The 72089-nt window shown below is 41.6% G+C and overlaps 2 protein-coding genes, 2 long non-coding RNA genes and 1 pseudogene across 4 annotated transcripts; 3 read left to right on the forward strand and 2 right to left on the reverse strand.

The window, feature by feature from the left end:
* Nucleotides 1-848: 848 nt before the first annotated feature.
* LOC105925164 lies at nucleotides 849-19515 on the reverse strand (annotated as a pseudogene).
* Nucleotides 19516-20015: 500 nt separating this feature from the next.
* On the reverse strand, nucleotides 20016-25053 carry LOC118559327 (protein eva-1-like). Its single transcript, XM_036129994.1, has 6 exons — nucleotides 24944-25053; nucleotides 24659-24694; nucleotides 23818-23868; nucleotides 23184-23325; nucleotides 21147-21298; nucleotides 20016-20268 (listed from the first exon to the last, which is right to left on the reverse strand). Exons 1-6 carry the CDS (start codon nucleotides 24972-24974, stop codon nucleotides 20240-20242), a joined length of 441 nt encoding a protein of 146 aa, XP_035985887.1. The 5' UTR covers nucleotides 24975-25053; the 3' UTR covers nucleotides 20016-20239.
* A 22565-nt stretch (nucleotides 25054-47618) lies between these two features.
* On the forward strand, nucleotides 47619-57484 carry LOC105923157 (GTPase IMAP family member 8). Its single transcript, XM_021314562.2, has 3 exons — nucleotides 47619-48060; nucleotides 51649-52857; nucleotides 55531-57484. Exons 1-3 carry the CDS (start codon nucleotides 47619-47621, stop codon nucleotides 57096-57098), a joined length of 3219 nt encoding a protein of 1072 aa, XP_021170237.2. The 3' UTR covers nucleotides 57099-57484.
* A 6742-nt stretch (nucleotides 57485-64226) lies between these two features.
* On the forward strand, nucleotides 64227-65299 carry LOC118559328. Its single transcript, XR_004928781.1, has 3 exons — nucleotides 64227-64275; nucleotides 65164-65199; nucleotides 65271-65299. It is a non-coding gene; the product is annotated as an uncharacterized LOC118559328 (long non-coding RNA).
* Nucleotides 65300-65395: 96 nt separating this feature from the next.
* Nucleotides 65396-70548, forward strand: LOC118559329. Its single transcript, XR_004928782.1, has 5 exons — nucleotides 65396-65443; nucleotides 66962-66997; nucleotides 67090-67119; nucleotides 67206-67262; nucleotides 69980-70548. It is a non-coding gene; the product is annotated as an uncharacterized LOC118559329 (long non-coding RNA).
* The last annotated feature ends 1541 nt before the right edge of the window (nucleotides 70549-72089 follow it).

The raw sequence follows: 72089 nt of genomic DNA on the forward strand, positions 1-72089 counted from the left end.
AAAAGAACCTTTTTTTCCTTTAAAGTGAAGCAGCAAAAATAGGCATCTCCTCCTGGATGTCTCTCACGCGCACAGCATCGATAAGGTGAACCAGTGAAGCATTATTAGTAAACCAACAAGTTTAAATGAATCTTCATATTGCTAAATATCAGGTTTTGCTTGTACGAGCCACAGCGATCAGCTTCAGCTGATCCTTTGCTTTGGTCCTCCTGGAAGACGAGGTCTCCACAGACCCTCTGAAGATCTGAACACCAAGTCTCGACCTTCCTGCACGTTACAACAAAGAAATGATGGACGCAGCTCTACAGCAAATACTCTGAAGATTGATGGTCTATGGGGTCATGTTTAAGTCGTTGGATCCTGCTGCTCATTAACTGGTGGAGCATCTGTCCACGACTGCAGCGTTGTGATTCTGTTGGTTCTGTTGGAACCTGACGTTTCAACACGGAGTTTAAACAGTTAACACATTCATCTAATCAGTCTAAACGTAAATATGCTCTGCAGAGGTCATGGTTTCTGGACTCTGGCTAGCTGATGGGGCAGCATGTTCTTTCATCCCAACCAGCCGAGATGTTCCTAGATCTACTCACAGTCTGGTCCTGGATGTTTCCTATGCAGAGAACCATCTTCAGACCCACCGGGTGTGATCTGCTCCAGCCGTTTTGACCTGGAGTCAGCACAGAAAGCATCACAGCTTTAATATCTTCCACACGTCTCCCTTTCATACATATGAGCGAAACCGGGTCTCAAGTTTTTAGCAGACAGGAAAATATAGAAGACGCATAAAGAGACGTAAAGCCTTACCCTCCATGGTCTCCATTTCTGTTCTGTGACCTGGAGTTTCTGACCTCCCCAGTCAGCCTGATAATTTTCCTGATAACCTCTTCCTCTTCCTCCATCTCCTCCGCCCTCCCTTTTCCTCCACCTCCTCTTCCTCCACCTCCTCTTCCTCCACGAGACTGCGCACCTTTCCCTCGTCCCCTGTGATATGATCTGCTGGGTGGTAAACAACAGAGGTCATTCCATCTGAAAACTTCTTCACTCACAGATGTGTGGCGTTTCTACAGCTGGTAGAAGTAGAAGCTGCTTTTATTGTAATCTGGGGTACTCGTATATCCAAGGAGGGCGACATTATAGTTGATGTTTTTGTTCAACCAAAACCCATGTTTGATTTACCTGAAGACAGTCAAAACCAATGAATATCCAACAGTCCCAATAGTTACACGCCTATGATCTGATACGGACAGTGGTGTAGTGGTCCATGGGGAAATGGGTATACTCACAGTTTTTGCCTTGTTTAACGCAGCCCAGAAAAATGCCCCTGTTTTAGAAACAATCACACGAAAGACTGTTTTATTTAGTGTACCCCAAAATAATGTCAGTAGTGTTTGCTTATTGTCACATAATGTCTGTAAGTATTATGAAATTACTAAACCAATACTGCCCACAAACTACTTAAGAGACAGCTGTACATTTGAGTGAACTATTCCTATTCCTGAGTCCATGGATGGACTCTTTTGTAAGCTGAATAGCTGATTAGCAGCAGTTACCGTGGGACGGAGTCTGTGTTGTGTGCACTTGTCTGTTGCATTAATTCTATAAATGTCCCCGTCGTGGGATAAATGAAGGATTAGCTAATGTGTTCTTATCTTAAATAACACTTTTCAATGGAATAAATGTACTGGGTTCTTTCAAGGTCTTAATTACACTTTCTGTCGGGGCAATTAGAGAAGTTTTGTCTTCTCTCTCCGTTTCTGTCGCTCATACGTTTTCTTGCTCATGATTTTTCATGTGTGTTGTGGAAAATATTATTAGTTGTTCTATTAATCAGGCATTTTTATGGAAAATAATATGAGGTAGTTCTGGTCTCTAAACAGTGTTTTCCCTCTGAGGGAAAGGAACATACACAGCTTCACAGGGTGTTTGCTTTAAGGTCTGAAAGCTATTTTATGGTTCTTGAGGTCATCTGGGTTGGCCTCTGATAGGACATTTAGGTACTAAATCAGCCGTACTGCATGAAAAACCCTCGAGAGAATAGTCTCCTTGTTTTGGAAGCAGATAGGACCTGGAGCCATGGTGTCTGGGCCCAAAACCCCAAAACTAATCGGGAGAGGCTAGTCGCTCTGATAAAAAGATGGGTTTGCGAAAAGGACAGTAGACAAAGAAGCTTACCTGCCTGGATAGCACATGGGTAACATACTGAAATTGAGCTTGTAAGTTTGTCTTTGTCTCTTTGGAATTCCAAATGAAATAAATATGCATATTTTAAATGTTTGCCTCTGATAAATTGTTTTCTCCTTTACTACCATATCTTAAACCAGTGTAAGACAGGCCATCAGAAACAAGCAGGAGTAGGGCCATATTAATTAATGTAGGGCCATATTAATTTCAACATGTGCTTATATAAATTTGTTGTGTTTCCGCTGCATTTAACCGGCTTTTTACAAACCATACAGCTTGCTTTCACTTGCGCTATTAAAATATAGCCAAACAGCGCTTCTTTCCCTCTTCATGTTTTTCCGCTCCAGCGGTCTCTCTCTCTCTCTCCGAGTCTAAGCAGCATGAATGTTTGTGTGGAGTGGAGTGGAGAGAGAGAGGTGAGTGGGGGGGGCCAGGTTGAGCCTGAGTGCCGTGCCCATGGGTACGGCACCCAAAACAACTACTCTGCCCACTAAGACACAACGACCCTACAAGAATCTCCTGAGCATGGCGGAAGCAGCGCTGGACTAAAGATTGGCCAGAACTACTTAGTTTTTCCTCCGTTTTTAACTTTTTCTGCTCAGTTTTGAAGTTTAACAGAAGACAACATACTAGTCAGCTCAAAGGTACCGTGCCCACCATGCTTGGCCATTTTCTCCATTCTTTCAGAGTTAGAAGGAGGTCCTCAGGGCTCCATATTAGGACCCTGCTCTTCACTCATTATTTTATCCTGTGTATATAAATAATCCTTGCGATAATTAATGAAATGCTGTATTTCATTTAGGGCAGTAAGATTTTGCCAAAATCTAAATTGCACTAAATTTCAACAATAACTGTGATTTAATTTTTAGTTTTTTCTGCATTAACCACAATCAACAAAAATTGCCTATAGATAAAGATAAACAAGTACTATTAAAAACAAGAAATCCAACTGTTTTTATTAATCAGAATATTCTTATTCAATATAATAACTTTTAATGGCGTTGGAAATCAATCCTTGTTGAACATAAAGTGCAACCAACAGACAATATGTATGTATTAAACAGTTTAACTGGTAATGAATGCTATGGTGAGATTCCTGAAAGTTTCTGGTAAAAAGTATGATTATATAAACTCTAAAACAAATAATAAAATTAGATTATCTCACTGCTGCAACTCTCTTGCCTTCCATGTGGAGCAAACCCACTTTAAACATTTTATCGACACCTAAAGGATGACCATCCATCCATCCATCCTTCCATTTTCTGACCGCTCATGAGGTTGTGAGGGGTGCTGGTGCTTATCTCCAGCTGTCAATGGGTGAGAGGTGTGGTTCACCTGGACAGGCTGCCAGTCTATCGCAGGGCACCTAAAGGACGTCTGATCCATTAATTGTAACGTAGCCAAAAATTGCAGACCTATGATTAGGAAATTGCGTTTTTTAAAAGTGCACTTATATTGTGGGCGACTGTAGCTTGATAGGTTGAGTAGTTGTCCTGCAATTGGAAGGTTTTTGGTTCAATTCCAGCTTCACCTTTTCACATGTCAATGTGCTCCTGGGCAAAGCCCCAAATTGCCTACAGAGCTGTGTATCGGTGTATGAATGTGTGTACGTTAGTGAGAGATTGGGTGAATGTGGCTCTAGTGTACGGCACTTTGAATGGTCACCATGACTGGAAAAGCGCTATATAAGTTCAGTCCATTGCAAATGTGATTAATTGTCCAGCCCTACTTTCATTTATCATTCTCATGGCCTCAGATAATGGACTTGTGTTTGTACTTGTCCTGTTAGATCTCAGTGCTGCATTTGATACAGTTGATTCACAATATTCTCCTACAAAGACTTGAGCATACTGTAGGGATTAAGGGAAAAGCATTAGGCTGGTTTAAATCTTATCTGTCGGACAGATTCCAGTTTGTTCATGTTAATAATAAATCTTCTTCAAACTCTAGGGTCACCTGTGGAGTACCACAGGGTTCAGTCCTTGGACCAATTATCTTTACTATATATATGCTTCTGATCGGCAAAATTATCAGACAGCATGGGATTAATTTCCACTGTTATGCTGATGACACTCAGCTATATTTATCCATAAATCCTGATGAATCCAATCAATTACTTCCACTGCAGTCATGTCTTGATGAAATCAAAAGCTGGATGACTTTTAATCTCCTACATTTAAATTCTGACAAGGCAAAAGTTGTAATCTTTGAATCTTCCTGTGTCTCTGCTCTGTCTTCTCTAAGCCCCAGTGGGTGGAGGCAGATGAGCGTTCACACTGAGCCTGGTTCTGGTTCTGCTGGAGGTTCTCCTCCCTGTTAAAGGGGAGTTTTCCTCTCCACTGTCGCTTCATGCATGCTCAGTATGAGGGATTGCTGCAAAGCCATCAGCAATGCAGACGACTGTCCACTGTGGCTCTACGCTCTTTCAGGAGGAGTGAATGCTGCTTGGAGAGACTTGATGCAACCTGGTGGGTTTCCTTAGAGAGGAAACTTTCTGACCAACCTGGAGGATCTGATGGACTCTGACTTTGGAAAGAGCCTTGAGATGACATATATCAGTAATTGGTGCTATATAAATAAAACTGAATTGAATTTTTTAACTAATTTTTACTCACAAAAAAGAATCTCCATCTTACAAATATATCTGTTAATACTGACAGGGCCTAAACCAACACATACCTCGGGACTTCCTGGCAAATAATAACTTATTTTTAAACTTACCCTGCAGCTCCCTTGTTCTTCCCTCCTGTCTGCGGTGGAAACTGTCATGGTGGGTCCCAGATCGGAGAACTCCCTGTTTATAGCAGCTGCCATCACTCTGACAGTGGCATCATTGTTGTCCACCAGCTGAACCTCGGTTAAAGTCCCTGGACGGTTAGGATTGTCACAGTATTCCCGCACAGCCTTGGCGATGGTCTCGGTGCAGAGGTCCACAGGAAAACCAAAGACACCAGAGCTGATTGCTGGCATGGCTACAGTGGAGCATTTAACCATCTCAGCTTGTTTCAGGCTCTCTTTAACTGCACCTTTGAGACGAAATATTGCTGTCTTCTTGTCAAATTCAGAGTACCCGCGGACCAACCGCATGAACGACGAACTTGCAGGGCAGACTGCATGCCTCTGTTACAATAGCATCTCCTGGGCGTAGCTTCCCGTTTTTAGACACATAGTCATCGCTGATCATCTGCAGCTTTGGCCCAGCAGCTTTCAGCAGCGCCAAAGCCAAACCGCCGATGTGCTGCAGGTCCTCGTTAGCTGCGTTGACCACCGCGTCCACATTAAGGCCGCAGATATCCGCCCTGCTGACAGAAGTAAGAACTCCACCGGCTGTTTGCACCTTGCAGTAACAACAGCCAGTCTCTCCTTCAAGGCTCCCTTCCTCCTCCTCCTCTTCATCATCCTGAACATCAGACTGAAGCATCACCACACAGCTGAAGTCTGCCATTAACGGAACGAGGAACATGCTTCCTTGGGACTGGAAATACTTCTTGGCTCCAGGTTTGTCCACGGTTAAGGTGTCAGCAAAGAGAGTAGTTGCCAGTTCCTGAAAATGAGATTTAGCCTTTTGGGCATATATGCGAGCTCCACTGATGGTGATCTTTGGTCTTACTGGATCAAATATCACTAACACCTTGTTGTCGCTGGCGATTCTTGACCAAACGTCCTGTTTATTCTTCTGTATGAACTGAGCAACAGCGCAAGACTCGACGCGGACTGTCTCGCGAACCTGTGAGTAGTCTTCAATGAACTGCCTGAGACTGACGCTGACCTCTTTGACAGGATTGCTGAAGCCAACCACCGTTACTTTGTCCCTTCTCTCCGGGTGGATCCATATAATCACAGTCTTCTTGTTGGAGAAGTTGTAGGTGTCTAGGAGGTCTCTGTTCAGGTCCATCCATTTCTGCTGGCTCAGAACTCCCTGATCCGGCACATCCAAAGTCTGCACTAACAGATCTTTCTTCATCTTACTCTCAGCATCGGCCAGGGCTCTGTCAGAGCTTCCCACTAAAGAAACGCCTTTGGAGTCGATGCAGTAGACGGCACTGATGCCTTGTGAAGTGAACAGGTTCATCGACATGTCCGTTGAGTCCACACTCCGGAGGTAATCCAGAAGACTCGGAGGGAGATTTAGCTGTTTTCTTCTCATGCTCATATTTCTCTCCAAGATCCAGGACTTGGTTTTGTAGACTTCTTCAGGAAGTCCTGTAAGGCTCAGCTTCCCGGTGCCTTCATTGAACGAGACCTTCAACTCAGGGGAGATGTCAGAGGCAGCTTTCTGCAGCCCTTCTTCCTTCAGGATGGCGAAATAAGCCAGGGAAAATTCAAGTAGCTCAGTTATGCTTTTGGTCTGTCGTTGAACATGACTAATCAATTTCCGGATGATGTTTTCTACAGGAGCTCGGATCTTCTTGATATCATCGGTTCTACCGGCGATGGTCACAACATCTCTGGATGGATCAAAGTCTACTAAGGCGTCTTCCCTCACAACCGACCGCACCTCCTTCTCAGCAGCTTTCCATGCTTCTGTGTTCACGTCGCTTTCAAAGGCGGTGTACTCGGACATGAGTCTGCAGAAGGCGGCCCGAGCCATCCCCGCCCAGTTGTCTACGTCCTTAGCAGTCAGACCTTTCTGCTTCAGGAAACTGGGCAGCGGGCTGAGCTTCACCTCGGGGTGGTCCAAATCCACGCTGCAGAAATGTGGATGCATCTGATTGTTGATGCTTTTCAGCATTTTCTTCTGCAGGAGGAATTTCCAGATCACGCGCTGAACCTTCTCAGTGACCGGCTCGGGCATCTTCCAGGCAGGCCGCTCTTTGCCGTACAGAGCGGTTCCCAGCGACTCGTAGTACGGATACAGCTTGACAGCGATGGACCGCATCACGTGGTCTTCTTTAACGCAGACGCTTGTCACAACTGCAGGGAGACACAGAGAACATGGAGAGAAAGGTGAAAGGCTGCTCTTAGTGACAGGTTTAAGGGATATGATCACAGCGTGTTAAACTCTAAGATGCTGCACTGTTTGAAGAGATCCTCTGCTGCTTTAAACGATGACTTTCATCTCTTCACAGAGAGTTTCAGCTTCTTAATCCCTAAATGCTGTAGATGCTGGACCAGATGTTTTAAAACCAGTTTTGCTCCGACTGCCATTACTGAATTGGATAAGCTGGAAGAATTCGTCCGCTTTCAGAGGATTTAAACGTGCACAGCCACGTTATTTGACCGTTTCTTTTTAAATGTATATGTAAGTAGCTCTTTCTGGTTACATATAAGGTTTTATGAAAGATTATCACATCCGGATGACGTGTTAATTGTTATTTTGTTGTTTTATGCTTTGTTTTTACTCAGTATGTTAGTGAATAAAGCCATTCGTGTTTATTTACGATTTTAAAGGAAGTACATACTGCGCAAGTAAGCAGCTAATGGCTATTAGCATCTTGCAGCGAAACAATGAAGAAAGGTCCAAGATCCAGTAACAAAAATGCATGAAAATATGATTCTAAGAGGGAAAATCCTGGAATGTCTCTGGGAATACAGTCTAAACGTTGTTCACTGAAGCGGACGCTAAACATGCCGATGCTCAGATGTGACGCAGAGTTGACTGACGTGAGTAAATGTTCTGATATGAGGCTCTTAAAGTTGCTGTAGATCATTTATTTAATTAATAACGGTTGGTCTTCATCACGCCGAGGTGCAGCTTTACTGCGAGGGGTTGCAGAGAGTCAGGCTTTGCCCCCGGCATTATTTACAAGTGATTTATTAATTAAGCAAATCGGCATTATGATAGTTCTGCGATACTGTCACTAGATGGCGCCACTTTTGTTTATATCTGCAAACAGCCCCTGGTGTTGGGGCTATTTTTATCTACAAAAAGGACCAACAAAACATCAGGATGGAGGCTTGGTGTATATAACCTTATTTTATTATGATCAAACGATTTTTGGTCTTTATTTATGTGTATCATGTGGCTATATACCTTTAACAGATTTCTATCAACCCTAGATTATTTGTTTTGATGTTTTTACCCTTTGGTTTTTAAAATGTTATTCCTCATGTCCTATTTTTAAGTCTTTCTCTACTTGGTGTCCTGCTTTGATTATATTTATGCAGCCAGGAGCCTGTTCTGTTATATCTAACTGAACGGTTCTGGTTGTTTGTATGAACGTGTGAATGTTTAAACCTGCAAAACAAATCTACCTACAAGTATTAATAAAGTGACCTTGACCTCATCATGTTGGAGGTCAATTTCGGAGTTCCTTCAGAATACAAGCTGGTTTGGAGCAACAGTCAAAGAACAAGAGGGAGAAAAGCTGACTCGATTTTTCAGAAAGATTCAGGACAGAGAAGAAGCTTATGTGTGAACCTGGACCACATTTCCCCATGTCGGGTCAAATAACAGGTTAGTTTCCACTAATTGTGGTTCCCTCCCATTGGCTGCTTTAGGTTTAAATCTTCTAGATGCAGGCGGTTAATCTTGATGGGATTGCAAAAAATAAGAGAAAATGACAGCAGTTAAGAATATAACTAAAACTAGAACCCTGTTATATTAATACAACAACAGCCCTACAGGCTGGTCTGGGCAGACGGTGATGCTGTTGTATAGATGATCCCCAGACTCAGCAGTTTAAAACATTTAGCATTAATATTTACAGGTCGGTGATGAACAACCAGAGGAAATCAGAAAAACCTTTAGAGTCCCTGAAGGTGACGATGGCCGCCTGCTCCTCTGGAATCATGACGACGTCCTCCGGCAGCTCCCAGTGCTTCTCAAACCACAGCTCAATCATGTCTGCAACCCAATCAGAAACAATTCAAACTAAAATACATTTTAAAAAGTCATTACAATGACTTTCTGTAAAACCTCTGACAAGATTCCTCTGGATGTCTGCTACCAGACTGAAGACGATTAGAAATTAGCTTTTCATCTAGAATGTAATTCTAGATCTTTTTCATAATGATTCCTGTTCGTGCAGAACTACTTTTATATCATTTAGATAATCCATCTTATTTTTACTGGTAATGACAAGAGAGCTCAGTGTCTCTCTCGCTCACATAAAATTAAATGTGTTCCTCACTTTAAAGGTTGCCATGTTTTTACTCTGAATCTAGTTTTACATATTTGGTCAAAATTAAAATAAAAAAATCATACAAATTCAATTAATTTCCTTGAAGAGATGCACAGATATGTGGACCTTTAGCAGAAAATGTGATTATTTCCTTTCAACAGAAACTTCAAAGATAAAACAAACATGTCAGAATTGTAACATTGTGTACATATTATAATTATAACTTTTTTAAAAATTAAAATCACATCACAATTTTCATAAAGAAACCATCCAAAGCGTACCTTTAACCACACTCGGAGGAAGACTCTCCATTCGGATGCTCTTTGCTGCCTCTAGTGGCCGAGCCGTCAGTCTATGTCTCTTCATCTTTGAGTTGGTCTGACTCACAGAGACAAACTTTTCCGCATCTGCAAAATAAAATAGAATAAAATAACACACCGGTTCACTATATTAAGGACTGTGGCAGTATGGAATAAGAAAAAGATGCAACAATATGAGTCTGGATCCGGACCAGAACCATGTAGGACTCAGAGTGTCCTCCTTTGGTAGCTCTTTTATTCTGGGGTGACCTCAACAAGTTCAGCGCTCTTCTATTATTTAATAAAAGAAGACCGCTCCTCCAGGGTAAAAGGATCGAGAAGGACCGCAGACAGAGGGCGCTTTACATTAACACACCGTTCTGGTGATAAATGCCAGTCTGTCTCTGGAGAAAGATCAAGTCCTGGAGGCAACGTACATAAACCACATCTGGCCTTTTTCTGCATTGATCCTTCCTTCACAGAAGTGAAATTAGCTTTGGTCTACCACATCCCTAACCCAGACTATGATCCAACCCCACCATGCAACACCGAACCACAGCGCTACAGAACCGGGCTGCAGTGAACAGTTGATGCCAACAAGCTCAGTTCTGTATCACTTTCCTTCCTTTTGGAAGAAAGAAAAGTGATACAGTCTTTTGCTAAGGTGGAACAAAGGTTTAAAACAATTCACTTCTAGAAATGACCCAAAGTGGAGGGAATGTTCTTCAGGTGGAACCAGGTTTTGTTCTCTGGTTGGTTTTCTACCTGCAGGGCTGTTGAAGATCAGTACGGCCATGTTGGTTTCCCAGATGATCTCCAGACTGAAGTCGTTCTCATCCAGTCCAGAGATGGTCTCCACCATCATCTGCAGAAGATCCTGAGACAGGTTCTCTTGGACGTTCTCCAGCACCACAGCAGTGGACCTCGGACCTGACTCCAAATCTGAAAGGAAAAATACGATATATGTGTTTAAGTATTACTGTTTACATTAGTTTTGCTCACCTTTCTTTCCATAAATTAGCAATACAAATTAAGAAATAAGTGTATTTTACTCAAATTTGTTTTAATTATTATATTTAAATATTTTATATTACCAATAAATGTAACCTTTCCATGTCCAGAGGACTGATTATTGTTTTTGTAACTAATCTGGAGTTAAATCATTTAAACGTTGAGTGAACACCGCTGTAGACGGTGATATAATAAGTCCCATCTGAGGACACAGAGATATAATTATTATTTAACAAGTTTGGTTTTTACCTGTCTGGTTTGTTGCAGAAGCTCCTTTCTCAGGTTCAGGTTTTTGGTTCTTGGAATCTGCAGCTGGGTCTGATAGAAACATATTTTAGTTTAGAAAGTCAAATAAACACAAATTACAGAAGACTGGTGCATTCAAGAGTGAATATTACAAAGATATATTTTTTTATTTTAAAAAGAAAGTTGTTGTTTTTAAGAACTGCCGCACAGTTCCTGTTGCCTCAGCAGGAGTCAGCAGGAAGTGTGTGAGTTAAATTTACTGTCTGCTGCATAAACTGAAAGCATTTCTAAGTTAAAAAAGGTTTGTCAATATTTCTTTGAGTAATGTCTCTAAACACATTAAAGGAAGAAATAAGGTTCTGTTGCTTCTTCATGTTTTCTCAACCAGCCAGCTGCAGCAGATGGGAGGTCTTACTGAGCCTGGTTCTGCAGGTGTTTTCTATCTGTTAAAAAGTAGTTGTTCCTCTCCACTGTCCCAGTATGCTTGCTCGGGTTAAACGACTGCTCCAAATTTATTAACTGGGTGGAAACTGAAGCTTCGTTAGTAAGAAAACATTTTACAAATCAGCTGAATTTGTCTGTACAGAATCAGCATCTTAAATCAAAGTCTTCACTGACTTCTTGTCTGTGACCAGACAGTAAACAAGATCTCCCTCCCTTCTCACATGTCTACCATCTTAAAAAATGTAATATTAAGATATTTAATTTACCAACCACAGACTTGGAGGATATTAAGGTTTGGAGGTTCCTTTTTGCCTGATCTAAAACAGATCAGTTCAGTGACATTTAAAGAGTTTGTAACTCCAGGTGTCCCTCAGGGTTCAGTTCTGGGGCCTCTTCTCCTCATTATTTATCTCCTTCCTTCCTTGGCAATAGTTTTCACTAATTCACCCTCCACTTCCATCGCTATGCAGATGACACCCTGCTCTACTTTTCCACTGACCTAATTTTTCATTCCCCACCTGCTTATCTGAAATAAAATATTAGTTCACATATAATTTCCTTTAATTAAAACTGAAAATTTCCTGGTCGGTACCAAATCCACACGATCAAATGTTAGCAGTTTTTTTCGTTTCTATAAACGGCTCCCCTGTCTGGGTGTCATCGCTGACAGCTCACTATCATTTCAGGCTCACATCAGGAATATCACTCGTTCTCCATATTTGTATTATTTTCACAGCATAAACTATCTCCACCCTCCCTAACCCACCACACCACCTCTGTGCTTGTTCACAGCCTCATCACCTTTCACACTGACTACGGTAACTCTCTCCTTTTTGTTCTTTATCTAAAAACCCTCCATGAGCTTAAAAAGTATCTTCTCTGTAATTTTAGTGCATTTTAACTGTAGTTTAATTCGGTCTTTTATTGTGCAAAGACCTGAAAGTTGCTTTTAAATCAAATTAAAAAAGTCCAAAAAAGGAAAAACAATAAGTTTAAATTTGTTAAAAAAAACCACCACCATTTATCTCAAAAGTTTCTAAATTTCAGTCCCAGCTGATTTCCAGCACAGCCTGGTGACCCGGATGGGTTTAAATGAATCTGACTGGTTCTGGGTTGGTTCCTGCCTGTTTAAATCTGAAAACTACATCTGTGGAGTTCCCTCTGCTTTAGATAATAGAGAACCCAGAATTAGAGCTAAAGGGATTCCTCCATCAACAGAACCGGGTCAACCCAGCGTCCAGCAGCAGGACGAGGGTTGATCACAACATAAAACCTGAACAGAGCAGATTTACCTGAGGCGACATCTCTGCTGCTGGGCGGGCTCTGTGGAAAAAATACAAAAAGATGATTTAACACAGAACAAGATCGTCTGAAACGAAAAAGCCGAGTTCTTCTTAACAACATCGGGTCGGACCGAATAAACCTCATTGTCCAGTAAGTTTACTAAAGGTCCAGCTGCAGATGTTACAGAGACGAGTTTCAGCGAGTTTGATTTTATATTAGGGCTGGACGATAATTCAATAACAATATACTGTATATCGATGATCTATATTGTTATTGATAAAAAGTGTCAGTAAATAGTTCAATAGAATAACAGTTTTCCTTCTTTTTGCATTTCAGCCATGTAGATTAATATTACATCATTACATCCTCCCAACCAATCACAAAGCAGACCCAGGAACCAAGCTCCGCCCCCTTCAAAGAGCTCAGAAGACCACATGTTCTTTTTTCTTTGTTAAAAACTTACAGTTTTGGTATAAAGGTGTTTGAATAAAGGGTTGAGTTTGAAATCAGTGTTTGTGTCTTTATCTATAAATAGGTTGCTAAGCAACAGCATGAAATGGCCAGGACTGCACTTAAATTGCATGTTTTGAATTTGTTGACAAATATCGATCAATATGATTTCTATTTTATCGATATGCTTCTTTTTTTTATATCTTCCAGCGCTATTTAAAGGCCTAAAATATTTTAATAAATGTTCAAACCTAGGAGATAATTTTAAAAGCTTTAATTTTCTTTTTGAAAACACAGTTTCAGTGTGGTCCTGGTCTCTGTGTTTTATGTTTCAGCCCCACAGTTTCTGACTGGTTTATCAGGCTGTGAAGACGCTGCTGAACGTCTGACGGCGGCAGGAACAGGTCGGACTTTGATCGCTGCGTGGAACGCTGCGCTCCGATTGGGAGTGGCACCGACCCGACAGGTCGGTCCAGCAGCCGACACCTTAATGGCTTTCTGTTAATGATCTTTATGTAAGAGAGTAAAAACGTCCTGCAGACTATTTTAAGCTGAGGAAGTTCCTCAGACAGCCAGCAGGTCGGCGACACTGAGCACTTTTAGTTTAAACTGCCTTTAAGTTTCTGTCAGAGACAAACATGCGAGCAGGAAGCTGTTAACAGATAAATCTTTATGGCTTTGTTATGGCAACACCTTTAGCTGATATTAAAATGTTAATGACATCACATACTAACAATATTTTATTTATCTTAGTAAAGATTATATAAAGATGATTTTTGAGTTTATTATAAAAAAATAAAACCTTTAAAGCTTAAAGAACAGAGAAAAAGTTTCTTTCCAACATGACAGGCTGGAGATCCTTCAGATTAGATCGTTTCTGATAAACATTTCTAACTTTTCCCTCAGTCCAAACAGGCTGTAATTATTTAGCTTTGATCCTAAAGGAAAAGGAAACCTGGAGTTTAAATCTGTTTGGACCGGATCCATGAATGACCCTGGTCCTGGTTTCCATTTAGATCAGCAGATAATAAAATCTAGTCATATAATATCTGGATAGGACAAGGAGCTGCTTTGGATTTTCAATAAAAATAAAATTTTATCTATTAGACACATTAAAACTTGAGCCAAGGCTGACCAATGAGCTGAGTTTTAGGATAAAACAAACTCAGAACTAACAAATCCACCCAGACTGAAGGAGTTTGGAGCTTCAGGAGTGTTAACCGCTCCAGCTTTGTTGGGACGTTTTTACCAGCCTGTAACGAGACGTAGCTAACGAGGAGCAGATACTGATTCACCGGCCTGCAACACAGACACTAAACCCGTTACTGCCGCTGAACTGAACCAACTAAGCTCCAAAAACACGTCAGAAAACAGATTCCTGTCAATCTGCAGGAGAGAAAGTCCTGTTTCCTCCTCATGGAGCTGAAGGTTCAACATGAGGAAATAATAAAGCTGCTTGTTCTAAAATCCACTAAACTTGGAAGGAAACTTGTTTCTTTTATTGGTAAAATGTTGTTTCCTGATCTGAACAGATTATCTGACAGAACCAGACATTTAAACGGTCCTGAGGGAACATCTGGGAGGTGAAGTTGCTGGAGGTCTTGATGGAGATCTGCTGTTGCCGCTCCACCTGTGAACACCTGATGTTTTACCTGAGAAGCTCCGCCTCCTGGTGCCGAACTCAGTCGTAGCGTCAGAGCTTTGTTCCCCACAGAGATCTCATGATGTTTCTTAGCGAGGACGCGCTCTCTGACTGGAAACACAGAACAACATCTGGTCAGTTCAAACACTCTTCTGCCACTTTATTAGGGACACCTTGATCCTACCGGGTTTGGGTTATTCCCTTCAGAACTTTATTCCTCATGTCACAGACTCAACAAGATTTTTGGAAGGTTCCTCAGACATTCTTCAGGTGGACATGACAGCAGCATGAAGTTGCTGCTGATTTGTTGACCCGATCATCCATGATGGGAACCTCCTGCTGGAGATCTGCTGACTCTGGAGGCCATTGGAGGTCAGTGAGCTCCTTATTATCTGAGCTTCATGGAGCATCGTCCTGCTGGAGGAAATCCTCACAAGATGGGTCCACATAAAGGGACGGAGATGGACAGCAGGACCTCAGGTAGGCTGTGGTGTCTAACAACATTCTTGGTACAAAAGTTAAACATCCTCCACCCCTTAAGACCTGCAGAAGCAGCATTTAGTTCCTATGCTCCACTGATCTGGAACAAACTCCCAGAAAACTGTAAAAGTGCTGAAAGTTCCTTTAAATCAAGATTAAAAACACATTTGTTTAGGACTGTTTTTGACCGTTCTAGTTAAACTGTTTTACTGAAACATCATTAGTTGGTAGTCCAACTGTTTTTAATATTTGCTTTTAGTTTCTATTTTCCCATGTTTTATTTAGTTTCTACATTTTATTCCAACCTGCATTTATTCAGTTTTATTTTCCTATATTTTAATCATGTAAAGCACTTTGCATTCTCTGTACTGAATTGTGCTATACAAATATATTTGCCTTGCCTTGCCTAATACAGGTCAGGATGGATCCATGCGTTCATCAAGTTTCCATCATATTCTGATCGCTGCAGCTGACGTCGGGTCTCATCGGATCAGGCGACGTTTGTCCAACAGTTCTGGTTCTGGGTTCCCTGTAGCTGCGGTTCTCTGTTCTCAGCTGGACCGGTCTCCTGCTGCTGCGGCCCGTCAGATGCTTTCTGTGCTCCTCGGTTGTAACCATGACTGTTTAGAATCGCTACATCTGATTGGCTGAGAGGTTCCTCTTGTTAACCAGCAGGTGTACCTGACGCAGCGTCCAGAGAGAGTTTCTGTGTGTTTGAGTTGAATGTTTCTCCTGATGGAGCAGATTAGACCCTGTATTCACAAAGATCCTGAGAGTCTCTCAGAGAGCTCCTGTCTAGAAAGTCCTGCCTAAGAGTCTCAGCTGAGGAAGGAAACAAATATTTATGCAAATGATGTTTATGTTAGTGACGAGGTGTGGTGGACCTCATTAATAGACCTGCTGTCTTTTAAGAGCTGTGATTGGTTGATAGTAAAAAAAAAAAAAAAATATGAAATGGTGATCCTCCTGGTGATCAAAGGAGAGAAATTAACCGTTTAGACCGGATTAAGAAAAGTATCATGATGATGAAATTGAACAAAATTAGATTACTGTCAAACGCAATCAAGATGTTTGAAGGCACCTTATTTACGGCGTCATCATCATCATCCTCATCATCATTTAGATTTAGTTATTTTTTACTCGCCAGTCATTTTACTCCTGGATCACGGCACAAACACGGACTTTAAAGCATTTTGCTGCAGGTAAAAGCGTCTTTTTCTCTGAGCGTCGTGATGTTTTTACGCTCCAGCCTGGTGAGAAGCGCTCTGTGGAACAATCAAAGCGAGGAGATGGCGTCGCAACAGCAACCTTCTAAATGACCATTTAGGCCACTGACATTATATTACAATACAGAAAATACTTTCTCACGTATTTTGTACATTCTTTGTAAAATCTTCTGGTTTTTATTCATGATTATTTAACATTTTTACTACATTTTATTTATCCTCAATAAAATGACATTACTAGAGTCGCGCCTTAAACCCGCCGGGCCACTGAAACTAATTTTTTCCCCCTGTGGGAATGATAAAGTTTATATTATCTACATATTAATAGATGTATGATTGTTAAAGAAGTTTATGCGCACATTTCCAGCCAATCAGCTCTCCCTGTTTCCACCATCTTCCTACTTTTAACCTCTCTGAGACTAAAAATCTTCCTTTCGTCACTTTAGGAGCTCGCTGAAGGCCGAGGACACTTTGTGAATAACTTTTATCTCACTGAGGTAACAAATCATAGAATTCTGTAAATCCTAAGATTTTTCCTAAAATGACGTCACTTAGAGCTGCTTGTAGTCTTAGGATTCTTTGTGAATACAGAACCTGAAGCTCAGTGATGGCTGACCCAACACAGCTGAGGTTATTTTATCAGGTGGAACTTTATCCTGACTTAAACTGGACCTGGTGGAGGTGTCTGGGTTTTATCTGCAGCTGCTGAGCTACACCAGAACCCCCGTAGTGACGGTGGATAAAGTCAGAACTCCACATGGTTGGGTTTGGTTTTCCTTTGTTTTTATCCTTGTTTATTTATGTCAGGTTTTACTAAACCCAGGGGCCTGTTCCAAAAAAAAAAAACAATCCACCAGTGAGCTGCATCTAAAACTTTAGTTTATTCTCTGCTACTCTTCCTGTTTATTCACACTTTCATTTATATAGATTTAAAAATGACAATATCTATAACAAAGCATGAAAAATTTATTTATTTTACATAAAGTTAAGGTGAACTCTGACTCTTCTAGTTCAAAGGTAAGTACAGGCAGCCCTTCGTATGACTCTGTACAGATGAAGAAGCTCAGTTTCAAAAGGTTAATGATCCCTGATTCCTTCAGTATTTCTGCTTGTTGTTCCTCTTTGCTGGATCCTTCAGTTGGATTTCCTGTTTCTCTGCCGGAGCTCCATGTCCCGTTCTCCTAATCCCAGATCGTCTGTAAAGTTTCTATATTATTATTGAAGCTTCTTTACTTTGGTCTTCTGCTAAATTTTCTCTCTAATTCATGTCACTGCAGTCAATGTCACCAACAAATCTGCTGCTCTTTAAAAAACAGACAAAAAAAAAATCCTGATAATTAACGAGCAGGACTGGGGTTGCAGTGGTGGAGGAGATGAATATTGGTATTTATTGAAGCGTTCATTAAACCAACTGTAGAAAATATAGACGTCAGGATTAAATTCCTACTACAGTAAAAGATGACAGCAGCCTTCCTGCTAAGGAACCTGCATGTCTCCAGCAGCTTTCAGGACATCAGCAGCAGAGAGGAGATGCCTTCAGGCCGTTACTGAAGCATCTAACAGACTTACTCTGGTTCTAACAGCTGCTCTGTTGTTCCAACCTTTCCAGCTGACAGTGAACCCCCCCACATCCCAGCACACTGCCTGTCTTGGCTGTAGATTAACAGATCAGGACCTCAGTCCTTCTGGACCTCAGAGTGGCGCTGGGAACAGCAGGAAACAGAAACTCAGACTTTAAGGTCCAATGTCCAGCGGTCTGGAGACATTCCTGCTCCTTGTAAATCAGAAAACTTCTCTCTCCATCACCGGTCCGAATGTGGAGCAGCGAGCATCTGAACCGAACCTCAATCTGAATCTGTGAGGGAACGGCAGCAGAGCTCACACTGACGGCCTGGTCGTGTCTGTCTAAGGTTTCAGGAAGTCAGGAAGTCGTTTCCTGCCGGAGCAGATCAGCAGCAGATGTCTTTCCTCCTGCAGGTTGTTGTTGCTAAAGGAGAGGCGTTCCCAGGTTCACCTGCGCTGACTCACCTGAGCACACCTTGGCTAATATTGAACCAGCTGCTCTGTTATGACTAACCTGGTTTATTCAGTCACCTGCATCCTACCTGCAGCGCTGACCTTTGACCCCAGCCAGGTGTGAGACATGTGCTCAGGTTGGGGGATGAAGAAGCTGTGGATCAGATCTGTAGATCATCTGATCTGTGGACCCACGTGACTCATGCTGGTTTCAGCAGAAGTGCATGCTGGGACTCCGGCTACATTTAGACTGTTTATCAACCAGCAGGATGTTTATGATCATAATTAATTAGTTTAAGCCGGGAGAAGTGATTTTTGTAGGGAAGTTTCAGACTTTTAGAAAGATAAACAACTCCTGATTTCACCAGATCTCTGCCTCCCACTGCTTCCTCAGTAAAAACAGGCCCACCTGGCCCAGTTGGACCTGTGGGTCCCGGTTCGGCACAGAAACAGAAACTTCTGGACTCACCCTCCTGTGATCGGAAGAAGACGGAGGCTGTGGGGGCCTCCTCCTCCACCTCCACCCGGCAGTCTCCTCCGCTGGACTTCTTCTTGCTCTGGAAGTAAAGCTGCAGTTTGTTCTTCACGGTTTTATTCTGCTCAGGACTCCAGTCGCCCTCCACGGTCACGGGCGGACACTCCGAGTCCTCCATGGTTCTGGTCCGGATCCAGACTCAAAGTGACGGACCAACAACAGCAGGAGGAGGAAGAGGAGGAGGAGGAGGAGGAGGAGACTGCAGCCTCAGTTTTCTTTCACTTTCGTTTCTTCATAAACGGACTGGAAACCGAACCTGACTTAGACTTTGAGATGAAACTCCAACTGCAGAGTTTCATCTTTAAATCAGTCAAACATTAAATTTACTCAGAAACATCATTTTAATGGCGCTAAACCTAAAAATCATCAGAAAAACCAGGAATCAGCAGATCAAGTTACGTTAGAAAAAAACTAAGTAGAAACTTTTCTCTGGATTCTTTTTCCACACCAACACTTAAAGTTTAACAACTTTAGCTTTGACTACAGCATCTCTTTTATTTTTATGTCATTTTATATTATTAACTTGTATATTCTGAGGAGTTTGAACACATGTCAACAAATCAAGCTGATGGACAAACAGCGCCCTCTGGTGGAGATTTTCTAACATTCTGCTGTTTGTTTTTGTCCCACTGTTTAGAATCAAGAATGAAGAATATATTATTTGGGTCATTCTAGCACATAGGTCAACAGAACCAGAGCCAAACAAGGCGGGGCAGCCTTTAGTTAATTTTTTTTTTGAAAAAAAAAAAAAAAAAAAAAAAAAAAAAATCAAATGTCAGTCAGTTAAGGTGAATTTTTTCTGAGGTTTAACAGAAAACATTTTGTTGCTGTCAGACAAACGTCGCCTCCTGGTGGATGTTCTCCAGCATTGCAATGTTTGTGTGCACAGAAACAGCACTTTGTTCAACAAATTTATAAATAAAGTACTATTGATTAAACCTGTTGCCAAACTTTAGCTATAAATCTTCCTATTTATACAAAAAGAGAAGCACGAGTCAGATTTTGATAAATAACAGAGAGGAGCATAGATCTCCACCAGGAGCTGAAGATCATCTGAAATGGTTTATGACTGCTGTGATGACTGCAATCTTCTGCACAAATTTTCTAAAGACAAAATGTCTAAAACAAGAGAAAACAGGCATTTTCATATTTTAATACATCTAGAAGCCAATATTTATTCAGCTGACTCTAAATCCTTTTGAAGTAAAGATATGAAAACATTTTAAACTAACCTCTAGTGACAGTTAAACAGGCCATAAGAGGATTTTAGGTTGCTAAAGAGAGACATGTGATGTTTTAAAGCAAAATATCTTCTGTGGTCTCAGCACAGGTGAGTCTCATGTGTTCACGGGTTGAATGCGTCAGGCTTCGTTTGCTTCTTTCTCTTCACCTGCAGAGAAACAGAGAGCGGGATGAAGATCTAAATGATGCTTTTATACCACAGAAGAATTTTATTTAAAAGCATTTTACAATCTCCATCTCTGACTCTACACCTCTTTTATTATGTGAGAAGTTAAAGTTCATGACAGGACGTTTAAAATGGGACACAAATGGCTTCTTTAGAGGGGATGAAGGTGAAAGCCTCTTCTCTCTGACAGGAAATGGACAGATGAGACCAAAACAGAGACGTTTGGCTCAAATAACCAGCATCACATCTGGAGAGCAGCAAACAGCAGGTAAAGCACGGCGGTGGAGGGTTTATGATGTGGGCTTTCAGCCACTGAGCGGCCCATAAACTCCAAAGTATTATGGAGTCCAAAGTGAGTCCATCTGTCCAACAGATGAAGCTTTGTCCAGACTGGGTCAGGAACAGAACCATGATCCTGAACACAGCAGCTGATCTACAACAGAAACAGCCAAAAACCTGCCATGGTCTAGTCAAAGTCCAGAGCTCATCCTGATTGAAATGCTGTGTTGAGTTCTTCAGGGAGTTGTGCAGAAATAAATGTCTGTAGACCTCAATTAACTGAAGCAACGTTTAAGAGAAAGGTGGACCATAATTCCTCTGGTTCTACAGGCTGCAGACGGAGGTTCTAGAGACTGGTGGGTCTACAGGCTCCCAAAGCTTTTCCACTACAGTTAGGTTTACTTCCTAAATAACGGGGTAGGGCAATATATGCATCACTGAAAGACCTGCTGAGGTTTAGATGGTTCATCTTTAAAGCTCAGATGAGGCCGTTTGTTACTCATTAGTCCATATCCTTTAGTTGACGTTGGCTCAGTTGTTTTCTAATGGGGTGAACATGGTGTGTTGGGGTCCATACGTACACTCAGGTTTGAGTGGAGCAGGCGGTGGAGGTGGAGGAGTTGGTTTGATGCAGGCGTAGGACACCTCCAGGTACCTGGTCTGCTCCAGACACGGATACTCCCCAAACACCCGCTCAGTGACAGGAACTTCACAGGACCTTTTGTTCCCACAGCTGCAGGAAAACAAAAGGGAGGCAGTTCTGATCATCCGCTTTATAGGTCAAATAACTACAATTCCCACGATCCCCAGCTGTTTGTCCAATTAAAACAGTACAACATGGTTGGATCTGAGCAAAAGTCATCTTCAAACTGATCCACAGTCAAAGAGAAAACAGACTTCTAATTAACTTCAAGGTTTAAAGTCAGGGGATTGTTGGACACAAGCACTTTGGGAGTTATAGTTCATTTTGCTACCGTAGGTTCTATAGGTTTATTATTTATTCAGTATTGAAAACTAGGACAAAAATAGGACCATTGGTCAAATGAGAAGTCGACCTTCAATTAGTACGTCACCCTAGAGCGCTAGCGCCTGTCAGAATCAAACAGAAAATTACTTTCCTCTCCCTGTCTAACCCCTGCAGGAATCATGACTCCATCCAAGTACACTTAAGGCCCGTTTACACTACACTTTTTTAACCGAGCCGAGCCGAGACCAGCCTAAGCTTGGATCAGTTAACCAAGCCAAGATGACCGTTTACACACCACACTATCCCGGTTCCTTGGTTGCTCCTCGCCTCCTAGTGACGATCTGCGGTACTACCGCTCTCTGAGATTGAAGGATCAGGATTTACAGACGCAGGAAACAACGACAGACACTGAGGTTCATCACACTGTTAAGCAGAATAATCTCTGGAAACCGTGTGGCACGGTAAGGAAGCTAGTGTTTGTTAGAAGAAATGTGAATGTAATCATTTTCTTTTTATCTTTTTATTAAGGACTGTTCTACTGTTTTAACTTCACACAGGAGAAACAGATGGTTCTCCTAGACCAAGAGTCTCTTGCTATATATGTTAATCTTACACCATGTTGTAAAACCCCCCTTGCCTTTTGTTTTGTTTCTTACCCCCATGTTGTGAACCCCTGACTCCGCCTGCCACTTCTTTGATGTCTGATAATAAAGGCAAATGGACAGAGGTAACCAGCGCAGATAGAGCCGAGACTGTGATGAAAACGGCCTCACGTTTCTGGCTCTTCTGCCCTCTGTCTCTTTGAGAAGAGTCTAAAAAACTTGTTTGTGTTGGCTTTCTTTCCAGAATCAAAGAGTTATTAAACTTAACTCTATCAGTGTTATTATGAATGTCTGAAATTTGTCTGAATGGATTGTGAATCGGGACGTGCAGCCAGACACGCCAGAAAAACCGCGGACAGTCAGCTGACTGTAAGGGGATGACGTGGTCTGCTCATGCGCTCTTGGTTATCAGATAATCGGGATAAGAAAAACCAGGCCGAGACCTACTCAGGAACTGGTCTGCAGTTAGCTCGGTCCGGTTCAGTCTGCTTACCATTTACACACAAGAGTTATCTCAGTTACCGAGCTCGGACTGGTCTCGGCTCGGTTAAAAAAGTGTAGTGTAAACGGGCCTTTCATTTTAGTTCCTAGCTCCTGGTCCTTGACCTTTCATGTGATTAACCGTCAGAACTCTATCATGGGGAGGAAAGGAGCTTGTGGCGAATTCGGACAGCTTTTAGCTCCGACTTCATTATGTGACGGAAACGCTCATGGATGATGGAGTCAGATCCAGGACTACAGCGTTCTGAAAATGCTGCTCTCTTCTCTTCGGACATTTTCGTTAGAACAGGTGAGCTGTGCTGATACGTCATGTCACGCAAAGGATTGTGGGATAGCTCAAGGGTTCTTAGCCCCGTTAAGGGACGTCGCTGGGTTCCTAGGTTAAACTAGCCTACAGGCTCATTTTCCTACCTTCGTTGGCTAAAGAGTCCTGACCCTATATTCGGATTGATGACGGAAACTCCACAGGAAGTGCACCTATTTCCTTTCATGTGTCCCTGTTTCAGCATTAGACCTGCTCTAAGCACAGCATTTCAGAGTTTCCTTACAGATCCTCCACCACCATCTCTGCCCAGGGGAACGAGCAGTAGTTGTCCGGCCCGTCTTCGGGGTGAGGTTTCCCCTCCCCACACCTCGTCCCGATGCCGACCTTGTACAGGATGTGCTTCAGGGTGATCTTATGGTCGACATCTGGAGCAGAAAAACTCGTCTTGTTAGACAATCTGTTGATTTAATTCAGAACAGAACAGATCTAGAACGCTGTAAGAATCAGAAAATAACAGAAAGACACCATAGAAGCTGCTGCTGCTGCCATAAGTTAATTACCTTAGATTGGCCCTAGAAAATACTCCTGGTTCAGAGCGTCTGTTTTATTTGTATAACTGGAGTTATTTCTATCTTTAATTTGGAAACTTGGTCTTGGCTTTAATCAGTGTTTCTATCCCTGAATGATGGATTTTGTCCAGTGAAGCTCTTTGGGTCGATGATTATTCTGAGCTCAGACTAAAAGCACAACCATCCACAGCGTAGAGCTTCACTTCTCAGCACTTCTTTACAGAAGCATCAGGTTTTTATCTGATAAATCTCTGTTTCCTTCATGCTGAGCCTGTTCTCCACAGCAGCACCTTGGTTCTGACTGAGTTCTGGCAAAGTGGAGCAGATGGATCAAAAGGTGAGTCTTACCACAGGCCATGTGAACCGTTTCATTGAGACACGCGTAGACGACCTCGCCCTCTGTGAAAACAGACACGGGTCAGACTGCGAACAGAACCAACGTTCTCCATGCCCTGTTCCTGCTCGGCCCAACAGAACCTCTGAAGAACGTCACAGAGAACTACAGCAGCTCAACTCATACAGTTAATGGAATATGAACTCAGCCAATCAGCTGAACGGGAATAAATCAATGTGAGAACAGGAAGTAAAAGAAGCAAACAGCGAAGAAGAAGCTGGTTTAAAGATGGCTGCTTTACACAATCACACCACTAGATGGCGGCATGTCGATATTTTACTCTTCAAAATTAAAATCCTGAAGTAAATAGATTAAAAAACAACTGAAAAGGCAGAATTGATTCAAAGACATTCTATTCTGATGCAAAAACGTATTTATTTTGTTTTATTCTTGTGTGGTGGGGCAGAAACAGGATTAGATGAATATCCTGCAGCTGCATCTCATTTCGTCAAAACGTTGGAAATAATAATGATCTAAAACTGCTGGAAGAAAACCTAAAAAAGAAATTTCATATCAGCTTTTAACAAAAACATGTTAGTCTTCCATTATTTTATAAAATTTTTCAAACATTGACTTCATTAGTCTGATGTAATGGAACAATTCTTTAAGTTCATTGTCATTAAAATAATCAGAAACGTTACAGAAGCTCAACTTTAAACTTGGAGTTCTGGGGTCTGAGAAAACAAAAAATCAAATTTCACGTTGACCGTTTTGCATGCTTTGTTTCTGCAGGTTGAATTTTTATGCTTTCCCACAGAGACTTCAGATGTTACTTTAGGCTGTGAATAAACTCACCAGCAGCTGGAGTGAAATAGAAGACTGCAGCCAGCACTGAAAGCACAAGTCAGATCAAATTAACACGGTGAGACTCCCTGAAATACATCTGAACCATCTGACAGAGGTGGCCTTAAAGGATCTGTTTATGTGAGAACAGCAACAAAATGTTTAGAAATGTAGAAAATTCATAGAACTGCATGCAAATCAAATTTATCTTAGAAAAGGAAAAGTTTTCAGAGCTGTAAACTTTGTAGTTCTCTGATAAATTCTTCCTGGTTTAACGGGAGCGAAGGAGTTACTCACAGCTGAAGGCGACCAGCCTCAGAGCGACCATGTTGCCGTCTCCCAGCCTTCTCTTCTGTTCTCCACCTGCAGACGATCTGACAGTGAAGGCATCGTCTGGATGCTCACGTATTTATGTCTCCGTCCTGAAGGCAGACATGCAGACGCCTGTCCTGCCGCTGCAGGCGTGGAGGGCCTCCCGTCCCAGATGTGCTGAATGTGTGAGAGCCTGCAGAGCTGCAGGAGAGGCGGCTGTAAATCCACGGGTTCCTGGTGCTGTGCCGCTTTGAGTCCATCTGCTCCTCATTCAGCTCCTCTCATCTCATCAGGGAGTTTAAAACATCAAGGAGAACATCTGGATGGAAAGCCAGAGGTGCGGATTGTGGCACTAACAAGCAGCTTTTTCTAAAAACACTGAAACCCTGATTCTTTGGTGCACAAACAACTCAACATGTGGACTGTAATCGCTAAGCGTTGGTTAAATACAGAATCTGCTGTCCACAAAGGCTGATCCAGACCTTTAGGTTCTGATTCAAAGGTTCAGAGCCACTGCGTTTCAGAGACGTTTCCTGACTGATGTCCTGAAACATCTGAGCTTTAAATATAGTATTTAACCTTCAAATTCTGGGTTGCTAGTGACAAATATGACTGGACATTTCCCTCCATCCATCCATTGAGAACACTCTAACCTTAACTGTACCACTTACCCTCCTTTAACCTCTCTGTGTGGGTTTTTAATTTTATCTTTAATCATCTTTATTATTGCTACATTCCAGTGAAATTCATCCTCTGCATCTAAGGCGGCCCTCAGGGAGCAGCGGGCCACTACGGAGGGAGCAAGACCCTCTGCGACTGAGGGTCTTGCTCAGGGGGCGGAAAGTGGAACCCAGAACTTTGCAGCCTCTCCAGGATACAGTACAATGCAATCTAATGCCTTTAGGCCACCATTCCTTCTCATGAAGTTTAAAGTCTTCAACTGATCCAAAATGCTGCAGCAAGAGTTCTGATGAAAATCAACTAGAGGGATCATATTTCTCCAATTTTAGCTTCCCTTCATTGGCTTCCTGTTAAATCAAGAATAGAATTTAAAATTCTCCTTCTAACGTATAAAGCCCTTAATAATCAAACTCCATCATATATCAGAGCTCTGATTACCCCGTATGTTCCTAACAGAGCACTTCGCTCTCAGACTGCAGGTCTGCTGGTGGTTCCTAGAGTCTCTAAAAGTAGAATGGGAGGCAGATCCTTTAGCTATCAGGCTCCTCTCCTGTGGAACCAACTCCCGGTTTTTGTCCGTGAGGCAGACACCCCGTCTACTTTTAAGACTAATCTTAAAACTTTCCTTTGTGACAAAGCTTCTAGTCAGAGTGGCTCATGTTACCCTGAGCTATCTCTATAGTTATGCTGCTATAGGCTTAGGCTGCTGGAGGACATCAGGGTCTATTTCTCTCACTCTGCTGAGTTCTCCTACTGCTCTCCAATCTGCGTTGTTTGTTGTTATATCAGCTTTTACCATTTTGTTCTCATTTTTCTCTCTTCATAGAAGGTACACCTGGTCTGGTGTTCTGTTAGCTGTGACATCATCAGGGGAGGCAGATCATCCTCTATTACCATCTAACATAGAAAGTACTCCTGGGTCAATGTGAGCTTCTGTGCTTTCTATGTCTCTGCTCTGTCTTCTCTAAGCCCCAGTGGGTGGAGGCAGATGAGCGTTCACACTGAGCCTGGTTCTGGTTCTGCTGGAGGTTCTCCTCCTTGTTAAAGGGGAGTTTTCCTCTCCACTGTCGCTTCATGCATGCTCAGTATGAGGGATTGCTGCAAAGCCATCAACAATGCAGACGACTGTCCACTGTGGCTCTACGCTCTTTCAGGAGAAGTGAATGCTGCTTGGAGAGACTTGATGCAACCTGCTGGGTTTCCTTAGAGAGGAAACTTTATGACCAACCTGGAGGATTTGATGGAGTCTGACTTTGGAAAGAGTCTTGAGATGATATGATGTGAACTGGAGCTATATGAATAAAACTGAATTGAATTGAATCCCCACTTTAAACACATCACCAAATGAATGCTTGAATCAGTCAGTGGATAGAAAAAGCTTGTTTACAGATGAAACTCCAGATTTGGCGCCATCATGTTGACGCCTGATGGGTCTTTCTGTTTACCAGCAGAAGGCAGTAAACTCTGCAGGGTGTGTCTGTAGCTCCGAGGGCAAAACCTGACAGCAACAAGAGACCAGAGACCAGCAGGAGGAGATTCAAGCATAAAGACACGGCGAAAGACAATGTTTTTATTAATATTATTTCTAATCTTCACTTTTAAAACAGGATAATACCATCAAATAGTTTTCAGTCTTCACTGGTTTTTCACTGCTTCATAATTAAATGATGAGAACAATGATGCATATTGGAAAACATCAGCAGCTCTGGGATTCGTTGTTTAATATTTATTTCTAAAGTGATGCTGCTGAAAAAAGGTAAATCTGTGGATGTCTTCAGGTCAACCATGCAGAACATTAACAAGCAGCTTTGTGTTGAAAAATGACAAGCTTTAAAAGTAAAGTTCAAAGTGAATTCCTGGGAAGTTCAGGGGGCTGGAGACAGCAGAAAATGTCCCAGCATGCACCAGCCAGAGTCCAAACGGGCACCGGGGACAGAAACCATCGTCGGTTTCTGTAGGTTCTGTGTCAGCAGCTGAATCATTGGGCTTTCAGCTCATCTTCTGTCAAAGCTGCAGGTTCTCACATCTCAGAGAATAAGGCTGCAGCCTTCAGGTTGTTTTCCAGATTTAATGGTGCAAACATAACTCAGACCACATGAGAGTCAAAGATGTAATGAAGAGGCCAGACTGTTTATGATCACATTTCAGAGCAACCTGGACCCGTTCATGCAGGAGTTTTCCTTGCAAAGCAAACATGGATAAATCTCTTCATGGACCCCAACTCCTCTGCTGTAGGTGAGCAAAGTAGCTGGAGAAACAAGCTTCTCATTGCTTTCCTTCATTACCAGACGGAGATCAGTGATTTAATTAAAGTCAGAATTTCTTATCTTCACATGAAAAGGAGAACAGAAGGGACACGTGTCCAGAAGAAGGTCTGGTCTGTCCTGCTCTGACAAGACGAAATAAAAACTTCCTTATATGTTGTTGCTACAAAACTGGACCTTCAGCCCAGGAACCTTCTGACATCTGCTGAAAATGTTCCGGTTCCCAGCAAGATGAACAACAAGGTGCTTAGAAATAACCAACCCTGCAGCAGAACAGGACAATGACTGTGTTTGTCAGGTCAAAGTGCTAAAAAGAAGTTTCTTAAAACTGAGTCTAACAGCCACCTTCAGAGCTGCAGCAGAAACTCTGCAGCCTGCAGCCAGATCCATCTTTTTAATTAAAGCCAATGAGAAGGATTTCCATTTAAGATAATATAAGATAAGATAAGATAGTCTTTATTGATCTCACAATGGAGAAATTCACTCGTCACATCGGCTCATACAAGAAGGTGCAGAGTAGGGAAGGTGCATTCAGTTATATACAGTGAATCTTCATATATACAATGGATCAGAAAGAATACCAAAAAATACAAAAAAAGGAAATAGGAATGGGCATATGATGTCTCATTTACATTCTTAGTGGTCTATATTTATATATATATATATATATAAACATATCTATATACTTAAATATATACATATATCTATGCGCCTACTTACATACGCACCTACGCGTATGTATGTGCATATACATTGTATACATTTGTACATACATACATACATACATACATACATACATACATACATACATACATACATACATACATACATACATACATACATACATACATACATGTGGGCTGACTTATGTTCAGGTGGTGATAGCAGCAGGAGTCACTACATCAGGATTATTGCACGGGTTGTAGGACAGTGTATTAAATAGATTATTGCACCTTGGTTATTGCACATTAATTATTACAGTTATGGTCACAGTTGCAGTTACAGTGCAGCAGTTACAGTCTGTTTCCACATTTCCACCTCCACTCCCCTGAGAGTTTGTGCTCTTATCAACCAGCGTGACTGATATTGATATCCAGCCTACATTAATCCAGCAGGCAAAGCCACAAGTTTCACATTAAAATAAAACCAGCAGACTTTGTACTGACTGTGGTGAGGAGATGTTAGGAGGCAAAATGTTAAATCTTTAAAACTAAGTGTAAAAATGCACAAAGTTAGTTATTGCAATGAATGCTTGTCTGCTATTCTGCAGCGTTCTCTCATCCTTCAGGTGGACGATGGTTTTATGTTTTATTTTTATAAGTGAGAAAGCTCTTTGCACTGAAAAACAAGAAACCACAGCAAGTGGTGAAACTGGCTGATGTTTGCTGCTTTTATGCTTCCAGACAGAAACTTTTTCTCCCTCAGAGGTTTGGTTCAAAGGTCGCATCTATTTCTGTTTCTGCAAAGTTCAAAGATCATCATCAGAATGGCTGATTCTTTAATTCAATATTTTATCCTGATCCTTTCGTTAAACGTTGTAAATAATTTGTAAGAAGCGTTTTTTCTTTGACCTATAGAAGGAATAGAAGACTTTAAATCCACAGTAAAAAGTAAAAGTATGGCTGCAGTGACCCTGATATGATGAGGATACTTGTAGAAATCCATTAAACACACACAGGAACACACCTTTAAGTCTCCTTTTCAGACCGATTCATTTGCTCAATAACAGCAGTAAGTAACTAAATTATTACCTGTTGATAAAAAAAGACAACAGGCTCAGTTTTAAACATTTACTGGCCTGATCCTTCCTTTGCTCAACCATTCATGACTCTTTAAAACTTTACATGCAGAATAAACAGAACATCTCCCACATTACTGGAGTTAAAAAAAATCACATTTAAAATTAAACTACATAATATTTATAGACTTAAAGAAAGCATTTAACAGCATTTCTCATAAGTATTTATCAGCAAACCTGAACATTGTGGCTTCAGACGGGTTGGACTGAAATGGCTGAAGAGCTCCTGTTGAGTTATTTTCTTATGATACTAATATCGTTTGCTCCGATCGAAGCAGCAGTTTTCATAAACCCCAGAAATGAATAGACTGAAACAGTTATGGACAAAATGTCAAAAAGTTTGAATAAAACAATATGTATTTGGCTTAGAAACTAAAAAAAATAAAGGATAAAGTATAAGTTAAGGTAGAGAAATATGCATGGAGTAGATGGAAGCTGATTTGGACCACAAAGCATAAAAAAAAGATTATAATGTTGCTAAATCATATTGTTGGATGATATAAAGCTACCGCCTTACATTAAACTTTAAGAAATGCATGTCCTTAATAAAATATACTATACAATATACAACATGAAATACTTTACTGGGTATATTTTACTTGGTAGATCAGAACAAAATATTAATTTATTGTTACAGAATGTGTATAGAAATAAATACACAGTAGGCCGTCCAGTAAAATATATAAAACATTTATTCATGGCATAGATTGGATATAATTATGATCTAAAGATAAATTATTAGTATGAATATTTCTAGATAGTCGATGTTTAGGGAGAGTAGAACAAAAGCCTTCCCTTCTTGTTCATTTTACTGCTGTTATTCTTTCTTTATAAAATATGTTTGTGGTATAACCAATAATGAGCTTAATAAGCCACATTTGATCTAAATGTGCTGAAAGTTTTTTTTTTTAGCATTTTCCCTCCGATTGGCTGGAAGCATTACAACTGATCCATAGAGACCAGGGAGGAGGTCAGAAATTAAAGTTGTCTTTTCATGTACGTTTAACTTTATTTAAACTTCAGAGGTGCAGCTGTAAATAAAAACCTGAAGATCAGTTTCTTTAAACCTGATCCACAAAAACCTCCTGACCTGTTAACTCAGGAGCCGGCCTGTGATTGGTCAGTGTCTCAGCCTATGGGATTGATCAGTTTACCTGTCTCAGTGACTCCTGGGCCGTTTCTCAATATGCGTTCTTGAGCGGTCCTGTGACACGTCATCAGCCTCAGACCGAGAACGCCAAATCGAGAACGCGCCGAATTCCCTGGATGTTGTTCTCGCCCGCCCTCTTTATCGAGCATGCATCAGAGCAGACTTGTGCGTTCTTCAGACTGACCGCTTGCCCAGAATGCAACGCAACCGAAGCTTGATTCGAGACAGCGCAAACAGAGCTCACAGCGGTAAGTTAAAAATTCCCTTATCTGCTGCTATTGTTCTTCAAAAGTACATTTTAAGATCATTTGAGGCGAGAACATTATACTTTTAAGTTTTCTCTATGTGGCCTGTTTACAGAGTTATTGCGTAATTAAAAAAAGTAGTGTGCATAGTACCGCTGGTTATGATTTATTTGTTTTGTGTTTATCTGACTGACGTGTGTTGCTTTATTAACTCAATACTTGCTGGAATAAATTGTAAATGTCTGCCAAGGACGACAGCAGCATATAAAATAAATAAATAAATTCTATTAATGTTTTTCCTATCTAAGTGAGTTTCTTCTGAGTCAGGACACAAATAACTGAGAGGAGAAAGAGGGAAAGAAAACAATAGTAATAATAGTATATGAAAAAACAGACATTTATTTTATACAAATGTTTAATCTTTAGAACAGAATAAGGGTGTAATATATTCAACAACCTATTAACAGTTACTAACATGGTTTAAAACAAAGAAATAACTCCTATTAAGATCTTATACAAATAGACAAAACCTATAATGTGGGATTAAACATTTCTGTAACAAGAAAAACACAGAGGTGTTAATTTATAACAATTCGAACTATGGCCTGGTGTCTGATTTATTAGACATCCTTCCAAGGATCTTGAAAGAGCGCCCGACCTTGGAAAAACTCATAATACAAGCTGAAGCCCTGGGCGACGTCACCCGGATAAGAAAATCAGAAGTATTGAAAGAGGATTACATTCGTCTGTTGAACTTAGTTCATGGCAAAAATGTCAAGGTGCTTCTCAGCGGCCCTTTCCCGCCCGTGGCTTGTGGAGACGAGATTTTTTCCCGAATTCTGATGCTAAACAAATGGCTGGAAAAAACATGCAAAGAAACAACTGTAACCTTCATAGACAACTTTAACATCTTCTGGGAAAGAAGACATCTGTTCAACAGAGATGGCTTCTCTCTAAATAGGTCAGGTGCAAAACGACTGATTTCAAACATCTTCTATTCTGTAAACCATACAGCATCAGCTTTGTCCCAAAACAAAGAACATCCAGTGCCTAAACAAATGATAAGCCCAGTGCAGCCCGAACAAGCCAAGATAAAGATGGCCAGAAAGATGACACAGAAAGAGGCTACATCAGAGCTACAGGAGGATTCATCCCAGATCTCAGCAGGACAAAGACAGGACCAAGAAAATCCATCGTCACGAACACCGATCCAGACTACACCCGCCTCGCCTTCTTCTCCACAAAGCCCAGAGGTTCCTTTCCTGGATTTTTCTCACACCATGAACAAAGTCCTTAAGATTGGTCTACGGTTGACATCCTCTCCACATATTAATTCTGAAAACCACAGTTCTGTGACTAAATCAGCATCTTCCAAAGGACGCAGAGGTCCAGATCCTCCTCCTCCTCTACATATCACAGAACATGCCTGTCCTGAAGACCTTCGCATAACGTCCTTGTGATATGCAGCAGGCCCTGGCTGTACGTTTATCAGTCAAGACCGCCACCAGCATAAGCCTGGGCCTCCTGACGGAGAACATGGAATATCTGTTATGATACGTGGCAGAAATAAGAAAAGCAAAAGGAAAACAGACAGGAATAATCAGTCGTACTTAAAAGTCATAAACTGTCAGATGCAACCTGCCACAAAGACACCATCAACCACCAAATCATATAAACTGGGTTTATTAAACATTAGATCTCTGTCAGGAAAATCCCTTTTAATTAATGACTTCATTATTGACAATAATCTTGATGTTATGTTTTTAACAGAAACATGGTTACATGAATCTAATGAAGCAGCTATTCTGCTGGAGTCGACTCCTCCAAACTACAATTTTCTTTGTGAGAGCAGACAGCAAAGGAAAGGTGGAGGAGTAGCAACATTGTTTAATGATTCACTAAAGTGTAAAAAGGTGTTTTTGGGAAAATTTGACTCTTTTGAACATTTGGCTCTCCAGGTAAAGAGCCCGGTACGAACTATGTTTCTGAATGTTTACAGGCCTCCTAAGTCCACATCAAACTTTTTTAATGATTTCAGTGACCTCCTGTCTGTGATATGTGTTGATTATGACTGTTTAATTATTGTGGGAGACTTCAACTTTCACGTTGACAACCCTGAAGACAGAAGTGCAAAAGAACTGTGTGACACACTTAGAAACTTTGGTTTAAGTCAACACGTTAAACAGCCAACACACAAACGGGGACATATTTTAGACTTAATCATCACTAAAGGTCTAAACATTTCACAGGTCAATGTAACTGATGTTGCCTTATCCGATCACTTCTCCGTTACCTTTGAATGTATCATTACCAGTGACTCATTCAGCCAAAGGGACATCGTAAGAAAACGCACCTTTAAGGACAATGCCACTGAAACCTTTATTCAAGCTTACTCTGCTACTTCAACCTTGGGCTGCAACTCAGTAGATGAGCTAGTAGATAACTTTCATTCTAAAGTCTCAGACATCATTGACTGCATTGCTCCAGTTAAAGTGAAGGTTTTTTACGGGAAGAAAAAATCTCCTTGGAGAAATGCTCCATCAGTTAGAAGTGAAAAAAGGGAATGTCGCAAAGCTGAACGCAGGTGGAGAAAGAATAGACTCCTGGTTCACTATGACATCTATAAAGAGAGACTTAACAGATATAACTTACAACTGAAAAATGCAAGAGAATCTTTCTTCTCTGAGATCATTAAGAAAAACATTAATAACGCTCGTGTCTTATTTGCCACAGTCGACAGATTAACAAATCCTCCTGTGTCCGTGGCTTCCGAACTCCACTCCACCAGGGCCTGCAACGAATTTGCTAACTTCTTTACTGAGAAAATCCTAAAAATTAGAGGATCAGTTTGTACATCCACACCAGCTCCAGAACCAAAGCGGTACTCAGCTGGAACTTATCCTGACAAAATGTCCCAATTCAGCCAAATAAACTACAAAAGCTTAGAACAGATCATTCAGCAGCTAAGTTCCTCTTCATGCTGTCTTGATGTTCTCCCCACAGCTTTCTTTAAAAAAGTTTTACCTGTCATAGCGTCTGATTTGACTCAGATAATAAACACGTCCCTCCTGTCAGGTGTTTTCCCCCAGTCCCTAAAAACAGCAATTATCAAACCACTGCTGAAAAAGAATAATTTAGACAAACTTCTACTCCAGAACTACAGGCCCATCTCAAACCTCCCCTTTATCAGTAAGATTATTGAAAAAGCTGTATTTCAACAATTAAACACCTTCTTAACAACGACCAGCCGATTTGACGTTTTCCAGTCAGGTTTCCGTGCTCACCACAGTACAGAGACCGCCCTGATCAAGGTGTTTAATGACATCCATATAAATACAGACTGTGGAAGAACCACCGTACTGGTACTATTGGACCTTAGTGCAGCATTTGATACTGTCGATCACTCCATTCTGTTAGAACGCCTGGAGAACTGGGTCGGCCTCTCTGGTACAGCACTCAACTGGTTTAAATCCTACTTAAAGGACAGGGACTTTTTTGTATCAGTAGGTAACTTTACATCAGAGATGACAAAAATCCCATTTGGGGTTCCCCAAGGGTCCATTCTGGGTCCCCTCCTCTTCAATATCTACATGCTCCCTCTAGCCCAGATAATAAAAAATAACAACATCAGCTACCATAACTATGCAGACGACACACAGCTCTACATCACCATGTCACCAGGTGACTATGGACCAGTTCAGGCACTGAGTAAATGCCTAGAAGAAATCAATACGTGGATGTGTCAAAATTTTCTCCAATTGAATAAAAACAAAACTGAAGTAATAATATTTGGACTAGGGCTGGGCAAGTTAACGCGTTAATTTCGCGTTAATTCATTAGACTATTAACGGCGATATTTATTTTATCGCGCATTAACGCATGTTGCTCAAATGCTTTCAGTCAGTGTCAGTCATCAGCAGCACTCTCCCGCTTCCCCTCCCCTCTCATACATGGCTCAGCAGCGCCAGCCAATCAGCACGCAGGCTCAGCCTGGCCCGCCCACTCAGCTTTCACACAAACTTAACACACAAACAGCGGAGAGAGACCGCAGCAGCGAAAAAACATGAACAGAGGATGTAGCACCGTTTGGCTTTATTTTAATACCGTAAATGAAATCAAGCTGTATGTTTTGTAAAAAGCCGGTTCATTTCAGTGGAAACACAACAAATTTATCTAAGCACGTGAAAAAACATGAAAACGTCGAGCCCCAGAAACGGAGAGAGGAGACGAAACTTCTCTCATTGCCCCGACAGACGTCACTGACTGAGGCGTTTCAGTCCTCCAGGGAACATCCAGGTAGATCAGTGGATGAATGGATGGATGGATGTTACTGGAGCCCACACATAACATGTAATTAAGACCTTGAAAGAACCCAGTACATATATTAAAAAGTGTTATTTAAGATAAGATAACATTAGCTAATCCTTTTTTTATCCCACGACGGGGAAATTTATAGGATTAAAGCAACAGGCAGGTGCACACAACACAGACAAAATTACATAAGGATTGAAATATATAAGAGGTGGATTAGCGAAAAAACACTGAACATAACATTATTATTATTATTATTTAATTGCAATAATAAAATAAAAACCACAAAACCCAAAAGGTCAACAGTTTCATGATACATCAAGCTTAGGGACTGGCTAATATACAGCAGGTCAAAAAAGGCCATATTTTGGCTGCAGTGCTTGCTGTTCTCTTATGAAGAAAAGATCAACTAGTGCACTAAATTCAATAGATGGGTTGAAAATATCCAGTATAAAATAAGTGCTACAAATGTTACAACACTTTGGTTCATATGGCAGCAGAACATTAAAATAAAAGTGCTCTTTACACTACTTTTGAATTCATTCTTGGAGTTTGTAAATACAATGCGATTAATCGCGATTAATCGCGATTAATCAGGGCGATTAATCGCGATTAAATATTTTAATCGTTGCCCAGCCCTAATTTGGACCAATAGAGGAAAGATCAAAAGTTAGCACACAGCTTCAGTCGCTTCAGCTAAAAACCACTAATCAGGCCCGCAACCTGGGTGTAGTGATGGACTCAGACCTGAACCTTCAAAAGCATCTAAAGACAGTTACAAGGTCGGCTTTCTATCACTTGAAGAACATTTCTAGGATTAAAGGACTGATGTCTCAGCAGGATCTAGAAAAACTAATCCATGCGTTTATTTTTAGTCGAATTGATTACTGCAACGGTGTTTTTACAGGTCTGCCTAAAAAGTGGATCAGACAGCTGCAGCTGATCCAGAACGCTGCTGCCCGCGTCCTCACTAAGACTAAGAAAGTAGAGCACATAACCCCAGTTCTAAAGTCCTTACACTGGCTCCCTATATCTCAGAGAATAGACTTTAAAATACTTCTGTTAGTCTATAAATCCTTAAATGGCTTAGCACCTAAATACATCACAGACTTGTTATCAGCGTATAAACCATCCAGACCATTAAGGTCTTCTGGCTCCAGCCTACTCTGCATACCTAGAACCAGAACTAAACACGGAGAAGCAGCATTTAGTTCCTATGCTCCAATTATCTGGAACAAACTTCCAGAAAACTGTAAAAGTGCGGAAAGCCTGAGTTCTTTTAAATCAAGATTAAAAACACATTTGTTTAAAATTGCCTTCAACTGTCCTAGTTAACTGAATCACCACTTTTTTGTTCTATTTTCTTTCTATATTTTATTCCTACTTGCTCTTATTCTGTTTTATTTTGCTATATTTTAATCATGTAAAGCACTTTGCATTGTCTTTGTACTGAATTGTGCTATATAAATAAATTTGCCTTGCCTTGCCTTGCCTTGCCTTATAAACTTACAATTAAAAATAGTTGGAATGGAAATGATTTAATGATTATTTAATGTATTTTCACAGGTGGTGAAAAAATGAAATGAAGCAGCATGTGAACATGACTCCAACTGATCTAGGTTAGGTCAGATGTAGTCATCTTCACTTAAACATGCAGCCAGCTGGAGCCGCTCCCTGTCTTCAGCTGTGGATGGTCATCCTCCTCTGGATCATCCTCCACGTCCAGCTGGTCCCCTGCCTCTATACTAATATTGTGGAGGATGCAGCAGGCGGTGATTACTTTTGGAGCAAACGTCGGGCGGACCTCCAACGCCCTAAAGAAGATGGAATACCACCGTGTCTTCAGACCACCAAAGACACGCTCAATGATGTTAATCAGTCTTGGTGTGGTGTCTGTTGTAGCGTGCCTCCACTAGAACTGTACCAAATATGAATTAACTTATAATTTAGGTAATATGCTGATATGTCTTAATCTTCTATCCAATTTAGATAATCTATGTATCAATTGTGTGTCATTGCTGGCTCTATTTAAGGACAAGAAGGTAAGAGATCTTACTGGCAAGCTGTTTTCACTGCGGGCCAGCCAGTAGAGGGTCACCAGCACCTCTATCTCCTGTGGCCATCCATGGACCTGGATAGATGGGCAGCAGCTGAAAGAGGAGGACAATGGTTGCCCTGTTTAGCCTGAAGGCTGGTTTCAGGTCCCCTTCATTAAAAAATATTTGGAGGATCGGCACAGAGGTGTTTATCCTCACATATTTTGTTTTTGTTTCTTCCTGTAAATAAAAAATGCCAAATGTTACCATAATTGTTTTTTCAATTCTCACCTTTTCACACCATAAAACTATAACTGCTTAACATGCAGATTAATATAGTTCTCAAGAAAGAAAAGGTAAAATGTATAGTAAATGTAACAAATGGCTTCCCTTCTCTGGTATTTTTACCATTTCACTGAAAAATGAGCTGAACTAACTGCACATAATTTATAGATTAATCACTGTAAAGGTGGGCAGACATAAAAATATGTTTTTTCCTTTCTTAATCAATGCTGTGAAGGTCAGGAGGTGCAATAAAGTAGCTAAACCCTACTGTTAAAATTGGCTCTTCATTTTAATTATTTATGGAAAAATAGTCACAATTGCACCCTGATCACGTTTTTATTACCAACCTCAATGTTTTTTTAAAGATAAAAGTAGGAAATAGGCTGTCAATCTTAAAATGCCTACCAGTTGGCAATAGATGGGTGAGCAAAGCCTGCCTTCTGAGCCTCGTCTGCTGCATCAATCTTCTCCTTGCTCGGATTTGCCTCCTCAACTGCATCACCTCCTCTTCAGCCTGCTGGTAAAGCTGACCAAAAACCGAAGCAACAGCAATATTGTTCGTATCGCTCATTTTGATTCTACAAAGTGCTGATTTTTTTTAAAGAAGATTCAATCGCCTCTACAACTACAACAATTACAACTCCCAACAAAGAAATTCCCGCTATTAATAGTTTTATACCCACAGTTCTGTACATTTTTTGAGATATTTTATTAGACTTTTTAGAAATTAATAAAAAAAAACATTTTCTATAAGATATGATGGTGTAGTGTATAAGTAGTTTGGAACGTTAAAGGAATGCTCAAGAGCTGCGGGTGTGATGACGTCACGAGTATACTTCTGTTCTAATACACAATACGTGCTGCGTGCTCGCGTTCTCGTCAAGTCTGATCTTCCTGTGTTCTTACCGACAACAGACTTGACGAGAACGCGAGTAGGGACTCGCGTTCTCGTGAATTGAGAAACGGCCCTGGTGTCTCATTAGCCCTGCCCCTGTGAACTTTGACCTTCTCTCACCTGTCCTCACCTGCTCTTTGCTAAAGCTGAACGTGGGTTTGAGTGAGTAAAACTTAAAATAAATAAAGTGTTTGAAATTTTCACTCTTATACTTTTGTTGTATGTTTATTCTTTTGATGATGAGCCAGAAAAACTAGTTTTAACAATTAAAAAGCAATAAAGTGTCTAGAATGTTTTGTCTGGGATCATTTCCAGAACTTTATTTCTAGTTTAAGGGATATCTGGGAGTGAAACATCGAAGAATAAAGGATGTTGGGTCAAGCTGAACTTACAGCTGGAGACTTTTTCTTATTTGTTGGACACACAACAATATTAGAATTTATCTTTTTTTGCCACACTGTATCAGAGTCTAAAGTTCAAGAAGAAACAAAATCCCAGAGATAAGACAGGATGGCTGTTTATAGGTGTAATGACTTACTTATATTTGTAATAAGGTGATATAAAAATGCAATAAACAGAATCTGTTGGCTGACATTTGCTGACTGGACAAAAATGGAGTCAGCAGATAAAAGTACAAGTCTTATTGGGTTCTTGAACTAGAACAGATGAGCTTTAAAGATGGTTTGCATGCTTATTATTTCAGCTCAATGAAACTCTGGACAACCTTCATCTGACACTGAATCTTCCTCCATTTCCTTTTATCCTTGAATCAGGTGAGTCCGTTCAGTCTTCAGACGACTGCTATTCATAATTATTGCTGCTTCCAGGGTGGAGCTTTGCTTTAAGTAATGTCGGAATCATCTAAAAATCTGATTTATGGTTCTGATTCAAAACATCAATTTAATGACTCGATGCAGACTGCTGGGCTTCCTTAGAAAACTTTTAACCAATGGTCTGGATGAGCTGTGTTAATTTAGAAGTACTGGCCTAATTCTGCTTAGCTCTGACAGCCCATTTTTACCCCGGTTTAAGATTTGACAGTAAATGAGAAAAACATTGATCAGAGGTAAACATTGTAATATGCATATTTAATTCATTAGGAATTCTTAACGGAGACAGAATTTTACATTATCATTTTGTTGTGTTCATTACAAGCTGACATCCTGGCGATGTAAAAAGTTCTGTCTGACTTTCACAACTCTGAACACATCTTTAAAAGGGTGAGACCCTCTGTTATAAGAATTATTATTCTGAAGTCACTATGGCCTCACACCACTCGGACAGAGGAGGCCTGGAGACATGATGTCTGTGTATAAGTTCCACTGTTTGCCGAGTGCAAGGCTGAATGCTGCATAGAATGATTATTGTCTATGATAGACTGTCTTTGTTATGTCTCTCTTATGCACCTTTTTGATTTGATATAGGAAGAACCAGGATGAGATTGGCTCTAAAGATCCTTTTAATATTAGCTGGTAATGTTAACACTTAGATTCAATACAGGGTTTTCAGGCTCAGATTGGCCGAGAGCAGATCTCCCTGGGAGGGGGGCCTTGCCAGTTTTTACTACCCCCCCGGGGGTGTCAGGATTTGTCTTTGATGAACCCAGAACCACACACACAGGACTAAAGTTGAGGAGTTTTATTGACAGGTTTGATGGGATGGTGGGTGATGTAACCAGAAATCCAGGAACACACAGGTACAGGGGTGTAGATGAAGGCAGGAGCTGACGGCTTGGAGAGAGAGTTCAGCTAAACTGGAAGGCTTGGCACTGAACCGAGTCTTCTCAGAGTGGCTAGTCAGGTTAGCAGAACTTGAGAGACGCCAGGGCACAGAGCTGAGTTTCTCCAGGGCGGCTAGTCAGGTTAGCAGAACTCTGGAGACACCAGGACACAGAGCAGAACCTCTCCAGGAGCAAACAGTGAACGAATAGTCTTTAGAGTGACTGGCAGGACTAACCTTAACAACAGGAGTGAAACAAAGCTTCCAAGGCAAAACGGGAACTGGCATGGAGAGGTGTGGAATGATGTCGGACCGGCACAAGAGTGAGACAGAGGGAGGCTTAAATAGGGAGACTAGGAGGTGAAATGCATCTGACTGATTACCAACAGGTGTGACTAATGGCTGTGGGAGGGAGAGCTGGGTGAACTACAAAACAAGAAAGAGGCCAGACAACTTAAACCATGACAGTGGGGGGGGGGGGGGGGGGAGCTTTTTCTGTGGTTCCCCTGCCCGCGCTGAACCTCTCCTGCCTTTGCTCCTGGTGTTGTACGTTTGGAGTGGTGGAAAATGTCCATCGGAGGGGTGAGTGGAGAAAGGAGTAGCAGGGTATTCAGGGTGGGGAAGAGTAGACGGATTCGACCTTGGTTGCTGAACAGGTTTAGCTTATCTTTGTCTAATGTAATTTCAAAATAATGTGCGCATAGGTACCTAAAACAGGCCTTACCTAATTAGATGATTCCTAAATTGTAGATAAAAGCTAAACCTTTGATCTTGTGTGTTAAACCTCTATGAAGCATTCATGTTGAGGTGTACTAAAAGTTCCAGCACTACCCGGTTCCAACACGGGAACCCTTTGGGTCCCACTTTACGAGTTTACAGAAATGGTTCCTCTGTGCTTTGTTCACATTTTCAAATAATGGGTCATCATGTTTTGTCTTGATGCTGACGACGCCATCAGTCTATGATAGACTGTCTTTGTTATGTCTCAAACCAAGGCCACGGTGCAGTATTAGGGGAAGCCCGAAAAGCGAGGCAGACAGAGACAGGGCAGACAGAGACTGCAGCGGAACCGTGGGGTGCGATTACTTACCATCTATGTGAATCTCTGCTCTGTTTCTCAATAAAAGTGCTGGAACGTCATTACCACCGTCTCGTCATTTAGTAAAGATGGGAACTCAGTTACTATTGTTTAGAATTCCACCCAGAACTCCCATAACACCCTCCCATCTCTTCAGGAGGGGGTGGTGTCAAATTTGGGTCTATCTGTTCGAACAAAGAGGCTGTTCTACTCTGCCAAGGGTCAAGCAAAATGACCTACCCCCCTGCCATATAAAACCCAACTGCATGTTTTCTCTTACCCTTAAAGGGGAGAGACAGTCAACAATCTTACATTCCTTTAGCTCTCCCATACGAATACAACTAAGATATTTATTTTCCTCAACAGCTGACTTTGGAGAGAGCACTGACATGATATGTTGTGAACTGGTGCTAGGTAAATAAACTGTAACTTCCAGTATCTCCGTGTCTTGTCCACCAGTGAAGGTGGGATGGAGAGAGAGATTAATAGACAGACCGGGGTGCGTCTGCAGTGATGCTGGCGCTGATCCGGTCTGTTCTGGTGAAGAAAGCTGAGCCAAAAGGCAAAGCTCTAGATTTACCGGTTCATCTATGTTCCAACCCTCTCCTCTAGTCATGAGGCCTAGAACAGGACTAAAAGATTTTTATCTTCTTTTGGCTTCTCACCTTCAGGGCTCGCCACAGGGAGCCATCTGTTTCAATCTGTTTCCATCTAATCCTATCTTCTACATCTTCTTCTCTCACACATGCCACCTTCACATCCTCTTTACCTCCATCCATAAATCTCCTCTCTGCTCTTCCTCCAAGTCTCCTGCATGGCAGCTCCAGCCTCAGCATCCTTCTACCGATGTCCTCACTATCCCTCTTTTGTACATGTCCAAACCATCTCAGTCTGGATTTTTTGGCTTTATCTACCGTATTTTTCAGACTATAAGTGTATAAAAATATAAGTCGCATCATTCAAAAAAATGCATCATAAAGAGGAAAAAACATGTATAAGTCACACTGGACTATAAGTCACATTTATTTTGAAATGTATTTCACACAATCAAAGACTAAAAACTGACATTTATTCGGGTAAATTAATGTATTCATTTACACAGCTGCATCCATAAACAGCTGAATAACATGGAACATACCTGAGAGGATGAATGGAGTAAATTAGCCGCTACAACCAGCAGGTTTTATCCAGCGCATTTCAGAGTAACGGTCCGCTATGATGAAAGTTGTCCAAATTAGACCCTGAGTGTAAAAGTGCTACGTGCTAAGCTAACAGTACAACACAGATGTTTCAGAGAAACATAAAGCTCAGGTTCATCAGAGAAGTTTTGTAAAGCCCAGACAACACAGCTGTAAGGTAGCGCTAGCTGCTGTTAGCTTCACAGGCCAGTAACAGGTTCTGTCTCGGTCTGGTTCCTTCGACCTACACCAAGCAACAGACTGAAACAGAGAAACAACATACTAACATGTGTTCAGTCTTTGTTGTTAATGTTAATTTAATGTTTCAATTATTTTTTAAATGGTACAGGAGCAGGATAGTTTTTTTAACAATCCTAGAGCGCCCTCTTGTGGCTAATAATATAATTTATGTTAATGTTTATTCCTTGGTTCATGTTGGTCAATATGAATTACCTTTTAAAATTGATATCAAAGTCGTAGCTGACTATATGTCACAGGATCAGCCACACTATGAAAAAAAGTGTGACTTATTGTACGAAAAATACGCTATATAAATGTAACATGAGCTGCTTCTAGTGTCATGCATTAGCAGGCAGAAGACCCAATATTCCTACCAGACACAGTGTTAGGTACTAAAAGGTGTATTGACAAGGAGAGAACAGAGACTTGGTGCAGGCAGGAAGCCTCTGGCGGTTAATGCTGCCTCTAATGGAAGCGAGGCAGGGAAGATCCGACTGCTACAGCAGAAGGTGATAGTCAGGAGTCTAGAATCACTTCTGATGGATCAATGCAGGTCCATAACAGACAGACAGATAAATTGGTGGAAAAGGCTGGGTTTGAGGCTGTGAAAGCATTCCAGGTCGTGTCTAGAAAGTGAATCGAATCAATGTTTTTTCCACCTGAAACACAGATTTCGTACAGGAAAATGTTTTAACATAATTACAGATTATTGAGACGAAATTATCTTTAACAAGAAAATTAGCTAGAATAAAACAGATCAGAGATAATTGCAACAAGTAACCTCACAACCACACATGTAAGAATCTCCAGGTTGAAAAATAACAATTATTGAATGAAAGCAAATTTAAAGAAGGTCAATTGGAAAAAAAAATATCTTTGGCCTTTTTATGGTGTAATAGAGTGTATGTTGTGAAATAAATTAAAATAGGGTGATTTTTGTGTTTGTTCAGCTGCTCAATCAGTCGGATCTCGTTGGTTTCCTGGAAGATCCCATCATGGCTGAAACGTCCGGTGAGTCCAGACAGAGTTTATATTCCAGAGACAGTCATAAGTTATGACTGATTGGTGCTTAGTTTCCTATGTGAACACTTATCTCCATAAATGGAGTTTAATAAAGATTATTATTGATTGTATTTTCAATGTAAGACTTTGTTTCATCCAAAGTACATCCATGGTTAATTTTACTGACTGTGTGAAAATAATTCTGCTTGTTTCCAAATACCCCCATTCTGGAAATTTTTGGAGACAATAATTAGTAAAATATCAATCTAGTTTTCCTTTCACTGCTGTAAAGGATTATAAGATCAAAGATGCTGGAACCTCAGAAAGCAGATAACAGGGAGAAAACCATAAACTCATGGACACATAGGTTGAACGAAATGGACTAATTAAGGGAAAGGGCTCAGCTTAAACGCAGTTAATTCTTTAAACAGCCCAACCAGAGAAGAAAGAGAAGAGAAATGGATCTCAAATAAAGAGTGAGGCTGACACCATCCTTTATGTTCTCTCATGTTTTGAACCAGAGGCAAACATGTCCCTCAGCTCCACTGGTTTTAGAATAAGTGGCGTTCTGACATGGAGGAATAGTTTGAGTTCAAAGTCTCTGACCAGATAACATTAACATAAACGTTTAAAATAGTTTGATTTTATTGAGTGAATTTGTCCCTGTGCGGACCTGTGAATGGGGTTTAAATGGTTGCTCTGGGTGGAGCTGGAGGGCAGAGGTGGAGGACAGAGTTACTGGTAGTCAGATCAGGATTTTATGTGGGCATGCATGTTAAACATAGATGGTGCAGAAAAACCTTTTGGTACTCTAAAAAAAGCTGATAGGAGACATTCCTGTGAGCTTATCAAGAGATAAGAGAACATTTTATTGGTTCAGTAAAACAGATTTGATTTACTGTCTACAGTAAGATTCTGGGTGGAGAACTGGCCTTATTTCCTGATCCTAGATTAGGTCCATTTGAAACTGAACACTGGTGTCCTCAGCGTCTCATCTAAAGTCATGTCTGGTGGAGGGCTAAATTTTAACATCCGAAGACCAATCCCTGCAGATAAACCTGCTGTCAGCAGAACTTGGATTAATGGGTGTAGAAACAGCGGCTCATTGCATTGCCCCCCCATGTTGTGCAGAAAACTTGAAATAGCAACAAAAACATTAAACAGCTTGAATCTGCAAAAATAACCGTGCTCTTACATCACCTTTGCTTTTATGATTTCTACAGTTTAGTCTGATTGGTTTTGTATGATAACATGAACATCCCATAGTACATAAAAATGACCTAAAAGAAATCTCTGTGCCTCTCTGTTCTCTCTCTCTCTCAGCCATCTACGATGTGCCTCGCTTGATCCGCAAAGCCAGCAAAAGTATCATTTTCAACTGTAAGTCATCCTGATGTGACTCGTTTCCATTGTTCTGCAGTTTACTGCATTCATGCAGTTTCTGCAGCTGATTGAGCCCCTGCAGGTTTGCATGGGAGGGCTGATGTTCATCTGCATTCCTTCACAGGTGGTCAGTCCATCAAATGGCCAACAGCCAGACACATTTACTCTCACCTAAAGGCAATTTAGTCAGTCATTATTATCAAACCTCCATGTTTTCAGACTGTGGTACCAAACGTGAAGCCCCTGGAGATCACCCAGCATTAGTCTATTTTTCTTTCAGTCTTCTTGGATGACCAAATGAAAGAAACTATCTGGATAAAAAAAAAGTTTTTAATTAATATTTTTAAGATGCAAAAAAATAAATACAATATTGCAATACTTATTTTTATACATTATTTGGTGCGTTTCATCTTTATAATCTCCTTTCTGATCTCCAATAGAAAATGTCTAAATCAACTTCTAATTAATAATGGACAAATCAAAGTCCAATCCTGTAGTCTTTTTGCAGCGACTCAGGTTTCAGGTGCTGAATCCTCAGTTTCTTACTGTCACCATTTCTGTGGTCATAATTATTATTCCTCAGTTCACCTGCGATAATAGACAGTAGCACTGTTATGGTAAGGTTAGGCGAGAAAAAGTTTGTTGCTCAGTGGTTAGGGTTGTGAAGCTGTTAGCTCATCCTCCTCAGGAGGATCCTCATAGAATTAATATACAATGAGAAAAGTTTACCTCAATAGGTAATTTTTTTTACATCGTTTTGTAAATAGACTGCTGTTCTTCCTATTTTTTAACATGAAAATTTCACTTTTTAAAGTGCTAATGACTATTTGTACAAATTTAGCTTTTCAGCTAGTGTCTATCTGGTAAATTCATGAAACTACACAGTTTTTACTTTGCTCTGTGAATCAACTACTGCTTTTCTTCTTTTCTTTTTAACATGAACATCTCAATTCATCTATTTATCTTCAAATAAAACAACGGCAATCATTCGTCCTGATAGTCTTAATTCATTCCTTCTTGAGCCTAAAAAGAACTTTGAACATTGTTGCGCCATCTGCTGGCCGTACCATAAACCTATCAGAAAGCAAGATGGCGACCACTGACGCAAACCATCCTGCAACGCCTCACAGTAAAGAAACAGCTCAATGGGGGACAACACTGTCCCGATCTGAAGGGTTGAAACTCTTTCTCTTCACTGCTCTGCTGAGCGTTGCTGACACGCTCGGCTCTATCTCAGACATATATATACATAGACGTCTCACTGTGCACTGAATCATACAATGACGGCATATTGGAAGTGGCATAATGAAACAATTCAGAGAACATGCCTCATACCGCGGTGACATGATCTTGTTGTTATAAATATACATAAAAAACACTTTGTTTCCTAATAGAGCAAAAACAAAGCGTAAACACAGAAATTGAATATAAAAAGCTAAAAAGGTACGATAATTATTTGGAAATGCATGCAACCAGAGAGCGCTACTGGCATAGAAATTCATAAAGTCATGGTACGTGACTAGACCCCCCTTTAGATTTAACATGTTTCTTATGGTGTTTTTGCATTTCTTACGGTGCGTTCACACCGAACGCTTTGAGTCGCATCGCTCCTGTGTTGCACCTGTACATAGGGATAACATGTAAATCAGCTGCTCGGAAGGCTACATTCTCGACTGGTGTGAATGTACCTTTATTGTCTTCTCTGTGAACGCTCATTCTTTGTTTTTCTATGGGTATTTTGATTGTTGTCCATGTGTTATGTGTGCATTTTGAGTTGAATGTCTCATCAAAATGTCATTCTTTGTTCGTAATGACAACAACAATTTATTCTTGACAGGTGTCCTTGGTAGACTTTCAGCGTCACTGCTCAACCTAATAGCCTGAATCTGCAATGGCTGTTGGTGTTTACAATTTAATCTGTAAGGTTATTTACATAATTCACCCAATCCTGCTTTGTTGGACATTTTCCCACTTTCAGTAGACCATCTTAAGCAGTGATGTAGGGTCAACTAATAATAGAATAACTGGAGAACTCTTGGAGGTCCAGGGCTCCTCTGGAGTTTCACCAGATTAATTTGTGGTGCAGTTTTACTAACTGGCCAGTAGGTGGCACTACATGCAAAAAGGTGGTTTAGACCACATGTCACACCTGTAAAAAACACCAACAAAATGCTTCTGGAAGGTGGACCACCATGTATGAAAAACTCAGAGACAGAGCTGGTTCATGGTTTCATGGTTTCCTTTTTTTATTTGTATTTCAGTTGCTCCGCTGAGGTTTGTTCTAATTGGAAACAGTTGGTCTTCAAGAAGTGAGTTTGGAAACTTCCTGCTGGGAAGAACTGGGTTCAACACCGATGAGGAACCAGAATCCTGCCAGAGTTTCAGTGGACATTTGATGGGGACGGAGTTGGTCGTCATAAACACCCCAAATCTGTTGCTCCCCAACATCTCCCAGAACAAACTCAAACAACACATCGAACACTGCATGAGACTTTCTGCTCCTGGGCCTCATTTGTTCCTGCTGGTTCTACAACCTGAAACCTTCACCAATGAACACCAAGTCTGGCTCTGCAAGATCCTCGACTATGTGGGTGAGCAGTCCTTTGACCACTCGCTGGTTGTGATAACACCCAGAGAGGCTCCGGGACAACACAACGTCAGTCTGGGGGCCTCAGAGACCTTGGTGAAGCGGTGCAGAGGGGAGTTTCTGTGGAGGACGAACACCGAACTCTATGACCTCCTGGAGGTTTTGCAGGAAACTCTGTTTGAGAACAAAGGACAACACGTCGGCTTTGACAAATTTGAGGAACCCAAACCTCCAGATACACAGGCTACTGGTGAGTGTGTTGGGGGTTTACCTTGTTTACAAGAAACTAGCCTTATGTTCAGAAAATATGATTAAACAGCTTTGATACCAATGTCAGGTCCTTAAGCCATCTGTTGCTGTTCTGTGAAAGAAAGATCTGGCTCTGCCTCCGAGTGTATAGCTAGTTCAGAACCTGAAGGTGTGTCTGGTAATTAACCAAAACCAGTCCTCTGCCTGAAGTATCCCTCCATCCATCAATCCATTGTCTTCCGCTTATCCGGGGTCGGGTCGCGGGTGTAGCAGCTTCAGTAAGGAGGCCCAGATGTCCCTCTCCCCAGCCACCTGGGCCAGCTCCTCCGGGGGAATCCCAAGGCGTTTCCAGCCAAGAGACATAGTCCCTCCAGCGTGTCCCGGGTCTTCCCCTGGGCCTCCTCCCGGTGGGACATGCCTGGAACACCTCACCAGGGAGGCGTCCAGGAGGCATCCTAACCAGATGTCTGAGCCACCTTAACTGGCTCCTCTCGACGTGGAGGAACAGCGGCTCTACTCTGAGTCCTCCCCGGATGACTGAGCTCCTCACCCTATCTCTAAGGGAGAGCCCAGACACACTACGGAGAAAACTCATTTCGGCCGCTTGTATCCGGGATCTCATTCTTACAGTCACGACCCAAAGTTCACGACCATAGATGAGGGTAGGAACGTAGATCGACCGGTAAATCGAGAGCTTCGCCTTTTGGCTCAGCTCTCTCTTCACCACAACGGATCGGTACAGCTCCCGCTTCACAGCAGACGCTGAACTAATCCGCCTGTCGATCTCCCGCTCCATCTTCCCCTCATTCGTGAACAAGACCCCAAGATACTTGAACTCCTCCACTAGGGGCAGCACATCCTCCCCAACCCGGAGAAGGCACTCTACGCTTTTTCAGCTCAAGACCATTGTCTCAGATTTGGAGGCACTGATTCTCATCCTGGCCGCTTCGCACTCGGCTGTGAACTGCTGTAGTGAGAACTTTAGATCACGCCCTGATGAAGCCAATAGGACCACGTCATCCGCAAATAGCAGAGACGCAATCCTAAGGCCACCACAACGGAGCCCCTCAACACCTTGGCTGCGCCTAGAAATTCTGTCCATAAATGTTATGAACAGAATCGGTGACAAAGGGCAACCTTGGCGGAGTCCGACTCTCACCCGAAACGAGTGTGACTTACTGCCGGCTTTGTGGACCAGACTCTGACACCGGTCATACAGAGACCTGACAGCCCTTATTAAAGGGCCCGGTACTCCATACTCCCGGAGTACACCCCACAGGACCCCCCGAGGGACACGGTGGAATGCCTTCTCCAGATCCACAAAGCACATGTAGACTGGTTGGGCAATCTCCCATGCCCCCTCCAGGATCCTGCTGAGGGTGTAGAGCTGACCCAATGTTCCATAGCCAGGACGAAAATCACACTGCTCTTCCTGAATCCCAGATTCGACAATCCGACAGACCCTCCTTTCCATAACCCCACAATAGACCTTACCAGGGAGGCTTAAGAGTGTGATTCCTCTGTCATTGGAACACACCCTTCGGTCCCTCTTTTTAAATAGGAGGACCACCACCCCAGTTTGCCAATCCAGGGGGAGTGCCCCCGATGTCCACGCAATGCTGCAGAGCCGTGTTAACCAACACAGCCCCACAACATCCAGAGCCTTAAGGTACTCAGAGCGAATCTCATCCACCCCCGGGGCCTTGCCACCAAGGAACTTTTTAACAACCTCGGCAACCTCAGCACCAGAGATGGGAGAACCCGACCCAGAGTCCTCAGGCTCTGCTTACGCAATGGAAGATGTGTTGGTGGGATTCAGGAGGTCTTCGAAGTATTCCACCCACCGACGCACGACGTCCCGAGTCGAGGTCAGCAGCACACCACCCCCACTGTAAACAGTGTGGGTACTGCACTGCTTCCCCCTCCTGAGACAGCGGATGGTGGACCAGAATCACTTCGAAGCCGTACGGAAATCTTTCTCCATGGCCTCTCCGAACTCTTCCCACGCCCAAATTTTTGCCTTAGTGACCAGTCGAGCCGCCTGCCGCTTTGACTGCCGGTACACATCAGCTGCATCCGGTGTCCCACAGGGCAATTAAGCCCGATAGGACTCCTTCTTCAGCTTGATGGCTTACCTCACCGCTGGTGTCCACCCACATGTTTGAGGGTTGCTGCCGCGACATGCACCAACAACCTTGCGGCCACAGCTCCGACTAGCCGCCTCAACAATAGTGGCGTGGAACATGGTCCGCACAGAGTCAATATCCCCCGCCTCCCTCGGGACGTGTTCAAAGTTCTCCCGGAGGTGGGAGTTAAAGCTCCGTCTCACAGGGGACTCTGCCAGACGTTCCCAGCAAACCCTCACAATACGTTTAGGCCTGCCAGGTCTGACTGGCTTCCTCCCCCACCATCGGAGCCAGCTAACCACCAGGTAGTGGTCGATGGAGAGATCCGCCCCTCTCTTCACCCGAGTGTCCAAGACATGCGGCCGCAGGTAAAATGAAACGACAATAAAGTCGATCATTGAACTACGGCCTAGGGTGTCCTGGTGCCAAGAGCACATATGGACACCCTTATGCTTGAACATGGTGTTCATGATGGACAATCCATGACGAGCACAGAAGTCCAACAACAGAACACCACACGAGTTCAGATCAGGTGGGCCATTCCTCCCAACCATGCCCCTCCAGGTCTCACTGTTATTGCCCACGTGAGTGTTAAAATCCCCCAGAAGAACGAGGGAGTCCCCAGGAGGGGCACTCTCCAGTACCCCCTCCAATGACTTCAAAAAGGGTGGGTAATCTGAGCTGCTTGTGGTGCATACGCACAAACAACAGTCAGAACCCGTCCCCCCACACGTATGCGGAGGGATGCCACCCTCTCGTTCACCGGGGACAATCCCAACATACAGGCACCAAGATGAGGGGCAACAAGTATGCCCACTCCAGCTCGGCACCTCTTTAGAACAGTTTAGAACAGTGACGCCCATTTCTGCTTGTTGGTATCTTGTATGTTTTAAATGTTTCCAGAGTAGTTTCTCCTTAGCATGTCATCCAGTTCTAAAGAGAATGTCAATGAAACATTTAATCAGTTTGGATGCATGGAAATGCTACAACCTGCAGGATAATCTGTCCTTAAATAATTGAGCCTCCATCTAAATTTTCCGGAGGACTGTTGTGTATGGACATGAAATACACTAACATTGTATTTATCAGAGTCACAAATTTGTAATAAAATCAATAACTTGGAGCCTACCTCCATCGTCATGAAAGGGGTTATTTCCTCTGGCCCAGATAAATGGTGGCACTGGGAAAGACCCTGACCAAGGCTTACAATGAAGAAAACTGGTACTGAGCAAGCACCAGCACCAGCTTTAAAGGAAAATGGGTTCTAATCCTTTCCTTATGGTAGCTTGAAACTATGAGAGAACTTCAAAGTTCTGGTCTAACAACATACTTGGACTTTTTTTATTCTGGTAAATCCTTTAATGTATTTTAAGTTACTGATAAACTGAATAGACATAGGGTGCATACAGTTTTAGTTAGCTTACTGTGTACTGTTTTCTAAGTTTCTCATCGTTGTGTTTTAGGTTCTGCCTTCAGAATAGTTCTGTTTGGGAAAAGTGAAGACAAGAAGACAAAACTGGGCAACTTCATTGTTGGCTCAAGCGTAAAACATTTCCAGAAAACCTCTGCTAAATGTGCCGTCACCAGCGGGGAGTGGAAAGGATATTCGCTCACAGTAGTCAAAACCCCAAACTTCCTCAGTATGTCCAGGAAAACAATCAATGCGGAAATACGAAGATGCGCGAACCTCTGTGAGCCTGGACCGAACGTTCTCCTGCTCTTAGTGAAACCTTCTACATTTACACAGAAGAAGAGGCAAGCCCTCACATCCATCCTCACATTGCTTGGACCGGAGGCTCTGAAGCACTCGGTGGTCGTTAAGACCAACAACCTAATTGATTCTGAGGCCTTCAAACAGCTGATCAAAGACTGTGGTGACCGACTGTACAACATGTTTGAAAATGACCTGAAAACGTTAATGAGGAAAGTTAGGGCCACTGTTCATGAACACAAGGGAGCCTACCTTACCTTCGCTGAAGACAACATGGAAGCAGAGACTGGATTTAATAAGCCAGCTCTGAACCTGGTTCTGTGTGGCAGGAGAGGAGCAGAGAAAAAGTCTGTAGCCCAGGCCATCTTAGGTCACACAGAGCTTCATTCAGTCTCCAATACATCAGACATCATCATGTATCAGGAAGACGTGTGCGGACGCTGGGTTTCTGTTCTGGAGATGCCGTCCCTGTATGGCAAATCTCACGGGGACGTCATGAAGGAATCATTCAGGTGCATCTCCCTCTGTGATCCTGAGGGGGTCCACGCCTTCATCCTGGTCCTACCTGTGGGTCCCCTCACTGATGAAGACAAGGGAGAGTTACAGACCATCCAGGACACGTTCAGCTCTCAGGTCAACAACCTCACCATGGTTCTGTTCACTGTGGAGTCAGATCCCAAAGCTCCAGCTGTCATTGACTTCATCAGAGAAAGCAAAGGAGTCCAGGAGCTCTGTCAGAGCTGTGGAGGGAGGTATTTTGTTCTCAACATCAGGGACCGGCAGCAGATCCCAGAACTACTGGATGCTGTGGAAAAACCCGACATATCTGTGAATGAGCGACGTTCCTACACCACCAAAACACATGGCAACGCTCAGGCGGAAAAGGTCTTAGAAAAAGAGAAAAACATTGTGGATCTGAAGGCAGAACTTCAAAACCTCAAGAGCAAGGCTGTCGCTAACAGTAAGTGTGATACAGTCACTGGAATAAAGGAAGTACACCCTGTTACAGAGCTACATGTCCAGACATGATCAGAACTGTAATGTGTTCTACAATTATTTAAATACAATCTCAAGTGTAAACAATGTGCCAAGATATTTTACACGATTTAAAAAAAGTGCAGTCAGGGTGGAATTTAAAAAAAAAAATCTCCTTAGAACCATCGTTAGCAGCAGCAAACAGGCTTACATCGGAGCCAACCGCACTTTCTGTCAGTTCTTTCTTAAAATGTTTCCACACCAATCCAGGAGTCTTTGTCAGTTTAGGTGGCTTGCTCTGACCAACCTGCAGTTGGAGCGCTGCTGTTTTTAAGGACATGGAGGCCTACTACTGTTTGCTGTTTTGATGACCCGGATAACTGAGAATTTGCACAGGCACCATCAGCGGATTTTTAGAACCACCTCCTGCAGCTTGTAGAAACTCCCTCAGTTCTGGTCAGGGAGTGTCTGCTGGCAGTGTCATGGATGGAGATAAGCTCTGACCTGATGAATCCTGCTGCCGTCCTCACCACTCTCTTCAGTCTGAGACGTTGCAGGCCCCAGACCAGATAGCGATGCAGCTGGTCAGTAGGCTCTCTCATAGACATCATATACGTAGACGCGTCGTTGGGCGCAGGTTCGTACATCAACGTCACCGCCATATTTTATGTGGCAGAAAAAAGTTAAGTTCTGTTGTAGTGAACGTGGATCAGAGAAGATGCCTCATTCCTGTGCTGCATAGAAATGTATTTGGGCTGATTTTACTAATTGTTTCTGCCTTCTATAAACTAAGGCTGCATGTTGCAAAACTGGACACACTAAAGCTGCAGAGCTGTAACACTAGGAAAAAGCTGTGAAAGGCTATTCTTTTTCAAGGTTTTTAGCTTGCATACAGTACAGACTATTGTATTTAGACATAGATGTACATATATAGATTTTCAAGTATTATAAATAAGCCAAATAAATAGCTGGGTGATTATATATAACTACAGGTCAAGATTATAGCTGCCTATACATATCGATATCTTTCTAAATAAATATATATATATATATATATATATATATATATATATATATATATATATAAATATATATTTGTGTGTATATATATATAAATATATATTTGTGTATATATATATATATATATATATATATATATATATATATATATATATATTTGTGTGTATATATATATATTTATATATATATATATATATATATATATATGTGTGTGTATATATATATATATATATGTGTGTGTGTGTATATGTGTATATGTGTATGTGTTATGAGTATAAGAATGAATGAAATCTAAACATTGTGGTCTTCATTATTTCATAAAACAGTGCCACATGTGAAACTTTTGGAACAGACTTTATTGGGGGAGTATTAAAGAGGTAAAATTAATAATATGAAAAAAAGGACCTAAGAAAATAAAGTAAAAAAAACAAAAAAAAAAAACAAAACAGAAAATTGTAATGTTATGAGAAAAACGTCATATTGTGAGAATTAAGAGGGAACATTTCACAATAGTCACAGTTTGCAGAATTATTTCACTCTTGGAGTAATAGGGCCAGGTTAGATTATTTTAATCATTTTTATTCTTTACGAGAATAAATTCAGGAGAATGAAGCTAAAGGGATAATAAACTTGTAATATTACAAAAATAAAAATATTACGAATACAAAGTATATTCTGAGATTAAAGTCCGTCTGATACTGTTTAAGTGACTGAGTAACTGCAGATTTGCCACATTCAACACGGCGGACGCTCTGATGCATCGCAGCAAAGGCAGAACCCGCCCAATGAGGCGTCTACGTATATAATGTCTATGGGCTCTGTATTCTCCCTCTGTGAAAAGATGTGTGATGAAGATGGGAGCTGGCTGGTGTGCTTTTCTGGAACTAAAGAGGTTGTCCTGTAACCAACAGGTTGCCAGTGTGAGCCCTCGCTCTATCTCAGTCCTTGTGTCCTTGGGCAAGACACTTCACCCGCTTTGCCTGATCGCGGTGGTCAGAGGGTCTGGGGATTGTTTGGCAACCTTGCTTCTGTCTGCTGTGGCTACAAATGTAGTTTATCAAGTACAAAGGCTGCTGTGCTGTCTTCTCATGAGCAGAGTCAGACAGGAGAAACAGCCAAATGTCTCTGCTTTGCCATGATCTTTAACCTGCAAACTGAGGTCTGTTTCCAGCTCTGTTCCTGAGCTGAATCTGCTTGGATGTTCACTCCTGGGAAGGTTTGCAGATGGCAGAGATGTCACTGCTGAGGTCCTCTCGGTACCATGTTGACTCACGCCTGGATGCTGCAGATCTCGTGCTGAGCTCATCCGTCTGATGAGGCTACGCTAATTTAGCGTCAATTTTAGAGCAGCAGCAACTAATTGCTACCCCTGTTTTAAGATTGTATGTAGCTGTGCAACACATCATTTTCATTTTGGTTAGTAAATAAGTACACTGTGGATCTCTTATGTATTTTTGTAACTTGAGGATAGATTTAAATTTTTTTAGAGCTTGGTAAAGACTGGTTCCTTTTAACTCCGTCCAGATAGGTCAGATCTTCGGAATGAAACAGGGTGCACTTTCTTTTTTCCCCCATTACTGTACTTCAGAACTTTGCAGCCTTATTAATAACTCCTGTATTCTAATGTTTTCCCCTTCAGATGCCGCAGAGCTGCCGAGCCCAGATAATCTGAGGATTGTCCTGATCGGTAAGACCGGCTGTGGGAAGAGCTCTTCAGGAAACACCATTCTGGGAAGAGAAGAATTTAAAGCTGAAGCTTTACAAAATTCCGTCACCAAGTGCTGCCAGAAAGCACAGGGTGAAGTGGCGGGTCGCTCCGTCACGGTGGTCGACACTCCTGGACTGTTTGACACCAGCCTGTCTAACGAGGAAGTCAACGAGGAGATGACCAAGTGCATCAGTCTTCTGTCTCCAGGACCACACGTCTTCCTTCTGGTGTTACAGATCGGCAGGTTTACTGCAGAAGAGATGGACACGTTAAAACTGGTTAAGAGGGTCTTTGGAAAGGCTTCTGAAAAGTTCACCATCGTCCTGTTCACTAAAGGAGATTCATTAGATCATCATTCGCTGTCTGTAGAAAAATACATTGAAAAAGGTGCGGACCCCATCAAGAACCTAATTGAGAACTGTGGAGGGAGGTACCATGTGCTCAACAACTACGACAAACAGAGCAAACCACAGCAGGTCTCTGAGCTGATAGAAAAGATCGAGACGATGGTGAAGAAAAATGGCGGCGGCTGTTTCACCAACGAGATGCTGAGGGAAGCAGAGGCGGCAATCCAGAAAGAGGCGGAGAAAATCCTGAATGACATGGAGAAGGAGATGCAACGAGAGCTGCAGAAGCTCAAGAGACAAGAGGACAAAGAGGTGCAGGCGGTAAAAGAGAAAATGGAGGAACGAAAAGCAGAGCTAGCAAGAGAGAAAGAGGAGAAACAAAAACATCTGGAGCAAATGAGCCTCAAAATTAACAGTGAGACTGAAAGAATCAACAGAGAGAAGGAGAAGAGGGAAGAAGAGGACAGGAAGAAGATGAGAGACGAGGTGATGGAGCGCCGGGAGTCTGAGGCGAAGCTGAAGGATGTGCAGGAAAAAATCAACTCAACAACAGATCTGGAGAAGAAGAGTTTACTGGAGCAACTCAAAGAAAGTATGAGAAAAGAGCAGGAGAGGAGGACGAGAGAACAGAAGGATTACTGGGAACGGCGGCGGAAAGAGAAGGAGAACAAACGGAAAACGGCTTCAATTAAAATCAAGCAGCTCCAGATGGAGTACGATCAGACCAAAGCCAAGCTTGAACAGCAGCTTAACAACGAGGATGAAAACCTGAGAGATCTGGAGGACAGATACAAGGAGAAAGCAGAGGACATCAAGAAGAAGTTCAGAGAAAAGGCCAGGGAGCAAGCTGAAGAGCACAATGAGTTCAGAGACAAATACAGCACCAACTTTGCAGGTCTGATGGAAGAACACAGGGAGGAATTACAGACCCTGCAGCGGGAACATGAGCGAGCGATCCGGGAGACAGAGGAGAAGCTGGAGAAGGAGTACAAGCTGCTGGGCAACCTGCAGAGCCACAAGGAGGTCCAATTGAAAGAAGAACTGGAGCAGAGGGAGAAACAGCTCAAAGAAATGGAAGAACTGAAGAACGGCCAGGAAGAAGAATTAAAGACGATGAAGCAAAAATACAAGAATCGATGCGTGATCGCCTGAGAGGTTCTGTTCCAGTCCAGACACTGATGAGAGCTGCTGGAGATCCTGTTGTGACCTGGAAGACAGCAGTCCGTGGTTCTGATCTAATTTCCGGTTGTCTTGTCTTCATAAACTGACTTTTTAGGACAATTAGAGACATTTCAGACATGATCCAATAGACACCCTGGCTGGTGAAGTCATGAATGGGCCGGGTAAAACTGAAGAACCGTTCTGTTTCAGACTACATTCAGAAGGTGGTCTGGGATGTTATCCTCCACATCCTGATCTACATTCTGGGCCTGAGTGTATCAGATGCTTCAGGCGGACCTAATTGCTAATTGTTTGTGTCACTTATTTAAGTCAATGACTAAGTAAGGCTCTATGTAGCTTCATGGATGTTTCTGTTTTGAATTTGAAAATCCTTACTGGTGGGCTTCAGTTTGCAAGGCGACTGCAGAAGGAGCCACTGATCTGGATGTTTTCTGTTTTTTCTCGTTCTTGCAAAACAACATTTTATAACTCAACATGAAAAATGTTTGGAAGCATCAGACTACAGCTGTAATCCAGTTCAAACTGAACCAGTTTATGGTTAACAAATTTTGGCTGGGTCAGAAACCTGGTTAGTAGCAAACTTTATTAACACAGACAGCAGATTACAAAATAACAGCAGCAGGATTTCCTAAACATTTAATAATTTCTGATACCAGCAGCAGCTGAACCGATTTAGACTCACCTGAGGTTTCGTCCAGCTGGAAAGTCCATTTCTGATTCCTTACTCTGTTAATCAGCTGAAACTTTACCTACTGACCCGCGTTGTTGACACACACTACTGCCAAAAGTATTCGCTCACCTGCCTTGACTCACATATGAACTTCAGTGAGTTCCATCACTTATCCATAGGGTTCAATATGACGTTGGTCCATCCTTTGCTGCTAGAAAAGCTTGAAGTCTTCTGGGAAGGCTGTCCACAAGGTTTAGGAGTGTTTATGGGAATTTTTGACCATTCTTCCATTTGTGAGATCAGACACTGATGTTGTACGACAAGGCCTGGTTCTCAGTCTCCGCTCTAATTAATCCCAAAGGTGTTCTATCGGGTTGAGGTCAAGACTGCAGACCAGTCAAGTTCATCCACACCAGACTCTACCATCCATGTCTTTATGGACGTTGCTTTGTGCTCTGGTGCTCAGTCATGTGGGAAGAGGAAGGGGCCAGCTCCAGATTTTTTCCACAAAGCTGGGGGCTTGGAATTGTCCAAAATGTCTTTTTCTGCTGAAGCATTCAGAGTTCCTTTCACTGGAACTAAGGGGCCATGTCCAGGTCCTGAAAAACAGCCCCTCACCATAATCCCCTACCAAGCTTTACACTTGGCACAATGCAGTCAGAAAGAACTGTTCTCCTGGTAACCGCCAAACCTAGACTTGTCCATCAGATTTCCAGATGGAGAAGCATGATTCGTTACTCCCGAGAACTATTTTCACTGCTCTGGAGTCCAGTGTGGCATGTTTTACACCAATGCATCCGACGATTGGCGTTCCATGGCATGAATGCAACTGCTCGACCATGGAAATCCGTTCCATGAAGCTGTCTGCGCTGTTCTTGAGCTGATCTGAAGGCCACATAAAGTTTGGAGATGTGTAGTGATTGACTCTGCAGAACGTTGACGAGTTCTTCGCTCTATGCGCTTCAGCATCCGCTGACCCTGCTCCATTAGTTAAGGTGGCCGACCACTTCATGGCTGAGTTGCTGTCGTACCCAAACTTCCAATTTCTTATGATACAGCTGACTGTGGAATATTTAGGAGTGAGAAATGGACTGGATTTGTTGCCCAGGTGGCTTCTATCACAGCTCCAAGCTGGAAATCACTGGGCTCCTGAGAGTGACCCGTTCTTTCACAAATGTTTGTGGAAACAGTCTACATGCATCGGTGCTAGATGTTAGACACCTGTGGCCAGTTCAGCCCAGATGGTGCAGACAAAACAAAATAAAATAGAATAGATATATATACAGAAGCTATATACACACAGTAGACTGTGCGTTAATGTAACGCAGAAGCTTGTAAGTCCTGAACGGGGGAGAGAGACAGTGTCCAGTGTCTTGGGCGGCTCTGGGCCTTGTTCATAAGGCCGGTAGCAGATGGGAAGAAACTGTTCTTGTGGCGTGAGGTTTTGATCCTGATGGACCGCAGCCTCCTGCCAGAGGGAAGTGACTGAAATAGTCTGTGACTGGGGTGCGAGGGATCAGTCGTGTAGCTCAAGCTCCATGTAGCAAAAAAAAAGATTCCTATTTTTAAGGCTTTAAGCAGTTTTACACACACAGGCTTTCAGGTTCAAATGCTGCACTGCAAACAAGACATTTAGGGAGTCGTACTTTGTTTCAGTTCAAATAAAATATACTTTATCACAAAGGGAAACAAAATAAGAAGTCAGTTTAAGACAACTCATTTGAACTGATAATAAAAAGATTCCTCTGGAAGAAGCTCGTTGATGGACGTTCCTCCCCCTACCTCAGAGGTCCAAGGCCCTTTTGACAGTGGTGGTCCCTTGCTTAGCTTTCAGCTTTAGTAATAATAATAATAAAAAAACTATCATCTCTATTATCAGTCTTTAGTCTGATTTGTTTTTTATATTTATATGTAATCACTAACAACTGTGGATAAAATATGTTATTTTAAAAATATTTCAAATTAAATTTGACTTCTTTAAATTATCTTGTGGTCTTGCTTCTCATGTCCGGCTTTGAGAGACGTTCTGCTAACTCGTTCCTGTCCAGGAGCTGACCTGCAAGTTCTAGAAAAGGTTGTTGTCCCGTAGGGTCGAATTAAACTAACAATTGACTCCTTCCATATTGTGATTAAATTATAAACTGCAGCAATCCTTAAAAAAAGCTTTGGAGTCAAGATAACATTTTGCTGTTAGTTTCTATAGAAGCGTAGATGATGCTGATCCTGCTGAAACTGCAGACCTACTGGAACCAAACAACTTCTCTTCCTATACTGAAATAAAAACAAAAATCAGATTTCCACCCAGAAGTGGTTCAGGTTTATTAATTTCAGAAACAGGGACTAAATTAAGCTACTGAGCCACCTATGAACTGGTTTCAGGGGAGGGGGGGCAGCAATGTTAAAGGGGCTTTTCAGGTAAAAACATCAGATATCTCTGCTGTGAAGAACTTCCTGACTCTACATCCCAACCTGCTGCACGTAATAATAATAATATGATTTATGAAGCACTTTCAAACAAAGTGCTAAAGCCAGTTAAAATCAGAAACAAAAATATCTCAGGACACATGAAGGGAAAACAAGTGGTTCTTCAAAATCATCTACATATCATGTCTGTCTGACATCCAGAGGAAGGTTGTTCCTCACATAGTTTACAAGGTCCACATTGTCCACTAGGTGGCGATCTGATTACATTGTTGCAATGTTGGTAAAATCCTGCATGAATTGGAACATGAGCTCCAAGATGGTGGAAAAAACAGCCTTACTGAGACAGATGCTATTATTTTATTACGCCTGAAACCAGTTCGAACAAAGAAATTTTGCATGCACAACTTATTTTCCCTTAATCCTCTTTACTTGTCATCTTGATGTTTTTTGTGTCGTTCCCATTTGAAACACTAGGTTTTTATTATCACTCTTTTACTAAACTTTCTTTACAGATTTACAATAAACAACCACAGAGTAATATGCTGAAGGTTAGAGATACAAACACAAAATATACAGAAGATGAAACAAAAAGTTACAAATCAAATTATTTACATAAGACTTTAAGTTTCATTGCTTTATAGTTAATGTAAAGTTTTAGAAACCAAATAAACAGCTCAGGTAAGCTCTGAAAGCACTGAGGTTGGGCTTTTCTTTTGCAGATTTTCTGACATGTATGTGGTATTTAGCTAACATAATAAGAAAGATGATGGCATATTTTATCCCTGATGTTCAAACATTACAAACACTAAAGAAAATATGTTTAACATTCAGTGAAATAAAAATCTTTAAAATTCTCTTAAAGAAAAAGTTCAGATGACACCAGAAAGTTTCTCTAAAAGTGCAATCCTATGAAAAGGTGGGTTAATGTTTCTACTTCAAGATGACAAGAGGAACAATTCTGAATATATTTGTCCAGTACAGAGTTAGCTTTAATCTATTTTCGGATTTTCAAATAGCATTTATCCTGCTGTTATATCATACTAATTTGAGATAGTCTAAGATTTTAAGAACCAACCTAATATTATCAGTAAGATACATATTCCTGCCATAAAACCATTCTAAGATTGCTCAGTAATATATACCTTATCATACCTTAACACTCTATCATAAACTATATAGGGAAGTGCATTGAGGATGTGCCAAAAACCTCCATCCGCACATATCCTAACTAGAAACCATGGGGCGGGTCTGAGTTACCTAAAACACTGCTTCCTTTAAATCTGGAGAACCCAAGTCCTACAAAGCAGCTGTTGTTTAGTAGAACTGATCACTGCTGCGGTGTTTTCACAGGCCTGCCTAAACAGTGGATCAAAACGCTGCAGCTGATCCAGAACGCTGCTGCCCGCGTCCTCACTAAGACTAAGAACGTAGAGAACATGGACCCGGTTCTGAAGTCCTCACTAAGACTAAGAACGTAGAGAACATGGACCCGGTTCTAAAGTCCTTCCACTAAGACTAAGAACGTAGAGAACATGGACCCGGTTCTGAAGTCCTCACTAAGACTAAGAACGTAGAGAACATGGACCCGGTTCTGAAGTCCTTCCATGGCTCCCTGTATCTCAGAGAATAGATTTTAAAATCCTTCTGTTAGTCTATAAATCCCTGAATTAGCACCTAAATCCATCACAGACTTGTTATCAGGGCATCAACCCTCCAGACCACTCGGGTCTTCTGGCTGCAGCCTGCTCTGCAGAACCAGAACCAGAACCAGACATGGAGAAGCAGCATTTAGTTCCTATTCTCCACTGATCTGGAACAAACTCCCAGAAAACTGTAAAAACGCTGAAAGCCTGAGTTCCTTTAAATCAATATTAATAACACATTTGTTTAGAATTGCCTTCGACTGTTCTAGTTAAACTGTTTTACTGAAACAGCATTAGTTCAACTTTGTAGTCCAACTGTTTTTAATATTTGCTTTTAGTTTATATTCTCCCATGTTTTATTTTGTTTCTACCTTTTTTCTACCATTTGTGCAAATTCATTTTTGCACAAATGCCTTTTTGCACCATTAATTAAATTTTTTTTTGCATAATGGTGCAAAAAATGCCTTTTTGCACCATTATTTTTGCACATTAAAAATGGTTTGTAAATTCTCCTGCACAATGTCACGGCACACTGTTTTTCTCCTTCTCTGTCATATGCTAATGTTATGTTTACTGCTGCACTTTATATTGCAATGTTGCCTTATTCCACCTGGAATCTGACTATACTCCTATAAGCTGTATGCAACGAAATTTCGATCTGTATATGCACCCTGTACATACAAAATGACAAATAAAGTTGTCTAAGTCTAAGTCTCTAAGTCTGTCTTATTCCAACTTGCTTTTGTTCTATTTTATTTTCTTATATTTTAATCATGTAAAGCACTTTGTACTGAAATGTGCTATGCTAATAAATGTGCCTTGCCATTACTAGCTCACCTCCACACTGGTCCTCAGCACCAATGCACCTCAGGCCTGTGTTCTCAGTCCACTCCTCTACTCCCTCTTCATGTAAGACTGCACTGCCAGGCACAGCTCAGATGGTATATTCATGTTTGCTGATGACACCACCATCTTGGGCCTTGTTACCAACAGCGACAACAGATGAGTGGAAATCACTGATCAGCTGATATCAGGAAAATAACCTCTCTCTGAACATCAGCAAAACTACAGAGATGCTAGATGACTTTAGGAGACATTCTCCGATCTACATCAACTCTGCTGAGGTGGAGCAGGGATGCAGCTTTAAGTTCCTCGGTGTTCACGTCACTGAGGACTTATCCTGGATAATGCAGACACTGTGGTCAAGAATGCCTAACGGAGACTCTACTTACTAGGAAGGCTGAGGAAGTTTGGTACGAACACTAGTGTCCTCACATACTTCTACATGTGTATCATTGAAAGTACGGGAACTGCTGTAGTCAAAGCCAAAAGCACTGCAGAGGGTGGTAGGAGGAGCAGAGGACATGACTGACAGCAGTCTCCTCCTCATTCAGGACATTTAACACAGCTGATGTCTGAGTAAAGCAGCATCAAGGATCTCACTCACCCAGTAAAATAACTTTTCCGTCTGCTACCTTCTGGCAGCCCTAAATAGACTCAAAGGCTCAAAGTTATTATCCACAAGCTGTCAGACCACTGAATTCTTGATAATAACACTGAATTTCTCACAACTACTAGTTTTGTATTGTGTAAATATTCTTATGTATTATTTTTATTTTGCATATCTATTGCTATTATTGCTAAAACTATTAGAATTAATTTATTGTATAGCGAGTTGAACCGTTGTTTTCATCTGAAGGATTTCATCGTATTGTTGACTTTGTGTAAACTTGTTAAACCGATCTTGACTCTAACATGTCTACTATTATATTACCTGACACTGTTTCCTTCATATGAGTCTTTTTCCTGCTTCTTCCCCGTGTCGTTAAGGTTTGATCAGAGTTTATATGTAAATCCATCGGTGCTGGTCGGCCTCTGCTGGGAGCCTGGGAGGTGAGTTCAGGTGAGGACTTTCTGGATGAAGGTTCATGATTGCCACAGCCGTCTGGTCTTCAGTCGACACACTGCAGCAACTCAGTCCAGATCAGGGATTCTTCTGTAAACCTGGAGATAAAACGATGCTGTAGACGTTCAGGTGAGTAGATTTAGATCTAGAATATTCCCATGAATGAGACGTCTGTAGATCATCATGATGTCTGGATGTGCCTCAGATTCTGCATCATGTGGGGCAGACATCTGATTTATTTTCTCAACCTGTTTTCAGCTTCGTTAGCATGTTTTTTTCAGGATCTTGTCTGCAGTTTTTTGTATCATTTCTGCAGCAGATTCTTAGAGTGAAAATCAAACAGATCTAAAACCTACAGAAAACCTAAACCTACAGCTACAGCTTATCTCGTTGGATTTTGTTTTTAATCTTGGCTCATCATGTCTGTGTTTCTGTCTCCTGATGAGAACGGATCATCAGGGTCCAGATCCAACGTTTAACAGGAAGTTTTCTGTTTCAGAGCAGGTAAGATGTTTCCACCTGCAGGTGAATGTGTTTATTGGTTGGATGTGTTGAACTGATGATGAGGAAGGTCTCAGCGTGGGATGTCCTGTGATGTTTTTATATTATTGTCCTTATTTTTATCACATCAATTCATATTTGTAGGTTTATGAACTCAACAAACTGAATTTAAACCTTAAACCACGTTGAGAACCTTAATGTGACTTTATAACGCCTGGTTCCAGTCAGTAAACCTTTAACTTTAAATCAGCTTATATTTAGCAGAATAATTTATACAGTCAGTAGGAGAAGAAGTCATGTGAGTTTATGTTTTTGCATTAGTTAGACCCCAGGTTGATGATTCATGGAGGAGGGCTGAGGGGAATCTATCATCTATCACCTCGACTTTTTTGGACCCACATGCAAAATCAACAGAGAGAAAGGTTTAAAGTAGAGATCTTCAACCGTGGTCCTGAATGATCACCGTCCTGCATGTTAAGGATGTGTCTCTGCTCCAGAACACCTGACTGAAATGATTTCATGACCTCAGCAGCCATCAAAGGATGCAGAGGCATGTTAATCATCCATCTATATAAGTCAGGTGTGTCTAGGCATGGAAGCACCTAAAACATGCAGAACCATGCGGACCAAGGTTGAAGACCTCTGGTCTAAAGGACTTATTCTAACATAAAACAATGGCAGCTCTGGGTTCTGGTAATAAGCTCCGCCCACCAAGTTAACCTGCAGCTTCAGGGGAAACCCACAGAAAAGCCTTTAATAAAGCAACAGACCTTAAAAGGTGAAGCTCGTTGATGTTTTCAAGAACAGTTTCTGGTGGGATCGGTGACCTCTGAAGTTCCAGTTGTTTCTGTGAATTATTGCCTAATTATTACTGCTTTTCTTTCTTCGCAGGTTTTCCACAGACAGACAAAATGGCTGAATCATTCAGTGAGTTTCTTCATGCTTCAGTTCAGTTTCACTTTTCAGTAAAAAAATAAATATTTCTGAACATTTTACAGCCTACAGCTCCTATGAGGTATAGTCTGAAAGTAAGTTCAACTGGGAGAAAGATTTTACCTTCAGACCTCAGATTAAATATCTGTGACTTGTTTTAATGAAAGTTTCATTTTGGTAGCGGCCAAAAACGACGAGCCTTCCTGCAGCAACATCTATGAAGTTCTGTCTCCTGAATGTGAGTTAAATAACAAATAAAATCTAAATAATCAATTATAAAAATGAAAACAGTTTCTTTCAGGATTTAAAGGAGAAGTCCGGTCAACAAGTATAAATCAGGGGATCATTAGCTATACCTAAAACTAATACATTTGTGGTGATTTAATGAATTTAGCGTTAATCAATAAGAAACTAAAAGCATAAATTGACGTCTTGATCATTGTGTATGGGGGCCATTATTACCCATATTTAGGCAATAATGGCCGCCTGACATCACATCCTGTGACGTAATGTCACGGTGAGGCACTGCGCTCTACAAGCTAATTCAATAGGAGCTGTTGTACACAGCTGCGATCGACAACAATTATTTCGGATTTCCACAGGACTTCACCATTAAAATTCTCAAGAGCTATTGTTGAAGCAACAATGCTCACGTGCATTTAAGGGGACATTTGGTTACCTGACCAGAGGGGCGGAGTGAAATGACACACTTGGAAAGAATATGTTATGTGCCTTATAATTTTTTTCCATTGTCTGGGCAGAGCTGGTCTGTATTAGCCTTTAGCCTGATGTGCAGACCACCACAACTGTCTTGCGATATTTTTTCCCCGTGCATACGTCTAAGTCAGGGCTTCAGAAGCGAGGGGAACAAAGCCTCTGCTGTCCACCGCAGCTGTCACAGATCTCCGTATTGGTGCAATAAGCAAAACTTCACCACTAGGTGTTTTTTTGTTGAGCACTGTCTGCAGACCAAACCAATATCTGTTAGAAATAGGGCTGTCAGTTTTAACGCATTAACTTTGTTTGAACATAACGGCACATTTTTTAACGCGCGTTAATAGCATTATTGTTTTTTTCCTCACCACGCCCTCCAGACTGTGTTTTTTTCCCCCTCTCGGCTTACGTTGTTCCAAAATTGCTAGAGACTTGCATAACAGACCCGTGCTCACTGTTGCGAAGCCCACTTATTTTATGCGACTTTGGTCTTCTTTTTTTAAAGTAGCTTGTTAATTTCATGAGTTGAGGGTTGCAGTTTTTTGGCCTTGTTTCAGAAAGTGGAATGGATTGTTTCTTGACTCTAAACTAAGTGACACTGCCGCACTTCGGACACCAGTGGAAATATCCCTCCGCCTCATAACTCACTGAAGCTCATCCTGCCATAGGAGCAGAGTGAGTAAAGTCATAAGGAGCAGCGCCACCACCATGCTTCACCTTGTGTTTAACGTTTGTTTGGTGATGTGCAGAGTAGTTTTCACATCAAACATGACTCGTGGTATTCATCCATGGGTTCATCAGACCAGAACAAACATAAATATAACCAGAATTTAATTTTTTTCTGGATAAATGGCATCCATCTAGCCTCCCTGCCACACAGATCACGAGTAACCAGCCAGTAGCTTCTCAGTTATTAGACCTCTATTATTTTAGTGTTTTTATTTCACCGCTACCTTTTTTGGGGGAGAGTACAATCACATCTGAAGTTCCAGTTGTTTCTGTGAATTATTGCCTAATCATTACTGCTATTCTTTCTGTGCAGGTTTTCCACAGACAGACAAAATGGCTGAATTGTTCAGTGAGTTTCTTCATGCTTCAGTTCAGTTTCACTTTTCAGTAAAAAAAAAAAAATCTGAATAATAATAATAAATATTTCTGAACATTTTACAGCCTACAGCTCCAATGAGTTACTGTCTGAAAGTAAGTTCAACAGGGAGAAAGATTTTACCTTTAGACCTCAGATTAAATATCTGTGACTTGCTTTAAAGAAAGTTTGATTTTGGTAGCGGCCAACAACGACAAGCCTTTCTGCAGCAACATCTATGAAGTTCTGTCTCCTGAATGTGAGTTAAATAACAAATAAAATCTAAATAATGAATCATAAAGACCAAAACAATTTCTTTCAGGATTAAAGGGAATCTTGTGCTGAAATACCAGCTTCCTAAGTGCTTAAGGGTTTTCTGCCATAACTCCTGTTCTCTGATCCCAGTTCTAGCTGAAGAATAACAGACCCATAGCATGATGCTGCCACCACCATGCTTCACTTTGGGTTTAACATGTGTTTGGTGATGTGCAGAGTGGTTTTCACATCAAATATGACTCTTGGTATTCATCCATGGGTTCATCAGACTAGAACAAACCAAAATATAACCAGAACTTCGTTTTTTTTCTGGATAAATGGCATCCATCTTGCCTCCCTGCCACATAGATCATATGTAACCAGCCAGTAGCTACTCAGTTATTAGAGCTCTATTATTTTAGTGTTTTTATTTCACCCCTACATTTCTGGGGGATGGTTCAATCACAGTCACAACAAACTGGGAGATAAGATTCCTGTTTTCTCTCTCAACAGAAAATTGTCAGACTGCATAAATAGATTGAAAGCTGCAATGTGGACAAATAGACAAATTACAAGGCTGAGAAGCTCAGCAGTGGAAAGAGAAAAGTAAAGATGGCTTCCACACACAACCTCTCCACAAGGAGAGAAGATCATCACCAGATCAGATGGCTGATCACTGTTGATTCCTTTCATCATATTGGAAAGTTGTGTGGGAGGAAAAGCTGTAGTACAGAAAGGCAACAAGGACAGCTGCAGCCTTGTGAAGCTTTGAAGAGAGATCCCATTCATTCATTATATCACCACTGCTCACACCATCTACTTTGAACATGAAGCAAACTGAGGACAAATTTATGAGAATAAGAGGAAGGCCTTAGTAGAAAAGAAACAAGACCAGAGAGGATTTTGGATTTTTTTTTATTCATGTGATCCTCCTGATCTTGCACAGTTATTCAAAAAGGAAACCTCAAGAAAAATGGCAGACTCTACCTTTAATGCTTGTTACAGCAAAACTCATCACAGCGGGACAGTTGAGGGTGCATGCCACCCCCCACCCCCACCCCAAACCCAGCATTGTTGATGATTATAGATTCATATTTAGTGGTGGGTTGTATCTGCGGCATATTTTTTGTAGGAGAAAAAGCGTTCCCATTGGTTCTTTTATTGTGCAATTTGACCGGTCGGACTACACACTGTGCTTGACTCGGGCTGCTGGCTAGATACAGGCTACAAGCCACTGGGAAGAATAAAGAAAATAGACAGCTTTATTATACCCACCGGCTCCACCATAACCTGACAGTCAGTCAAAAGAAAAAGAGGGCAGGTAAAAATAGTTATTCATGCACACGCAGCACTGCAGCTGGGCAGCTATGCAGAGTCGCTCATAGGCATGGATGGCGTTCCAGGGCTGTCAGCTCCTTGTTCATTACTATAACTGGACAACAATAAAGAGACGTATGCACACAGCAGGAGGAGGCATAACTCTGGCTGAAGTTATGAGTAAATCATGAATGCTGACCCAGAATGGACTGAATTAAGTATAATCACTTATAAAAACAAACTGTTAGATATTTCATTATGGTTACATAATAACAATACAAAGCCTTGATTTTTATATTCACCCTGACCCAGCAAGAAATGAGGTGGAGGTTTACTGTAATAAGCAGCAGCAGGGTCCTGTGATAGTAGAGGCACTTTCACCTGATATACAGGTGACCTTAAAAGCTCTGGCTATGATACAAAACAATAAAAACCTTTTATGGGAGCTTCCAGATGGATTTGAATCAAGATGTGTAAATTAGAAGGTGCTTTGTTTGGTGAAAATCAAAGCATTTATTCATGTAGTACCTAAAAATATTTAAAGGTAATTTAGATCACCATATTACTTTTCATTCCTGCAGCCGGTCCAGTTCTCTGCTGACAGAAGAAGGTTTTGTGCAACAAACTGGGAAAATATAACACATTTACACAATAAGTTCAAAAGTGAACCTACGTCTGCTCTACCACATTTTCTGTTCTAATTGAAAACATTCAGAGCTAGGTTGTTTGAAGGTGCAGTAATAAATAGAAATTAACCATAGCAATTGATCACAAGTTCAAAGAACTATCACAGATTAATTGACTCCTTTATTTTTCTGAACAATATGCATAATATGTAATATCATATAAACTAATTAAACAACTGAGTTTTATTCAAAATAAAACACACTATTTTATTTATACAGAATTAGTGACTAAAATATTAACACTGATAAGAAGACAAAAGAGGAGGGTCCAAGGAAGGTCCAGGATGATGTTCTGTTATATTTTCCACTCCTGCAAAGAAGTTTTCTGTGGTTTGTTTCAACTTTGTTTCATTAAAATTAGAAGTTAATCATTAAAATTGGTTAGTTAACAGTCAGAAGTATGCATTTCACAATTTTTGCCCATTATATCCTAGGATCGGTAAATCCTTTATATTGATATCACTATAATTAGTTGCATCAAATTTCATTGGACCCCCTATAAAAACTCTGCACCCCCCTTTAGGCCCCCCTAATTCTCCGGTGCCGCCACTGATTAGGAGGTTGGTTGTTTAATTAAGACAAAGCAGAAGAAGAAAACATATGTTGAGCCTTAAGAAGCGGCAAAAACTGCAGAAACATTTCTGAGTAACTTTATTAATTTGTTTTTACTAAATTTGTTTATTTTTTATATTAATTTGTATTAGTTTGCTTGTTCCAGGGGATCCAGACCTGCAGAACCTCAGCAACTAAAACCCGGAGCCACTTGACATTGAGTCCACCAGGCAACAGAACCGTAGACCAGGTTCTGGGTTAAACTGTTCACTTATTCAGCCGCCGCCTACTTTTTCAACAGCGGCACGCTGTTTTGTCTTTGCACCTCCGGTAAGCCGCCAATTCACTGGTGTCAGTATCAGAAAATGGAGAAAATGACATGGGAAGAAACTAATATGTCGTTCAAAAGCTTTAAGGGAATGTGTGTAACTCACCAAACGGCAAGACTCTCAAATCTCACTGAGACATGCATTTCACTGACTTCACAAACATTGCATTCTTCACACAATGAATGGTCTTGCAGGTGATCTGTTCACAGCGCTGTCCGTTCTCAGCTCAGGTAAATCCCGCCTTCTGTGGAGACGTTTCAGCTTCTTTCTCAGCTTCTGGGCATCTGTAATTCCTTCTGCCGTTAGCAGAGCAGCAGGAAGAGGTAGAACAATGCTGAGCAATTTAATATAACGTTAGCCCGGTGATTAACGACCTGCAATACTGTGCAAGGTTTGTTTATCTGAATAAAACGTGACTTTATAATCACTACAATTGTGTCAACTAGGTAACATTTCTCTTAATGAGAAATGAACTATTAGCAAAGCAGAAAGACTGGTTAACCGGAAGTGGTGCCGGCCATCCTGACTTCCTGAATAAGGTGACTTGGCTTTGGTGTGGTCAGTCTGATAATTAAAGGCCTGGGATTTAAACCTACAACCCTCTAGCTGTGCTGACGACCATTTAGGCTCACATAAACCCTCCATAAAGGAAAAGTGTGAATCAGTCATGGTTTAATCAGCTGATTGAGTTGTTTCTGGCTCCAACTACAGGAGCTTCATCATCCTGCCCAGTGAGGACTTCCTGATTCATGTTTAACAGAAAATATTCTCCTCTCATCTGTTTCCTTTGATTTTCACGCAGCATTTTGTTTCCAGTGTCTGAGATCAGGGTGGTACTGCTCGGGAACAGTCTTTCTGAGAGGATTGCTGCTGTAAACTTCATCCTGGAGGTGCCGCTGTTCAGCAGAGAGGAGGAACCAGACTATTTCCCGTCAGAGGACTGTTTAATGACCTGGAGTTGGTTCTGATCAACACCCCAGATCTTCTGGACCCCAACATGTCTGAAGACAAACTGACAGAGTTCATGGAGAACTGTGTGAGACTTTCTACTCCTGGACCTCACGTGTTCCTGCTGGTTCTGCAGCCTGAAGACTTCACTGAAGAACATGACCAGCGGCTCCACAGAGTCCTGAAGCTGTTTGGTGATCGGCCGTTTGATCACGCTCTGGTTCTTCTATCAACGCCCAAAACCAAAGCCTTGCACTTCATGAAGAAGAACAGGCTGCCTCCCTGCTTGAAAGACCTGATCAATGTGTGTGACTACAGGTTCCTGTGGAGGAAGAACCTGGAGCATCAGCAGCTTTTCACATGCTTGATTCAGCTTTTTAAGAAGAACAATGGAGAACATGTGAAATGTAAAGCAGAAAACCGTTGACCTGTAAAACCTGGAAGAATTTCTTCCTGGAGCATATCCCCAGTTTTCTCTTGTATAAATGTATATAAAGGTTTTCCAGATTCTTTTGGTCCACATTTGTTCCTTTTTTTCTTTTTAAATTGGAGGTCACTAAACTTTTAAGTAAAATAACTTTATGGTGTTTAATATTTACTCTTCTGAGTTTATTGAGTGAGAAATACATCTCAGAATAGATGTATTTGTTTTTTTTTAACAAATTATTAATTTGTATTTACTTTAAAATTTTATTATTGAGTTTAGCTTGCAACTTACTTTTTAAGCAATGTAAATAAAATCAATCTTTTCTTTATTGATTGATTTTTTTTTTTTTCTTTCTTGGGATTTTTTGTGGCTCTATTGGCTTGCTTTTTCTGAAAGTAGGCTGACAGGAAGAGAGGTGGAAGAGGGGGAGAGACATGCGGTAAAGGACCGCGAGTCGGATTTGAACCCGGGTCGAACACGTCGAGGACTAAGGCCTCCGTATATGGGTCTCACTACCTGCTGTGCCACAAGCGCGCCCCTCTTTATTGAGTTCTAAGTAATAAATTAACTAA

The sequence above is a fragment of the Fundulus heteroclitus genome, unplaced genomic scaffold (genome assembly GCF_011125445.2).
Source record: "Fundulus heteroclitus isolate FHET01 unplaced genomic scaffold, MU-UCD_Fhet_4.1 scaffold_276, whole genome shotgun sequence".
NCBI classification, from domain to species: domain Eukaryota; kingdom Metazoa; phylum Chordata; class Actinopteri; order Cyprinodontiformes; family Fundulidae; genus Fundulus; species Fundulus heteroclitus.

Bases quoted from the DNA above. Each gene is read 5' to 3' on its own strand.
- LOC105923157 (XM_021314562.2), top strand. From the start codon at position 47,619: ATGGGGACGGAGTTGGTCGTCATAAACACCCCAAATCTGTTGCTCCCC. The intron at 48,061-51,648 runs GTGAGTGTGTTG...GTTGTGTTTTAG, and splicing joins TCCAGATACACAGGCTACTG to GTTCTGCCTTCAGAATAGTT. The intron at 52,858-55,530 runs GTAAGTGTGATA...TTTCCCCTTCAG, and splicing joins GAGCAAGGCTGTCGCTAACA to ATGCCGCAGAGCTGCCGAGC.
- LOC118559327 (XM_036129994.1), bottom strand. From the start codon at position 24,974: ATGGTCGCTCTGAGGCTGGTCGCCTTCAGCT. The intron at 24,695-24,943 runs GTGAGTAACTCC...TTGTGCTTTCAG, and splicing joins GAGGCTGGTCGCCTTCAGCT to TGCTGGCTGCAGTCTTCTAT. The intron at 21,299-23,183 runs GTAAGGAAACTC...GTTTTCCTGCAG, and splicing joins GAGATGGTGGTGGAGGATCT to CTGTGGGAACAAAAGGTCCT.